Raw genomic sequence first — 72,089 nt, 5'->3', positions numbered from 1 at the left:
TTCTCATCTACCAAAAGGATACATGAAGGAGAAGATATTATATTAGAAAATATAAAGTGGAATCATAATGACGATAAATGTAGCTCAGTACTTGCCTATCAACTCCCAAGGCCCTGGGTTCAGTCCCCAGCATCAGGGGTGACAAAGTTGAGCCATACAAAATCACTGGAGTTTGACTATCTTTTATCACTGAAAATGTAATTTCATATAGCTCTACCTAATATTTCTTCAATTTTTAACAGTTCATTTAAATGACATCTCTGATGAGGAATTTGAATATTTGTTAAAATCATCCATCCAACACTTTTATTTTTAAGCCCTACTACATTTCAAGCAATGTATCTGTGTTTTTTTGTGTTAAGCAACTAGTAATGAGAATGCTTTCTTCTTAGGGGAAAACAAAAGGGGATTAGGAATAAGTTTAATATGAAGATATTAGGAGTTCTGTTGGATGACAGCTGACAGAAAATGGGCAAACAGTATCTTTGAAATTCGTTCAGTTTACAAAAAATAAAATTTGGGTGATAATAATTTTTCTACTTTTATCTTTTTGTATCTATAAAAACAATGAAGACCATTCATGTAGAAAACTGCCACAATCTGCTAAGGGCAAAATAGACCTGGGAAGAAGATATTGCATATGAGCTACATAAACCAATAATGAAAATGGCAGAGGACACAAGTTTCCAATTAATGTCCACATCACAGACCAAAGTTATCTCCACTTTCTCTCCACACTCACATGTATGAATCTCCTGAACTCTGGATGGAAACAAATGAAAGTTATAATTATCACTGGATTGTTGTACCCTGAAATGGGACTGAAAGATAATCATGCTGAAGTGTCAGATCCAAAGGATGGCAGCTTTTTAAAAGCCCATTAAACAATATTATTCAATTTAAATGGCAGCATTATCAGAAGGTCTTTGATAATGTAGCTGCTAATTGTGCTCTCTTGATTTCTAACTTTCTTTGAGGGCTTGGGGAACATGAGATGTTTAAAGCACCTTTTAAGAAAGCTCCTAATATCTTTCTGACTTTGAATATTCCCCTTTTCACTATAAAGCTGAATAAAACCTGTAACACTGATTAGAATGAAGTCAGGTTGTACAGAAACACTGTCCTACAGGTATTGAGATGGAAACTCAGACACCAGTAACCAACAGAGACCTCACAACCACAAAAGAGAAGTCATAATCATTTTGACAGAAGTAGCTATTTTAACAAACTCTGTGTGTGTGTGTGTGTGTGTGTGTCCACCTTATGAATGTTGCCCAAGATGTATGATGGCACTTCACTGATGACAGCAGGTTTCTTTTTAATTAAGTTTGTTATCTAGAGTATGATGAAACAACCCAAAATCCAGTAAGAATGCTTGTCTTGTTTTTCTTTGTTTTGGATACTTACAACTAGGGTGACTGACTCCCGCCACTGTATCTTTTTCTTCAAATGTTCAGAGTTAGTCATTATAACACAGTCTGCTCTAAACTTTCTGTGTTGGTAGTTAAATATGTAATATGGGGGAAAATGGCAGATTGATAACTTTTGTTCATACTTTAATGCAAAAATCACAACTTTTACTTCACTAAAAATATTTACTTACACTAAAATTTTGATTTCTGTCTATACCATATGTTTCTCTGAAATTATAAATTAATTCTATCCTAACAATACCCCTAAAAGCTAATAAAAGGGGATTGTATAATGATTATTGCATATCATATCTCATATATTACATATTCTATATATATTGTAAAAATTACTGATGTGGGATCATGAGAGTGATAAAACATTATGAAGAGGAGTTATTTTAAGTCAAAAGTTTTATAATTCCATGTGAATGTCTTGAAGGGATAAATAAGGATTTTTATAAGAAATCTTTTCTGGATGTTTTTAGTGAGTGAGTTGAGAGTTGAGTTCTCCAAAATAATAACTATTCAGGAAGAAATGGATGAAATGAATTTCATTCTAAGAAGCCAACTCTCTTACGCTCAACCTCCTGCACAATCACAAGATTTGCCTAAGAGCAGTCTTGCCCACCTGTCCTATTAATGAGGAGAAGTTGCACCTGTCCCACCAGGCATCCACCCTACATTTGAGGAGGTTCAATTTGTCATAAAGTTAAATATTTCCCACAAGAGGAAACCATTCACCTTGACATTTATTCCTTGGCACCCTTGTCTGTGCCCATACTGTAAAATGGCAATAAATATTCATGGCTATCAGGGGCTGGGTTGGGGAAGAAGACTTTTTCTTAGGAAGAGAAAAGGCGTAATTCAAAGGTAAAGTCTCAGTTACCTTAACCAATTTAAGAGGCCTGAAGTTTGTGAGAAAAAGAAAGTGCTCTGGAGATTGGCAGAGGTCAGAGAAGGTTGTGATGTGGGTGAGGGGTGCAACGTCTTTAAGAGAAACTAGGGAAGAAACGTTCTAAATGGGCTTTTTTAGATTCACTTGGGTTTGCACAATATGTTTCTTGAAAGAGTTTGAAGCCCAATATATAAAAAGCTGACTATTTATATATTTGATTCCTTAAAAGCAATTAGGAATACAAAGCAGATGGTCCAGCATTGTAGATTTCCCTTTTCATATTGCTTAAACACTAGAGATCAATAAGTCTAATATAAACAGATGATTTCCATAGCAGGGTTTATAATTAGCTGGCACTGAATGTGTCCAAACTCTAAAATAATTAGCAGAAGCATGTGGCACACCATTAAAACCTTGTGGCTTGTCTGCATTTACATTTATAATTATTAAAGTTAATTATGATGCTTGTGGTGTGGTTCCAAGCTCCTTTACAACTTAGATTAAATATTTTTTTTTTAATCCCACAACTTCCTTTCTAACCTACCTTGAGCCTCTGGAAAACAGTAAAATTGGCCCAAATCAGAAATGTATAGCTGCATTTTATTTATTTGTTTATTTATTATTTGCTCCAAAGAATACAAATCTGACTTTATCCTGAAAGATAGATTCTTCTTAAAGAGCTGGCACCTTTCTCAACTGATAACGATATTTAGATCTTGAATTTTAATTTATTCATAATCATGGGGATAGCCAGGATAACAACGCTTACAAGTTTTTGGAGTGAAAGCTGTCACTTTGAGAGCTAAATGAATGGCAAGTTAGTGCCAGTGTAATCTTCTCAATCTATTAGATAGTAATAGAACATTTTAAATAACATACTTACATTTTTGATTTGAGGTCTAAAGATACTCTGTGTTATTTTAGAGTGCAGTTAATATTTCACAGGAGAGGAAGCAAGCAGTTTATCATTATTTTTGAAGTCAATATCCCAAAAAGGGTATTTAGTAAAGCTCTTGCCAGTATTAAGAGCTGTGGACACAATAAGATGTGTAACACAGACCTGCCTTCTCTCCCAAAACAATGAGCATCTTAGTCCTACCAACAGTCATGCTAACCAGGAGGCACATTTCTTTAAAATCTGCATCAAGATATGTGATGACATGTTTTTGTAGATCTTGTACACGGGTGTCATCTATTGTCATTGCAACAACTGGCCAGTGTTCTTAATATAAATCTCATTAAATCTGGAGGCTTTTCAACGTCTGGTTAAGAATATTCTATGAACGTTTGTACTCTACATCCTATCTGATATACCAGGCTAAGTTTAAAGGCATAATCCTTAACATATTTATATGTCAGTAAATCAGAAAAGGAATATTAAATACCTTATTTTCCACATCTGTTCTCAGATATTTGTTACTATATTTAAACTATCTATACCCAATTAATGTAACAAATGTGTTTTTTTTTTAATTTAAAAAAATGCTTTGACTTACCATAGTTTAAAGTGATTTCATAATCTTTCATTTTCTGGTGCTTTTCATTTACTAGAATTTTATGTAAATTCCATACACAGTATCTTGCAAATCAAAAGAACTGTTTTCAGTTATTTTGCTTTTTAGTTAATTTCTATCATATTTTACATGAATTTAAATATACAATCTCATCTATCTAAAAATTGCAAAATACATTTCTATGAAATATCTAAATTCCAGGCTCATTTTTCCTGATAATAAAAATAAACTTTTATGAAGAGAAATAATGTTTTTCATCATGAAGAAAAATCTTTTCTTTGATCATTTTTCCTGAAACATCATTTAGAGGTTTAAAAAAATATTAAAATATGCTTAATTCAAACTATTGATATTAGAAGAAAAGAAATTCATGCTAATATTATTGCTAATGAAACATATAGAGACATACAGATACTGTTATGTTAATATGCCAGATTTAAAGGAAATGATGTAGGATCAGCAGTGATTTTTAAAATCATTTTTATTTAAAAAAAATATTAAACGATCATGTCCAATGAAACTTAATGGTCATCACTGGCCAGGAGAGGAACAGAGAAAATAAAGAGCAGGAGATGGGATGAGATAGACCAAGGTAAGAAAAGCTTCAATATCAGGAAGGAAAAAGAAAACAGAGAGAGGAGTAAATACAAGGGGTCAAGCAGAAGCATAAGACTATGGAACCTACATTTAAAAATATCTACTGCTGGAAAAGTTCAGGAATGTTCATCTTGCCCAAGGTCATACCTGCACAGTCCTCCAAGAGTCAGTGAAGTCATTTCCTCAGAGCAAGTTTTAGCATCCAATGCCCCTAATATCACAACAGTTCATGTAATGGATTTAAGCACTTCTCTTCTTATTACATGCTAGACTACGGATATGTTATACGTATAACTGTTTGCATGACAGATCTACATACTCTCTGCTTCTTTTCAAAATTTTACTTGAGAGTACTTTCATCAACTGTTATTCATCTATTATTTTTCCAAAAAAAAAAAAAAACCCACAACTACTCAGTTCACATATCATTATTCACTGAGGCAACTCAGAGAGACAGAAAAAAATTTTTTTTAAAGTTCTTATCAAGATAAGGTGATCTATTTATAAGAAATCAAGTGATATTAATACTTTGCATTCCCTACAATCATGCATGACATTGTTCACACAATTTAATTTTAGAAACATGAATTATGTCATTCTTCATCAGTATTACCCATAACTTGCACTTTCCAGGTGTCTTTTGTGTTTAAGACAGCTTATTAGGTGCCAAAGTCACTAAGATTAACCTGGAGTGACTCAGAGCCTGATTGGGGAGATGAAAAATGTCAGGAGTGATAATAGAAAACCCGGTTTGCTCTGTGAGAAATGCATAGTACAAACCATACGTGTTGGACATTCAGCCAACAGCCACCCAGAAACCCCTCACTCAAATACTGAAACCTATAAAAAAACTTTTTATAGGAGGATTGGATGTCCCAAATTTCATAGTGTGGGACGTGGGGACAAAAATTTCCAGGCCCAGAACAAAGGTACAAGGAAACACAAAATACATTCAGAGAAGAAGAAAAAAATAGCCAATTTGAAGGAATAGGTAGATGTCACCTTGAATGAGGTTTCTAAGAAGTTTTTGCTTTAATTATCAGGCAATAATAGATTTTTTAAAACAAAAACCCTTTCATACAGGGCCTGTTTGGGTTCCTTTTTTCTCACAATGTATACTATCTCCACATCCCTGCCCCCAAATCAGCACATCTTTAAACCTCATTTTGCCCATGTCAATATATCCTTGGCCTATGGAAAATAAAACTGAGGTCACATCCTCCCTGTAGCCCAAATGTTTTCATTTCTTAAATCTCTAGTAATAAAAAAAAAAAAGTCCCTATTCCTCTTTTAGAAGCCCCATGTTCTTCTCCCAGACTATTTAAGTCTACTCCATGTCCATCACACAATCTCTGGACCACACTTCAGTTTCCTGGCTCAGGCCAGACCAGGAGATGTCTGGAATGTGACAAGGTAGTATAAGCCTGCCAACTCTGTTCTGTTAGCAAATTTATTTTCTTCTCTTAGACGGATGATAAAAATGTCACGGTGTGATGCTTTCGCAGGCCTAGGAGCTCCCACCTACAGCTGTGGGGCTTGTGTGGGACCCGCAGCCAAGAATGCCATAAGGAGCACAGACAGCAACTCTACCGTCACTGCTTCTCCTGCATTGCTCATTCTCCTGCTAAATGATGCAATGGGACCCCCTCAGGGATTCTGAGTCTGATCATGTTTTTCTTGCTATTTTTTTACTTCCATCTTCCCTTCACTAAAGCAGCCCAAACTGCTGAATTTTTCATGAAACAGATAATATCATTGTACACAAGATAATGGCATTCAAATACATCCATCTGGTTGTTAGCTCTGACTACATTGATTGCAATTCTACTGAAAGAATATTTACCAAAAATGATTTTTTTTCTCTGCTTTTGTAGTATTAAAAAATGCACATTTTCATAAAGAAACTATAGAGGGACCCATATACATACATAAGCCAAGAGGGAAAAATGAACTGAGAAATTAAGCAGCAGTCCCTGGGGCTCATCCAAGAACAACAGTTTACTTTTTCTCAAAGATGGATTTGAAATCCAGATGAGTTTTATGACTCAATGATTTTGTACTTCCATCAACCGAAGAACGGATGGTGGAAAACTGAGTTTCACTGGTGTGATAGACAAGGGCCCAGGCAGTTTCCCCTAAAGCTTGGAAGATGAACAGAGTCATGTCATTCACCATATCTAGAAAGGCAGTTGACTATGGAACAGGATGAGTGAAACAGACTCCCTCTTCCAGGCATTTCTCTGTCTCCCTGAGTCTTGCCAGTGATAGGAAAGATAAAGAGAAAAATCAGAGTCGAAATGAGAAAAGGAGAACACTAAGAAAGTATGTCCTTTTGATTTGGCCTTTCTTGGCCTAGAATTTGGCCTATGAGTTGAGAATGAATCATCACCCGTGTGACTCAAACAAGGAGAGTTCACCATTTTTTTTTTTCACATCTCATCTAAAAAGTAGAGTTTTTGTCTCTGTCATGAAAGGTTACTCAAGAGTTCCTGAACACTAACTACCTCAATCTGTTTATTCATAAATGATGCATTTATTTATTTACTTTGCTATTCTAATTGCCATTCTTACATTCAGAAGTCAAATGGAAAATTAATTCAGCATGTTGGTATATGTGTAACCATTATGTCATAAGATGTTGTTTTCCTGGTACTTTTTCTTTGTCCTGTTCAACTACAGTCATGTCATATTAACTGGTTTGGACTCTTATTTGAATAATTGCTAAGACATTTTCTAACTGGCATGAGATTTTTAATTGAATGTTCAATTAATTCAATTACCCCTAGCTTCCCTAAATTCTAGACAATTACCCCTAGCATCCTTAAGTTCTAGACAAATATTTTTATCCAATATATAAGTGAAACAACAAGTTTATTTCACTCCATAGTATCTTTGATTTTCTAAACCAAAAGAAATTATGCATAGCCCTTAACCTTAATATTTTCTGACCAAGAACTCTATCATTCTTTTATACTTACAAGACATGCAGATAGAAAATTACTTTGGACATTCAGGAAATGTTTTAAAGACAGTCAGAAATTATCCCATTATGAAGAGGTGACTTTAGTGTTCAAAAAGTATTGCTAAAATAAACACACATCCCCACACATAGAGACACAGAGATCTCTTGAACAAAATTCAAATTGGGTGAGAGTAGGTATGGTGGTAGGTCTGGTGCGTGCATTTTATGCAGTGTTATTTTCATGGATTAAGAGATAAATCCAGATTCAGGGAACCAGCGGTAATTTCCTCTAGGTGCTCTGGACCATACCTAGAACTTCTTGTGAATCCAACAAAAGAACTAATGAATGTGCAGTCGGCAGGTAATTCAAGTCATTGTTCAATCAGGAAAGACAATTCTGCTGGGGCGATGAATTCCTTGTTCTCTGAAATCATGTTATCATTTGTGAAACAGAGAGGTACACAAATTGCTGCCAATGTTTCATGTCCCTGAAATCAGTAAAAGGTTTTATGTAGTCTCCTATATTTTCAAAATAAGTTGAGGATTCCATTTAGAACTTACTCATTGGCCTGAAGTGCCCCCCACACACACAGACACACACACTTTTTTAACCAACTGTAATAGAAAACATATGGCACATGGATACACAGCTCTCTGAATGGAATGTGTAATACTGGGTTTCTGTTATACTAGTGCAAGCCCTGCAAACCAACCAAAAAGAGGGAAGTCTGTATCCAAACCATCTTATTAAATAAGCCTACCTCTTGACGTTGGATCTTATTCAAATAACTACCATTTTTGTCAGCCAATGCTTTAGCCAGTCCTTTGCTTAGCAAGGTAAACTTTTTTCTAACAGCCATATAAACTGTCAAAAATCTCTAAATCAGAGAACAAAAGCACTGCTGTAGCAATAAAATGATCTTCCTTATTTTGAATATCAAAGAGAAATTGTCAATAGCAGTAATTGTGTGGAGACCCCTTATTCAAATACCCTTCCAATGGTTATATTATTGAAAACTAAATAACCATGGAGGAAAGTAGAAGGGATAACTGGGTATGTTGACTTTATCCAGTGGGATGAAAGAAAGGGCCGTGGTCTGTGTTTTTCTAATAAACTCTAAAGTACATTGTAGGGAACTGACAAATATTAACAGCAGCAAATAGGCCCCTTATAAATCAGTAGGCTTCCTTTTACATTATAGCATATAAAGCACTATTAAGTAGTTTTTACTTTCTTCCATTTAATAAATACACTTTTTTTTGGATGAGAAATATAAATGTTAGATTTCCAATACAGATCTATTATCTTCTACCACTGTTTCTGCACTTCCTCCCCACTCAAGCAGGAAAACCAATTCACTACACTCTCTAATTCCCTGCCTTAGGACTAAAGTTTAGGTCAGTCTACTTCCTACCTCTGTGCATGTAAACCTGTCTCAACTCCAGTGACTTTTCTTAATAACGCACAGCTCTTTTCACATTTTAAAAAACATAGATAACATCAGTCCACATCGTTTTAGGACAATGTGGACAGATTGTTTATAAATCCTGCAAGTTCTACCATAACAAAAATAATTTTTAAAATGTAGTTGCTTAGTATCTACTTTAAAAATAATCATGTTAGGATATGGAAAAGAAAAATACATAGTTCCTATGCTTTATTTTTTTAACAATAAACAAGAAAAAATAACAATGTAGCACAAATACCGTAAGCACCATATATATGATTACATTCCAATTTTATGGGGTTCAGAGGAATGAGAGGGTACCTGGGGCAGGAATGGTTACAGAAAGCTGTATTCAGGGAGTATAACAAGGAATAATAGAGGAAGTTGCCTTAGAAATCATACAAACCAACCTTCTCCTACTACAGATGAGAACATCAAGAGCCAGGACAAGGAAGTGACTCTCAGAGAGGTGACAGAAATGCAGAGCATTTAAGTTTCAAATATCAAGGTATTATTTTCTCTCTATCAGGTAAGATCACATTTTCTCGGATTTTCCAAAATCTATCTCATTCAAGAAAAGCAGACATGAGATCATAAGATCAATAAAATCCAGTTGTTGTTAGGGGTTGGCAAACTATTTGTTAAGGGCCAAATCCTTTGGGTTTTACAGACCATGTGGTCTCTCACAGTTACTCAGTGCTCTATCTATAATATGTGCACAAATAAATTCCAATAAAATTAGAATTTTATTGGTAAAAATGAACTGGATTTGATCCAGGCCATACTCAGCCAGCTCCTATTCTATGAGTATATAACAAATATAAGACCTATGTACGAGGTTAAATCCAATCTTATGATACTGTTAGAAAATGTTGCCTTTGAACCAAGTTCTGTAATTGTGATTGCCACCATTCTTCCTTCTCTTAGAAACTAAGGCAGTATCTTACCTGATCTCTTAAGATGTTCCTGCTCAATATAGCTTTAGGAATTAAAGTCAGTAAACAATGGTTGCACTAGTATACAGTCATTTTTAAAATTTTTTTTTCTCACAGCCCAGATTACTCAGGAGGCATTACCTGGGTAAGCATTCAACTGGTACTATAGGAATTAAGCTAATAAAATCAAAGTTTGCAGAAAAGTTAAACTCTGAACCTAATTTGAATGTTTCACTGTACTACCTGTACAATTTGTTTGTCTTCCATGACCTTCAGTGGAGATTGCTCTTACCCATTATTTTGACCCTGCATTCTCTGGAAACTTGCAATACACATTTCTACAGAAGCCAGAAACCCACTCAGAGATGCTTTCTTTTCCTTAAGGGAATATACTGCTCTGCCTTCAACTGTCATGAAGGTTGCTAAAAGCATCATATCTTAGTGACACTTTGCTGAATTTCAGAAATAGATTTATATTACATAAAACCTAGAGTGTCACAATCGGAAAAGAACAGGAATACAATATCCACAAGCAGATTTTTTAACTCTGAACTTCTACCTCCCAACCTCAGGGTAAATCAAGAATTTTCTCCACTTGGGTATCCCCAGTCCCAGAAAGAGGTGCTATGGAGTCCAACCAACTCAAGCATTTCTGCTACATTGTTTGGAGTTCTTTGAAATTTAAAGCAAAAAAGACTATTTGAAACCAATTTAACAAGGGATATCTGTGACCAAAGTTGCTAAATGATTAAAGCTTTAAAATTAATCACATAAACAACTTGATCACAAAAATACCAATATGCATTACAATATCACCTTTGCTTCTGAATGATTTATAAATTTCTCGATAGACTCAGAGAGCCCAGATGTATGGAAATGTATCCATTATGCATAGTTGGTAGTGACCCATCACATTTTCTTTAGCACCTCATTTTCCTTCCTAATCCTAAAGGTTGAGCTGGTTGGAATATGTAAATAGGGGTTTAGCAAGACTATAGTCCAAATGGCCAGGGGTACAGCATCCCAAAGCCAAAACATGGATGAGTAGAGTACATGTAACCAAAAAGTCACTTTTTCTTCAAATGTTTAGATAGCCCTGAGAAACAAAGCCAAAGAAACTGAGGAAACTGGAAGACTCAGACGTGGGAGAAGAAATACCTGAGAGGGAAGGAAAGAAAGACATTCTCCTAAATGCTTTTCAGTGACAGCAAGGGTGGCAGGACACCCTGATTTCCAGAACACACAAAACATGTTCTACACGCTGCCAAGAAAGTCTCTTTCTTTCTTCTTCAAAAGAAATTAAATAACTTTCTAAGACCCTCAGCAATTCATGTCTTGGAAAAATTAAATAGGGATACATGTTTTTCTCCCTCAGGCACTTTTCCAGATTGGATGCAACCAAGCTGCAAAAATCTCACTAAACTCAACAATATTTTTTTTAATTCAAATCAGAAGTAAAATATTTGTTGGTAGATAAATCTAAAATGTTCTGCAAATTACAAATCAGGATATAGAAATGATTATATGTATTGGAATGATATAAATCATAATATATTATAAATCCAATATGTGAATCCAGTGTGTGACTTTTTTTTCCCCCTCCTTATTTTTTCCTGTCCACACTGTCAGTGTCCTGCACTATAGTTTGGGGTGGGGGGCAGGGGCAGGGTGTTCGTATTTCTCAATAGGATACTGAAACAGGGTATGCACCTATCTGGAAAATCCTCAGGCCTAGCTAAAGGAGTCCCTACTGTTATTCACGCCCTTATGATAACCTAATCTAGGCAGATATTTTTTCTTAATGAATGAAAATGGTTTTAAATAACTATAAACCTATGTTAAATTAGTATCCTGTTAGCTTAATACAAATAACATCTTAAGCCAACTGAAGTTATATAATCCTTAAGAAAGATTATTTTGAGACTTACCAGTCTTTATCTACTTAGAAAGAATTTTTATTTCAAGTGATACAGAAATATTCTTATCTGATGCAAATTTCAAGCACTCAGACCTATCTAAAACACTATGTCAAATACAGAAATCAGATTTTTTTTCCCTATCCATAAAAGGCAAACTGCCATTAAAAAAAAAAAATACCGATAGAGAAAAAACTCAAGAAGCACCCCATATGTGTGGGGACAAAATAAAAGCCAGACAGTACAATCTTAGGAGAGTAGCACTTGCTACTAGTAGGAAAAGACAGAAAACCATGAAAAGCAGACAAAACTATGAAAGCTAAGGACTTTTGCCAGTGACTCAGAATGCTGAGGCAGGAAGAGGATTCCAAGTTTGAGGTCTCAGCTTAGTGAGACCTTGCCTCAAAACAAACAAACCAAAGGTAGAGTGCCCCTGTGTTAAATTCCCAGTACCATCAAAAAAAAAAAAAAGATAAGTACTTCAAAATTACGTGTATAAATAAGTGGTTCTTTAAATTTAAATTTAAATTTAAATAAAATAAAATAAAAATAAAAATATCTATAAAATTTTAAGTGCTAGCATAAGATGATGTATTTTAGGAAAACAGTCAAGTTAGTGGTTCTCCATTGAAGCATCAGGATCACCAACAGGGCTGTTGACACAGCCAGCTGGGCCCTCCCAGGATTCTGATTCAGAAGTTCAGGGGTGAGGTCTAAGAATTGGCATGTATAGCAGGTTCTCATATGATGCTGATGCTGTTTTTCCAGGAGCCGCTCTTTGAGAACTACTGATTTGGATATAAAATATTTTCTTTAATAAAGAATCTGAAAATCTGAGAGGTAAACAGAGGGCCACAAAATGAGACAACCTGAGCCAATTCTGGTTCCATAAATGGATCTATTGACTTAAGGGCTAATCTTAAAGTGCCAAGCAGGGAATTTTCTGTTATTTCAACCTGATTTTTTTACATATGTAATTAAATTCCCTTGGAATCTGTTTTTCTAAGTATGTGGAGTCTTCCTAAAATCAGAACTTAATTTGGGGTTTTAGAAAGGATAAGTTTTATTACCTACCTCAATCTGCATTGTGGAAGCAAATACAAGCAGTACTTGGCTCGATAATCTAGTTGATAAGGCATGATTTCCTTAGAAATAATTTATAAGTCAGCTTTTTTGTTTTGGTTTTAGAATTCTTTTATCTATGGTTTAGGTTAGTACATTGAAGCACATTTAAAATATACAAAGGGACTTCTATTTAAAGACATCTTACAGAAAATCCTTTTCTCCGTGAATGACTATTACACAGAAATATATCTCTTGGTTAAGCTGAATTTTCATGCACCAGTTTTGGTTGAAAAGCAAACTTGTCAACACATTCCTCTAAAGATTTCGGATTTGGAAAATTGCTTTCACCTTTTTACTTCTCTCTTGAGGTAATTCTCCTACATTAAGTTAGCTTCATGAGTAAAATTTTCACATGTGTTACTTTTAATTTCTTTTCATCCTTGAGAAAATGAAAGTATCAAGAGATTCTTGCCTTAGAGTGAAGGGCTTGTTTGAAACTCCAATGCTCCAATCAATGCCCTAAGTAGGTCAAATTTTCAAGCGGTAATTTCAGCAGACAAATCTGCCTGATTCCCCAAGACAATAAGAAGAGGATACTTAATGCAAAAGTTTCAACTGCCCAATCTTGACCTTTAGGTCTTTAAGACCCAGCCCAACCTATTCCAACACCCCATGACAAATTAGCTTGAACAGGGTGGCTCATTTCAAAATTGCAAACCATACATATATTGTCAATTATAACTGTCTCTATTTGTATCCTAACTATCTTCAAGTTCATCTCTACAACATCTTCCCCAAACACTTCACCTTTGAATACTCACCACTTTCTACATTTACCTCTTATGTGTCTCATATGGCTCAAGATGAACTATTTCATATGTCTACTTTATCCTTAGCAGTAGAAAACTTTTTTTTAGATATTAAATATAGTATTTTATCAGCATAGGTTTCAAAAGTCGTTACCCAATACGTATTTTCTTGAATATTATATGAACAAGTATTTATTTAGTGCCTGTTCTATGTTGAGACACATATTCATATTATAGTCTAATTGAACCCAAATGAGCTCCCTAGTTGGTTCACCTCTGAAATTTCTACTTTCTTGAAATTGATTCACACAACAAGAAATCTATGGGCCATTTTTTTTCTTTCTTTCTTTTTTTTTTTTTTTACACAATATCTTTATTTTTTTTATTTTTATGTGGTGCTGACGATCGAACTCAAGGCCTCTGCCACTGAGCCACAACCCCAACCCTATGGGCCATTTCTTTGCCTCAGCAGTGAACAGAGTACCAACACATGTTCATTCTGTCTTATGATTGCCTGGCCTTTTCTGAGAGCAATTTCATCCACGTTCTCACAGAAAATATTTTGTGTTCCAAATAACTTAAAGTTGTCTGTGTCACCAGAAATGGGTAAAAAAAAATGTCATAAAGTAGACATTGTATCATCATATCTCTTCACACATGGACCAGTGTTATGTGGATATTTCTTTGACAAAATACCTGAACAGAGTGAGAAATAATTTCCAACTCAGCACTACCAAGAATGATGGTTAAGATTTTGGGCTTTGCATTAGAGACCTGGATTTGAAGATCTGGATTTTACTACTGGTATGACTTAGACATATAATCCATCCTTGGGTGCCAACTGTGAAAGTGGGATCAGAATGACTACTACACAGGCTCTTTTAAAGAACTAATTTAGAGAATGCCTGCGAAGTTCTTAACAATATCTGCTATTATTAAATAAGGTTATAATTGTTATTAATAAAATTATAACCAAATACCTCACAAGTAAGCACTGTAGAGTCACAAAGAAAGTGTATTTTTAAGGTAGCTAAATCCAAAGAGTGACCAGACATATTTGGCTGTTAATCCTAAATCACTAAGTTGCCCAGTCTTAAGAGCAACCAAAAATCCTTTTGTTGGTTTTTGAAACACCAAAGAGCCTATGAGAAAGATGAAAAGGGTGTATTCTCCTGCACAGTAGGCTGAGTAAATATGGCATCCACAAATGGTTTCAAGTGTATCTCCCACAGGACTCATAGCAACGGCTTTCATTTTCTTCTATTTTTCCTTTTAATTCTTTTCCTCGCCTGATTTGCTCTTTCCCCCTCTATCACTAGCCCTAATCAATGCAGCAGGTCAGGTTGAAAGAATGGACAGCCTCAGAGCCACATGCATTTAAACCACTTTAATGCAAATATTGATCGTAGGAGCATAGACACAGGCTGGGCTGAATTTTTTTTTTTTTTAATGGACATGCTTTCCCCCCCCCCCCCGGGGCCGTGTTACCCATGATAAAATAGATCATCATAGAAGAGCATTCCACCATCTTTCCATACCCCAAAATGTATAAGCAAATCCAAAATGTGGACAAGATTCAATGCCAACCTTGTGAGTCTCTGAAGTGGGTACTGCAGTAGTCTACTGAACCACATTTTCCTAACCACATACAACACACTCCTCATCCTTCCTAACTGAGCTGTTTTGGTCCACACAGAGATAGGTACCATACCCCCTCTGGATGATCTATGTCACAAGAATGGTTGTGCAACTACAATGTCCACAACCGTATGACACTTAATTCCTATGTACCCAAGATTATCAAAGTATTGTATCAGAAAGCCACTGTCCGAGACAGATTTAGCAAAAGAGTCCAGAAGCCTGAGCTGAAACCCAAAAGGAGAGATCAAGGGCAGGAAGAAATTCTAAGGGCCACTTTGAAATCTGATACTAAAAAGATCTGATATTCTATCTGTAGGCATTTTCAGGCTGGACTGGAGGGGGGGGGGAAAGGAAAGAAAGAAAGAAAAGAAAAGAAAACCTGTTTGTGCAAAGAAGGTTTGCTTGGCCTATTGCCAAGAAAGGACTTGTCACAAACTGGGAGGAGTGTGACAGCAACACAAACCAACCTAAGCCAAAGAATGGAGTGGGGGAGACAACTCATCTTAAAAGCCCCAGACCAACACCAGTTGCTTCAAAGCAATGCTCATTGCTTTCAGATGTTTTATCCTTCTGTTTTTTTTCCTCCCATGGATCTGCGATTGGTGTTGTTGTTGCCTATTATAAGTCTCTAGCACAGTAAAAAAAAAAAAAAAAAATGCTGCAACACTGCACCACACTGACAGAGATGGCTGAGGAGATGGAAATAAGGCCATCACAGTCTCACATCTTCACAGGAAGAAGACGTTCTTTAGCTTCTTTCCGGTGCTACCTCAGCCACCGCATCTTTATGCAAAGGGGCTAATGTCATCATAAAGAGGGACAAATAAGATGTGTACACCAGGTGGACAGAATGTTCACCGTGGGCTTATCAGCCTAAAAGCTGAAGATAACCGGAGGTGAAGGGGAAACTGAGTGGTATGCAAAGTGGGAGGGCAGCTAGGCGGAATGAAGCCTTTGACCTTGGAAGAGCTGAGTACTGCGGGGGAGGAGGACAAGGGGGGAATGGAATGAGGAACTCCTAGCTGTAATATATTCGGGTAAAAATGGGGCTGTCATCTTGAGCTACAAGTTAGAAAGTTATTACTTTTAATATGCCACTACCTTAGGCCTATACTGTTATGTAAAAGAAAAATAACCTTGTGTGACAGTTTAACATTGATCGATGTGCCTGCCAAATGCAAAGAGATAAATAAGCAGGTGATGAATAAACAGCACTTCAAGTAAAGACATTACGCTGCATGCATAAAACGGCGCCAGGCACCTAGGAGCTGTGGGTGGCCGAAGGTTGGCCATTTCATGCCCACTCAGTAAAGCAGACTTAATCGCTTCCAATATTTTCTGTTAAAAAGCACGCTTAATGAGCCAATTTCACAAGCCCAGAGAAACTGATTATTATCTCTGAGTTCCAACAGAGTTGGTTGTTTTCCAAGAGCCAGTTTTTTTTTTTTTTTTTCCCTTGACGGGATAAAAAAAAAAAAAGACCCTTTTTAAAAAAAGAAAGCAAGAGAGAGAGAGGAGAGGCATAGAAGAGAAAGCAAGGAAGCGAAAGAGAGAGGAAAAGAGGGAGTCGTCCAGCCAGCCGGAGGGCACGGAATGCCGGCTCACGGGGAGAGGCGGCCGCTAGATGGCAGTGTTACCCTGCAGTCAGCGCCCGGACTAGGCTCCTAACTGGACTGGAGATAGGGCCGAAAGATGGGATGGTAAATAAAGCTGAGAGCAGCTGCCTGAAGAGTTCATACCCTACCCTCCGCCCTCCTCAGGCCCTTTGTCCACACTTTTTCCATCCTTCAGCCCGTACAAGGCAAGGAGACAAAAGGGACTGTCCCCAAATGGCCTCCCTCCCTCCAACTGCCCATGGCTCGGGGTTATTCTAAGCAGCCTTGATGCACAAAGTACAGAGTCCCTTATCCCGGTTAGACAGACTTCTTCCTAGTATTTTTTTTTTCCCCTTTTACCCTCAGGGTTTGGCAATCTCTGTGTCCCTCACAGGGCTAAGGATAGGGCTGCTCAAGGAACTGAAAAATCCCAAGAGACTGTAATAACCTAGTTTTTTAGCATTTACTTTGGGGCAGAGTCCTTTCTTCTTGCCTCTTCTCATACGAACTCTTCTTGCACTTTCAGTAAAAGGTGTGGAAGAAAGGCATTTATCCCCCAAAGAAAAGATTGAGAGTACAGTAAGGGGAGTAAGTACCCCTTAGGAAGCTGCTATCCTTCAAAGAGAGATTCTGTGTCTTCCTCCAGCTACACAGCAATGTGGTGAAAGGCACACAAAACACAGGGTTATCATCATCAACTGCATTTACTCAGTCACCAGTAGGAGAAAAGACCCAGCAGCCAGACCTCAGCATATAATTAACACAGAATTAAAAAAAAAAAATTTTTTTTAAATGAACTGTTATGTTCTAAATGGAGATCTAAGTTAATGATTTATGAATATTCATAGAAAACTTGAACAATTTCCAAACTTGGCCTGTAATTTCTCATCCAGTTAACCAAATAGTTGATGCACATTCTTTTTGTAAGATAAATTTTTCTAGATGTGCAATGGAACTATTAAATTCAGGATTTTTAAGATTAATTTTTTTTTCCTTCTGATGAATCAAAAGGGAATAGACTTGGTAATAGAGCAAAAATAATTTTCATCTCTTATCTTTTACTTTGAGTTACCTATAAGAGAAGAATGAAATGACACTCAGCAAAGATTGGTCAATTATGGGAAAGAAAATTGGGATATTCGAGGAACATTCAGAAGAAGCAGATAAAATTTAACTTTCTGTCTGCAGATAGAGGGTAAAAAAGGGAGGGGAAGGAGAGTGCTTAGGAGCAGAAGGTAGGCTTAGAATGGAAACCACTAAGCAAAAAGGCACCCAAAACTTATTGCAGGTAATGCTGGTGACAGGGTTCAGGCCATGCTACCCCCAAATATGACCCCAGGTACCTGAGAAAACCACAGAATTGGTAAGGTCACACTTTCTTTCCCCTTGTTGTTCTCCTCTGAAGCAGATCACAAGTCTCAGAGAAGACATACTATCCCTTTCCTGGAGGAAGCGAACATTCTACTCTCTGGAGACACAGGGACATAGGGAAGAATCTAAACAACCAGACCTCCTAGGATCTTCCCAGGTTATTACTATTAAACTGTGCCTCCTTTATTCAATGGTACTTTTCCACAATGCATCCAATCCAAGCACAAAAACACATGAGTTGACCTATTTCTGCATATATTTATTTCCTTGTAAAAGCTCCAATGTCACAAAAAAAAAATAGATTAAATAACGTCTTACGTTTTTCTCTCACTAGTGGATCCTCTGTTATAGGAGCCTCACTCATGAGCATAATTGTTATAGTCTGGACCTGGAATATCCCCCTAAGTTTCAGGTGTGGAAGGCCTGGTTCCCATGAGGGGCTTTGACCTCATCAAACCTTTAATCCATTGATGGGTTCATAATTGAATGAATTGTTAGGAGGTAATGGAAACTGTAGGAGGTAGGAGTTAGTCGGAGGTAGTAGGTCACTGGGAGCGTGCCCTGGAAGCGCATCTTATCCCAGGTCTCTTCCTTGCTCTCTTCCTGACTGCTGGCCACCATGAAGTGAGCAGGTTTGCTCCTCCACGCTCTTCTGCTATGATATGCTACCTCACCACAGGCACAGAGAAAATAGAGCCAGCCACCCCCAGACTGAAAGCATGAAGCAAAACACATCTTTCCTCCTCTAATCTGATTTTCCCAAGTATTTTGTCCCAGAATGAAAAGCTAAATAATTCAATGGCCACCAATCTCATCCAATCACTTAGAACACAAAGTCCCTAAATGTCTTAAGTTCTATTCCACTATTCTTACTCCTAATGCTGCTCCATCCCCCAGAGACCCCGTCAGTCCACTCTCTACCTCTAAACTTCTTCCCTCCCACTACCACAGAGCCCCTCAGGGTATCTAAAGAAGCCAGCTCTTCCACTTGTAACATTTACCAACAACCACACTGGATTTTCAGTGGACTGGAACATTTTGCCCCTAAGGTACAATCAGCTCTTCATTCAGGCCTTTCAAAAGAAAAGTCAAAATTAGGAATGCAACTGGATACCTTGGTTAGGTCTACCATGAAAAACAAAATGTAGCAAAACGAAATACAAAGATTTAAAGGAAAGTGTGAGGACCCACATCAGAAATCTGTCATTTCAGTGATGTAATTACCCCTGCCCCTGCCCCTGCCCCCCCACAAAAATTAAAACCATCCCCTTATATGCCAGGCCCTGTTCTGGGCCCTGCAGAAAGAGAGCAACAGTTCATAGGCAGCCTTCTAGATGTTCACTGGCTAGTGGTTCCAAGACAGCAATACAACAGAGAAGCACATGGTTCTAGAAACTGCTCCTTTACCCAGACCTGGGCGGTCCTGATGGTTGTAGTGAATAAGGAAGGGTGACTTAGTTTTCTAGGACTGCCATAGACATGATCACACCACGCCCTGGCTGGCTTTAAACAACATGAATTATTTCTTACACCGTTCTGCAGGAGGTTAAAAGTTTGGTTCTTCTGTAGGCTCTGAGGAAGAATTCATTCCTTGCCTCTATCCCAGTTTCTGGTGGTTGTCAGCAATCCTTGGCATTCCTCAACCTGCAGGTACATCCCTACAATCTCTTCATCTGTCATCGTGTAGTCTTCCTCCAGTGTAGATGGGTCTCTCTGTATGTCTTTTCTTATCCTCATAAGACACCAGTCATATTGGATTTAGGGCCTACCCTAATCTAGCATGATTTCATATTAACTAATTATATATGTAAAGTGTTCATCAATGGGTAAAGAAATCGTGATATACATATCTCTTTCTCTCTCTCTCTCTCTCTCTCTCTCTCTCTCTCTCTCTCTCTCTCTCACACACACACACACACACACACACACACACACACACAAATATTATTCAGCCCTAAAAATAAGATGCTACCATTTGCAACAATCAATAATCCATATACAGAAAGACAAACACTGCATGATCTCACTTATGTGTGAAATCTGGGTGGGGGGAAATAGTGAAATACACAGGAAGACTCTAACAGCGGTTAGAGAGGTAAGGAGGAGGAGAAAATAGGAAGAAATTTTTCAAAAGGAAGTCAAAGGGTACAAAGTTGCATTATGTGGAATGAATGAGTTTGGAGATCTAATGCACAGCATGAGGGCTATAATTAAAAATATTGTACAGAATACTGAAAACTGGCTTAGAGAGTAGATTTGCTGTGCTCTTACCACCTTTGCATAAGAAAGTAACCATGTGAGGTGATGAGTATGTAAATTTACTTGACTGTAGCAATCATCTTTCTATATATGTCAAAATAGCAATGTTATATAGCTTAAATACACACTATTTTAAAAATCACTTATTTCCTAATAAGGAAATATTCTGAGGATCCTGGTGAACTTCAATTTTAAAGAGACAGTATTCAACCCAGTTCAGAGGCATTTCAGACAAGGATGCCGGAGAACATAGAGCACCCTAAGAATTTCAGGGAGCTCCCTACCCTCACAAGGTAAGCTGCAAGAGATTGTGGAGAAAGATACAGTCAGAAAGAACAGCTAAAATCCATCCAGAAGGGCCTCGTATGAGATATTCAGCACTTGTGATTATGTACTGATGAAGGGTGTTATGGTTTAGATTTGGAATATCAACCCAAAGCTCACAGGATCAAGGCGAGGGAGCATTAGAGATGGAGCCTTGAGAAACAACTGGATCGTGAGGGCGGTAACCTCATCAGTGCATGAATCCACCTGATGGCTAATAATTTAAATGGTTTAGTGGGTGGCAACTATAGGCAAGTGGGGTGTGGGTAGAGGAAGTACATCACTGGGGGTGGGGCCTTGGGGAATACATCTGTCCTGGTCCCTTCCTGTCTTTCCTCTCTGATTTCCAGATGAACTAAGGGGCTTTCCTCCTCTGTCCTACCCTTCCATCATGATGCTTTGCCTTGGAGTCTGCTGAGCATGGAATGAACCTCTGAAACCATGAGCCAAAATAAATCTTTCCTTCTCTAAGTTGTTCTGATCAGGTATTTTAGTCACAGCAAGGAAAAGCCGACTAGCACAAGGGGTGGGTGAAACAAAGAGTAGATGGGTTTAACCATGAAAATGTTAAAACAAACAACAAAAAAAACACCACCCTGACATTGGGATAGATATTTGGAAGGAGGTAACATTAGAGGCAGTGATATCAGGTGAAGTGTTACTACAATGATGCAGCCAAGGTAAGGCTCTAGAACCTGGTACAGGGGAGGAGAAAAGGGGGACATGCAGCCAAGCTTTTTAAAAACGTAATAAATTGCAATCCACAGAAAATTAAGAATGTAGAAATAATGAAATATATATTGTTGAAGAAGGAACATGGGAAAAGCTGACGAGAATCCCAGACCTGACCCAGAGGGCTGACCTGAACAAAGAGGTTGACCCTTGTGTCTCTAGGCAAGGTGGGACATAGACTTTCAAAAGGAGACTTGAATACATTGAAATTTGATTCACTTTTGTATGTGTGTATGGAGCTGGGAAAGACAGAGAGAGAGAGAGAGAGAGAGAGAGAGAGAGAGAGAGAGAGAGAGAGAGGAGGGACAGAGAGAGAGAGACACAGAGAGAGAGAGAGAGAGAGAGAGAGAGGGAGGGAGGGAGGGACAGAGAGAGACACACACACACACACACACAGAGAGAGAGAGAGAGAGAGAGAGAGAGAGAGAGAGAGAGAGAGAGAATAGGTGTTGATTTTATATATGTATAAGAGAGACCAGAACAGAAATATAGCTTTAGAAGAACTTTCAAATTAAATTGCTTTGGAGCTCTGTGAGAAAGTAACATGAAGTGCAGGAGAGAGCTGTAAGGAAGAAATGGGTCTCAGTGTCAAACACTGAAAAGAATTCACAATGGGAGTGAGGATTTGAAGGAGGAGCATATAAAAGAAGGATCTTCAGATAGCTGAGGGAGGACCCTGTCTGGACACATGGCTGTCAAGGGCAAAGGAGAAGCAGAGCAGATGTGAATGTTGGGAACATTAGGATAATAAAGAAAGACATTGCTGAAGGATGGAATGATTTTGTTTGTTGAAACAAGAGTCAGTTAAGCATATTTGCATAGATAGGAAATGGGTAAATAGAAATGATAAAAAAGGAATGATGGAGAATATAAGAGAAGGGGACTCTGAAACAATATCCGGGGCCTTCTTTATGCCTCAAAATAAGCCCACCAGTCTCACCCAGGTTACTCATCTCTCAGAGTTGTTGGGAGGATACCATGAGATAATGATGTCAAGTTACTTTGAAAATTGATTTGAAATGATGTAAATATACTGCTATGATTAAAATAATGGTGCTTTCATATGAGCCTCCTGTCTTCCAGGATCAGGCTGGGATGACCATTCTGAGGCTCAGCTGTCCAAACCCAATCACATGCAGAAAGGCTTCTTCTAAGGAAAGGAAGAGCATTTGTAGCTTTGGTGTGCTGCACTGTTCTCAATTTCCAACATGAAAATAAGAGCACAGAAAGAAAAAATTGCCTTTTCCAAATCCTATCACATATGTATATTCTCCAGATTTTTATCAGAAATACTAAGATTTTTACAAAGCCATCAAGAGGTACAGCATGCAGACATTTCCCTCTTTTTACTCTTTCTAAAAGTGAATTTCTGCTCTGTCACATCATGGAAAACATCAATACAATACTTAATTAATACCTAAGGTGAGGACCTCACCCTCTTCCAAGATCTCTAACAATGAAGATAATGCCGCAAATTGAAACTTGACCCACTAAAGAGACTATGAAGAGGGAGAGAAAGAGTAGCGTTTCCACTGTGGATAGAACACTTCATTAAAAACAATCCTCAATAAATATTGAAACAAAGGTACTTCTTTCTCATTTATCAGCAACCCACTCACCTTCTACTTGTTGGTGTGTTCAATGACCAGTGTGTTTGCAGTACTTATAACTACTCATGTTCTTCTTTAAGTGGTCAGAAAAATGATCACAGAATAAGACCTTCAATTGCAATAAATGGAACACTACACATTTCAAACATGCCAGAAAAATGAACTGTAACATCAGATCCAACAAGACCAAACTTCAATTCAGAAAAATAGTGAGGCACCAAGCTGAGCATCAGCTCTGCTTTCCCCCAGTGTATAAAACGTGTATGCTGATAATTAATGGACACACAAGAAGAGTTTGTACCAAATACCAAAGGAAGACTAATACAGTGTACATAGTTTTTATCAATGCTAAGAAACTGCTGCCAATTTCATCAAGGTTAAAAGCATTTTAAAACGTTCAAATAGGGTGGGGGATGTAGCTCAGTGGCATAGCTCTTGCCTAGCATGTGTGCTTGATCCTGGATTCAATCCCCAGTACCACAATAAATAAAATAAAACATATGCTAGTTTACATATATTCCTATTTTTGGTGCAAAATTAGGAAAAAAAGTTCTTTTTTTAGAATTAAGTTTTAAACTAAGCTATAAATAAAAATACAAAGGTAACATTATTAAAAGTTCAGATATAGTAAAATATAGTTGCATATTACCCAGCTGACTTTGATAAATAAGAATAATTAGTCATTAATCTTACATGTTCTATATATGAATATGGAAAAACTCAGTCTCTTCTGTATTGGGGAAACTATGATAATGGACATAATTAGAAAGAGAAAAAGAAAGTATCTTAAGAGTAGCCACAGAACATGTAAATGTCAGAAAAATGCAAAAACACACAATAGATTGGCCACTTGAGTTTCTCAAATGAAGACTTCTACTTGAAATTTCAAATTGAAGAAATATAAATTTCTCCATAATATTAAGAACAATTGCTCATGATTTTTTAAAACATAAAGTGAGCAGAGCATTTTTCACTACATTTTTACAGAATTATTAGATTAGAAACAAGTAAATTGATTGGTCAAGAGATTACTCTCATACTGGAATAATAAAGTATAAAGAGAAATCTATGTTAAGAGTCATGATAATCAAGACAGTATCTTGGCTAATAAATTTTGGAGATAAAAACCACAGCACTGTCAATTTCCTATTACACACTCTTACATGAATGCCCTGATTCTTTGTCTCAGAAACATATTGGTATCAAGCGCAAAACTTTTTATGTTTAATGTATCCTAAAGTAACCCATATTAAAATATATTAATATTTTATAAGATTAATATGACATATGTGTGCATGTATGTGTTGTATGTTTCCAAGAGGTTGAGGAAAAAGGCTATGCCTCACCCCACAACCACCAAATAGCTTAATTTGAACCTATATTTTCATGTCTTACTCTTTTTTTCAATTCACAGATGAATAAAGCCCCTTTAATCTTTGGACTGGCCCAATGCATCATAATTAATCTAGTCTGAATTTCACATTCTATCTATATCCATAGAAAATGTTTTAAAGTCCATCCTATTTGAAAATATTAAAAGATTTAATCTAATGCTGTTTACCAAATTGATAGCCTGGCACATACTAGGTGCTCAACAAAAGTTTATGGAACCAAGAAATGAATGTGTCAACAGAAGAATGCCATTTGCATTATTAAGATGCATATTTTGGGTTGCATTTCTCTTTTCCAGATACTTGATTTGACAACTAATTAACCCTTTTTGTTAGTGGCTTCTACTCTAGTACATGCTCCTGAAGAGGTATTCCTTGAAATAAGAAAAAAAGGAAGGAAGGAAAAAACTCACATCTAGTAAACTAGAGTGACCTTAACAGTGATCTCAAAGGATCCGTGGCATTTGGCTGGGATAGAATACAGAGCGAGGTGACCTTTTGCCACTTGGAATGCCATCTCATGTGCTCTACCTCACCCAAAGATGCACCTGCCCAGGGGACTCAAGAGGAAAGGCAGGTTTCCACATTACTAACCTGGCAACAATGCAGACTTAGATATTTCTTACCACTTCATTTTCTTCTTATAGAAGAAGTTTTAAGTTTCACACTTTAATCTCTTAGATGAGAATACTTTGGAAATTGGTAAAAAGAGTCAAAAGAATAGATTATGTGATTTTTAATTTTCATAACATTATAATACTAAAATGTGTAACAATATACTTTGACCCTGTGGACATAAACACCTATTGAAAAAGCAGATTTCTACCAGTACCAGGAGGTCTAGAGAAAGCTGGAATGCCCTGAACTTGTGTGTTAACTCTAGCAGCTATATGATGCTAAACATTAAGTCTCTGTTTCCTCACCTAGAAAAACAGATAAGTAGACCCAAAAAGGTGATACTGAGAATTGCACCCAAGAAGTATATAGCTTCATCTAGATATTCAGCAAGTGTAGACACCTTCTCTTGGACCTTCTTTCATTAAAAACAAACAAAACACGTCATGCAAATTACAAAATCAATTTTTTTTTTACTTTTTCCATCCAAGAGATAGTAATATTTTATAATATAGCCTTTGCGTGTGCTTTATTCACATTTTAAATACTTAATTCTATGGAATATGCAAAAATTTTGCTTTCATCATTTATGGCTAAAATTTCAACTACATTTGTTCTTTCCAACATTTTTAATGTTACTATAAATTTGGTAACCAAATATATGCATATTTTTGTAGGTACTTTTAAAATATACCAAATAGCACAAAAAATTAAAATCATCAATAATCCTCTAATTCAGAAGTAATTCTTACTAATTTAAGGGTCTTTATTTCCATTCTATGTATTCAAATTGGATTATTGTCTATATATCCTGTATTGAAACCTTTTCACATTTATAAATATTTTATGAACATTTTGAATGCCTGAATATTCTTAAGCATTCTACATAATATGTGATATAAAGATAATTTTCATGGCTATTTTATATTATTTTATCTCATGAATAAACCATAAATGACTTTATCACAGTCACATTGTTAAACATTTGGGATGGTGTGTTTTGTTTTGTTTTGTCTTGTTATTTTTTGGTATGAGGGATTGAACTCAGGGGCTCTTGATTACTGAGCCACATTCTCAGCCCTATTTTGTATTTTATTTAGACCCAGGGTCTCGCTGAGTTGAGTAGCACCTCGTTGTTGCTAAGGCTGGCTTTGAACTCAAGATCCTCCTGCCTCAGCCTCCTGAGCCATTGGGATTACAGGCGTCTGCTACCTGTGCCGGGCAGGGATGGTTGTTTTTAAGCAAAAATAATATAATGAAGTACCCTGCAGCTCTGACCTGCCTTGGCAGTTGTCAATCTGTGGTCAGTCAAGTTTCAGGTCTATTCCCACTTATTTTCCACACCACTCTCAGGTTATTTTGAAGCAAATCTATTTATTATTTCATCTGTATGTATTTCACTGCATATCTTTAAAAGATAAAAACTTTTTAACATAATCACCATACATTTTCACATTTTAAAATACTAACAATCATTCTTTCACAGCATCTAATATCCAAGCAGGATATTATTTAAAAACCCATCTCCTCTTCTCCTTTCCTCTCCCTTCCCCTCCTTTCCCACCTCCTTTCTCCGACTTCCTCTCCAGATTGTTAAAATCAACATCTAAATCATCCCCATACATTGTTAGTGGTTAATAGATTCCCTCTCCTTCTCCCCCCCCCCCCGCGTTTCCCTTACAGTTTATTTGTTGAAGGAAAACAACAAAAACAAATACACAAAGGTCAATGAGTTTATTTCATTTCCCATGTTCTGGATTTTGCTGATTGCGTCATCTTTCAGCATGGACCATATTTCTCTATCAACTAAATTCCTAGAAATAGGTTGATAGGACTCAAATTTAGCTCCAATTTAGGCTCCATGTTTTAGCAAGAATATTTCAGACGTAGTATCTTATAGTATGGTATAGTATGGTAATAAGGATATCCATTAATTTATCAACACTGCACAATAGTGAAGTAGTTATTTTACTAATACGACACTAGGATAGCAAAATTCTTAGAGCTAAATATGTATGCATATTTATGTGCATATGTTTATATTAAGGAAAATTTCTTAAGAATTAAATATCTGGGCTGGGGATATGGCTCAAGTGGTAAAGCTTTCACCTGGCATGCATGGAGCGCTGGGTTCGATCCTCAGCACCACATAAAATAAAGATGTGTCCACCAAAAACTGAAAAATAAATATTAAAAAAAATTATCTCTCTCTCTTAAATATCTGAATCAAAGTAAATTTACATTGACAAATTTACATTATCATATACATTACCCAACTAGGAAAGTATATATTTTCCTCTAGGAAAGATATCCTAACTTACATCCCAATGTTGGACACTATCTTTGTTTAAACATTTCTATTAATTTGCTAGCCAACAATGTGAAATATATTATTGTGGGTTTTTGATGTTTGCCCAGGTTTTCTTTAAATTAAAATTTGTGTCCTTTTGTGAACTATCAGCTTTGTTCTCTAACCATTTCTGATTGTTGTTGCTGTTTATTGTATTGTTTTGTTCTTTTTCTGGTTTCATATATATATATGCATATTTTTGTAGGTACTTTGAAAATATACCAAATAGCACAAAGACGATGAAAATCACCAATAATCCTCTAATTCAGAAGGGTCTAATTTAGGGTCTTTATCTCCATTCTATGTATTCAAATTGAATTACTATCTATACTCTGTCAAATTGAATTGCTATCTATATATCTAAACTATATGTTTAAATATGGATAGATACATAGATATAGATATATATTTAAGCATCCTCAAAACTTGATCTCAGATAGTGGACCCTACTGTATAATATATAAAGATATCACATACCTGTAACATCTAATTATTCTTCTCTACTATTATGCTACCTTTGCCCAGCCTAACATTCTATCAAAGGTTCTGATAAAAAATGGCAAAGCAGATGTCCATAAGATGTGCTGAACATGATTTCCATACCATTTCAGAAAGAGTAGTTTAATTCCTTACAATGAGGACTGAGGTAACCAGCCTGCTCTACCATTATGCTCAGCAAATGGTCATTCTAAATTTGGAAATTTTAAGATCACTAATGTTCCAATGGCATTATGCTTGAGGAACATAGAACACTCTACTAAATATAGTGGCTGTAAAACTTCTCATATCTCCATATAAAAATTATAGTTTTCTTCATCTTTTGGCTTTGCAAATATTCTTTTCCCTTACAAATAATAAAAAGTAAAAAAGTGTTTCATATTATGATGCACTTCAAAGGTAATAAGGAAAACTATCACAGTTGAATCACTATAGATAAAGAGGTTGACTACTGTCCTTGGAGAGTTGCTAAACATGCCATGGGCTTCAGAACAAGCTCTAATACTAGAATAAATACCCACAGATGTGGTTGTGCACATTCAGTACAACTTTATGAATATTTTTCTCTGAGGGGGGTTATAGGCAACTGAAAATCTGGAACTGACACATTAGACTTTATGTCATTCAAGTCCAAATATAAAATTTAAAAAAATAGTTATAATATTTAGTAGTAAACATTGAATGATAAGTCAATATAGGTGAGGAAAACAAAATATTTAGAATTAAATGAGGAAGCTAAAAATTAGAATTAGGTCTGTGCCACATCAATCAGGATCGTGTGTGCATCAGGATCATGAAAATAGAGTTAATAATGCTCAAGTCATTTACTTACATGGGAGCGTAGCTCAATGGTTTTCCAATTTCTAGCATATATAATATATAATGGAGATAAAAATACTTAAAAAGAATGGAAAGGATAGGAAAAGTGTAGAATGAAGGAAGGTAAGAATAGACACAGAGAGAGGAATTAAGGGAGAAAACTTGATAAGAAAATATTTCTCATTTCAGAGAAGCATTTTCCAGCTGTAATTCATCACAGTGCTCATTTAATTATAATCAGCCCCAAACAAGTATACATTAGAATTTTAAGATAATTTTCTTATAGCGCTTAAGACCCAAATATTTCACATTAATTTCCTTAATCATTTATAAATTCACATCATTGAACACATAAACAACAGTCTAAACTATTTCAAAAAAAAAAGCAAAAAGTTATCACTTCTGTAGAAGTGCAAAATGTCCCTCAAGGATGGTTATTTTGGCCCATACCCTATCAAACGGAGTGAGGCAGGCCTAACTGAGTCCTTATTTAAACTTGAGCATTGTCTAAACTTTCTAAACTCTGCAAGAAGGGGGATAACAACTGGGTCTACCCAATAGAGCTGCTATATATATTTTGGTAATGCTTGTTAAAACATTCATACACTAAAATGGCATGGATGTACTCAGGGAAAAATAGTTATTGCTATCATCTTGATCATCATCACCATGGTATCATCAAAAATGACTGGAAATTTGTACATCAAAGAGTTTTCCATAAAAAAGGTGTGTCCTATTAAAAAATTCTGTGCTTCTCACAAGGGTGCCATATTACATAATACATCTATTTTAAAATAAGTCTTTCAAATGGTGGCCAGTGAAATCAGGGGTTCTCAATGAGAGAAGGTGTTTGCCCTTCAGGGAACATTTGTTAATGGCTGGAAACAAGGAAGGTTTAGGGGGCTGGGGAGGTGTTGCTAACTATCATCTTGTGGGTAGAGGCCAGCGTTGCTGCTAAACATTCTAGGATGCACTGGAGAGACCCCTGCAACAAAGAACTATTGGGCCTAAAAGTTAATAGTGGTGAGGTTGAGAAACCCTGCAGGGAAGTCAATATACTGCTAGTAAATATATGCATAAAGAAATATTCAGGCCTTCACTAAAACAAATATTTTTGAAAGACTCCCATGTATTTTCCTAATTTCTATTTAACTTCAATTGGTTGACCTACAATATCACAAAGCTTAGTTTCATAATCACAGTTGTATCACTCACTGACTGCATTTGCTCAGACATCTATGAAGCTATCATTCTTTTCCCATATAATCCAGGAGCTTATTCATGCCTTTTGGGGAAATGCTTAAGAGGCACTAACAATTTCTTACATTTGATATTTTAATGTCTAGAATGTATATTTTTATCCTAACGATTGTGCTAGGAGAGAAAGTACACTTGTGAATACATGTTAGCCATATGGAAAAGACAATGAGGTTTAGTAATTAAAACTGAAAAGGTAAAGAGCTATGCAGTAATTAGAACACTGATTAATCAGCTGATAATTTTATCTTGATTAATGCTGCTAGTTTCTTTTCTTATTGACCTAGGAAAGGTAGGTTTAGACCAATTAAATATAAATTATTCTTTTTATACATTCTGGGTAGCTTCCAGTATTCTAAGTCATACTACATTTAAGAAGTACCATTAAAATGCTTTTACTAAATTCGGCGGCTCAACAAAAGAGAATTAGGTTTATGTTCCAAACATACTGATGCTTTTATCTAAGGCTAAATTACACAAAACTGGTTTGTTTCAATATTATCCAGGGAATATCGAAATTAGAGTGAGTTGCTATTTTTAAAAATCCTCTGGTAACACTCAGTTAAAATAATCTAGATACCTCATATGTTTTACTAAATCTAATATGAGAAATTAGAACAATTGAAATTGAGGAATATGACAAGTGTTATGTATAGATTTTCACTTTATAGAAATTTGTGGCTATGCCAATTAACAGCACAGATCATTTCAGTATTAAAGAGATGCAAACATTAATTCTTAGCCAATCCATTTTCTAAGAGACCCCAATAAACAAATAGAGCTACTGATGAAGATTCCTGACTTCCACAAATGAATATGTTATCAGCAAGCCTATTTTAATAAAGCCAAGCAGATCTAAAAAAAAAAGAAAGAAAGAAAGAGAAAAAGAAAAGAAAGAAAGAAAAAAATAGCCAGAAGGTACAAACTAAAAATAATGATTTAGAAAGAGTAAAATCTCTCATCTTTTTTTATTAAAAGAATTCCACTCGAATGACATGTTCTTATAAAGCCAAGCAGTTAACACATTGGTACAGTCTGTTATTTGTTGGCTCATCTTCTAATATAGGATCCAGGCACATCTTTCCAGAAGTTCCTTGATAGAGCCACTTGTGGAAAACCAACTTTCTTCTCCTTTCCTGTTTTTCTCTTGTCCCTTGGGCCTGATCTCACAGTCTCCAACCACTATGGAAGCTCTAGAGGTAATAAAGCTGTCCTGCTTTTGGTAGATGAATGTCTTCACAGGTAACTGTCTCAGAGGGAGATGTCAGAGCAAGAAGTAAATCTCAGAAAATTTCCTTTGTAGATATGTACCTTGGCATTTCCTTAAAGTGTCAGAAGGAGTATGAAGATGATTTCAATAAAAAACAAGAACAGCAAACAACCTCATCTATTAGTATGTGAGCACTTGCTACAGACCACAGACTTTGACAAAGTTGAACATTCATTGCATTGTTAATCATCAAACAATCAAATGAGTTAGGGTCTACGTTAGCCTAATTTCATAGATAAAGACTGAGACACAAAGGGGCGAAAAAGTGGAATGCAGTTTTAATCATCGGAATTGAACTGAGGGAATCTTTTTCCTCTGTCTTTGTTCTGATTTTTGTTTGCGGTCTGGATTTTAGCAACTTAAATGCAATGTGAAAAAAAAAAAAAGAGAATAACTTATCCACTTGAAAGGTAAGGGCATATTCAGTAGGTCTATCTTTCTGACTAGTAGTGATTTAAACAAGGATGACTAATGCAATTCTTGATAATGTGCATGAGTTTATTAAATGCAACCAAGTACTTTTTGAGATTTCATAGCAACTGCTAAAGGTAGAAAGGTTGATATAGAAAATGCTTGCCCAATTAAATGTTTGACTATAAGATGATATTTTAAATAAATAATGAAAAGGTCATCCACTCAATAAGTATATTCAAGCTATTTAGCCTCTTGCCAATTCCTAAACAAGTGGCTACATTGGATATCAATAGTCACTCATTTGACAATACCTCCTAGATGATGAGATGGAACAGTGAATGAAACTTTCCTCATGGAGATTACACTCTAATTACATGGAAAAACGCTAAAATTAATGAAAATTTTATATCAAAACACTAGGGACAGTTTATTGTAAGTATTTATAGAAGTCAAGGAGTTGATAAATTAATCAGAAATCTTTAAACAGAATTTCAATTTTAACATTTACTGAGAATTTGATTATCTATAATAGCTACATTTAGCATTGCACAGCACCTCGTCATTAAGTACTTATTTTGTCATTGATCCTTGTGAGTTAGGTCATACTGTTGTCCCCCCCACACACACTTTTTTATTTTTTATAAAGGAGAGACTTGTTTGAAAGAATTAAGTTATTTGCCTAAGAATATCAAATAAGTAATAAAACTAAGACTGAACACTTAAGTTATGATAGGAAAAATCAGACAAAATACTAACCAAACTATAAATACACACACATAACATTATATGGTAAAGAACATGTATACAAAGTTCATTTATTCTATAAACATTTACTTGTCTACAAGATGGGCCATGAGAAATATGTGGCCCTTTGTCTAGACTTTGATAATTGAGTAAACATTGAAATAAATACAGAAAGGGAACATATGGAGGTAAAGCAGTTACAACATTGCAAACCAAGACAAGGTGTGAAGCCATGCAAAGATCTGGTAACTTTAGGGAATTATGACTACTGAAGATAGTTAAAGCATAGGGTCCCTAAGGAAGTTAGGTTCAATGGCAGTCGGGACTGTGTGCTGAAGGATCCATGAGCACTATGCAGTGACTGGGTACTTAATTTCTTTGGCTACATAGAATTCTCAGTGGTTTTAAATGGAAGATGTGAACTTTCTATGATATGATTAAAACTGTAGGAAATTAACACTGTCAGTAGTATGAAGAAGCGATCGTCAAGGTGAAAGCTCCTGTTGCTTATCTCGCCTAAGCCTCCTGGTATGTGCAAAAAAAAACCTACCATAAGTCAATGTGGCTGGAAAGGGGAGGGCAACTGTAAGACAGGCACAGAAGGAGAGACTGGAAAGGTGGATTAGGTCAAGATTCTATAGCCTTGATGGTTAATTCTTTAATCTTTATTTTGTAGGCAACCTTTATAGTACTTATGATCAAAATTCTATTAGTTGTCCATTTGTATTTCTCTCAGTATCTAGCACTAAATCATTGAATTGCACATATGGTAGACAGCACATTTTTTAAAAAGATAATTATGTCTAGGACTAAATCTAACCAAAATCAACAGAGACACATGTATTTCTGAAAGAAAATATGCCTTTCTCCAGGGCCAGGGACGGGGGGGGGGGGGGGGGGGGGCTCATGTTTTATAGCATCAGACACTAAAAATAAAAACATATTTTGAGAGAGAAGTTTATGATTTTTAGGGAAAAAAAGATATTGGGGCACTAAAATTATAACTCATGAAAACATGTAACTAGAGTCTACAATAACAATAAAATAATTTTAATTTTAAAAATATTTGTACAAATTAAAAGCTGTTAAAGTGCCTAATAAAGAAATAGTACCGTAAATATGGGACCTCACTTTAAATATTGATAGGTAAAAATAGCTTGATGGGAGAGTTTGAGGCTGCTGACTGTGAAAAAGAACAAAAGGCATGTGGAAATATTGCTCAATTAGCTCTCCCAACATGGAGCAGAGGGCTCAGCTGGGCCAGAGAAAGAAACTGCAACCAGCAATTCATTCCCCTACATCTTGCCTGCTCTGCTCTATTGGGTTTATATTGAATCTAAACTTTGTTACTTGCTAGTATAAACTATCTGTTGCATATGAACCCATGTGATTTCCATTCTAAACAGGTATCATTCCCATATTTACAAGTTTCCTAAGAGCTAATTAATATTATAAAAGCTTATGCATGGCAGGATGTACTGTAACTGGAATTATTAAAAAAAATCTTCTAATATCAATGAAGTAGATATTTTTTTCCTTTTTTGGAATAGACATGCATTGAAGAAGATGACATGTAAATAACACATGAATGAAAAATAGCAATAAAACAAATAGCTACAAGTCACCAGCCAGCTTAAAAATAATACTATAGCTATTTTTGAAGCCACCTCCCTGTTGACATCCCCATCAGTACTGCACATTCAGAGGTAAACACCATCATGAATTTAGTTCATAGCATTCCTCTACCTCATTTATAGTTTATATTAATTTATGTGTTGTTTGATTTTGCATGTTATGTTTTGTTCTGTAAATGGAATTGCATTGGACATAATCTATACCTTGGTTTGTTTACTCAATATTATGCTTTTAAGATTTAATTTTGACGATGTATGTAGTTGAAGCCTATCCACTTGCACTTCTGTATAATATTGCATTTCATGAATATATCAAAATTCATTTTCCATTCTACTGACAATAGATATTTGAGATGTCTCTACTTTTCTTGCTATTATAAACAATATAATTATGCATATTCTTATGCATATCTCTAGGTACATGCATACAGCATTTCTCTTGAGTATATATTGCTGGATTATAGGGAATTCACATGTTTTGCTTTATTACATAATAGAGATTGATTTCTAAAGTGGTTCTATTTCCATTTTCACATACATTATATGAGGTCCAATTCCCCCACACCCCAAATCATCAACATACTGTAGACTTCTAATTTCTATTAATCTGGTAACTGTAAATGGTTTATCATTGTCTCAATTTGCATTTTCCTATTGCTAATGAAGTAAAAAGAATTTCTTTGCTTGCTAATCATGCATCTTTAATGTGAAACTCCAAGAGTCCATGTTTTCTTTGACATTATTTGTATTTTACATATAAATTTGTATTTGTCCCCTCCTTTCTTTCACATGGACCCATCCATCATTTACATGCACACTCCACCATGTAATGCCATCCTCCAGATTATGACACATCCTGAGGCCATTAATTGACATAGTCATCCAATATTGAATTGCTAGCCTTCAGAACTATAGGCCAAAATAAGCCTCTTTTCTTTATAAATTATCTAGTCTCGGGTACTGTTATAGCAACAGAAAATGGACTAAGAAAAAGTAGAGAAAAGATAGATCTTTCAATACTTCACCATTAAATATTATGATCTATTATATTTCCTTTAGAAATCCTTTATATGATTAAAAAATTTTTATATATGCCTTTTTTTAAGTTTTGTCATATTTTTATTATTCAGTTGCATTAAGTAACTTTCCTGGATCTATAGGATGATACTATCATACTCCATTGTTGTGCCACTTTACATACCTATTAGAAAACATACTTCATTTTTTTAATTTATACATTTTGTAAATTAAAATTTTATTTATAAATTGCTAAATTCTCTCTCCCCACACTTTAGGTTTTTGAATCTAAGAACATGGTGGAAAAATGAAGAGACCCAGAATAGCTAAGGTAATCCTTAGCAAGAAAAGTGAAGCAGGAGGCATCACAATACCAGAACCTAAATTATACTACAGAGCTACAGTAGTAAAAATGTCTTGGTTTTGGCACCAAAACAGACACAAAGACCAATGGTACAGAACAGAAGACACAGAGACAAACCCACATAAATACGGTTATCTCATACTAGACAAAGGCACAAAAACATACATTAGAGAAAAGATAGCCTCTTCAACAAATAATGCTGGGAAAATTGGAAATCCTTATGTAGCAAAATGAAATTAAACCCTTATCTCTCACCCTGCATGAAACTCAACTCAAAGTGGATTAAAGACCTGGGTATGAGGCCAGAGACCCAGTGCCTAATATAAGAAAAAGTAGGCCCAAATCTACATCATGTCAGCTTAGGACATGACTTCCTTAATAAGGCTCCTCAAGGACAACAAATAAAATCAAGAATCAATAAAAGGGATGGCATGAAACTAAAAAGCTTCTTCACAGCAAAGGAAACAATCAGGAATGTGAAGAAAGTACCCACAGAATGGAAGAAAGTCTTTGCTACCTGCATCTCAGATAGAGCATCAACCTCCAGGATATATAACAAACTCAAAAAACTTACCACAAAATAACAACAACAAAAATAAATAAATAAATAACCCAATCAATAAATGGGCAAAGGAACTGAACAGGCACTTCACAGAAGAAGAAATATGAGTCAACAAATGTATGAAAAAGGGTTCAACAACTCAGCATCCTTAAATCAGAGAAATTATTTGGCATTTGGTTTTTTGGGATTGGCTAATTTCTTTTTTTTTTTTCTTTTTTTTTTTTTTATTGGTTGTTCACAACATTACAAAGCTCTTGACATATCATATTTCATACATTAGATTGAAGTGGGTTATGAACTCCCAATTTTACCCCAAATGCAGATTGCAGAATCATGTCGGTTATACATCCACAATTTTACATAATGATCCATAATATTCTGTGGGAGTGGGGGGATGGGAGAATTAAATGAACTCTAGATAGGGTAAAGGGAAAAAGAGAGGAAGGGGGCATAGGGGTAGGAAAGACGGTGGAATTCGATAGTCATCATTACCCTAAGTACATGTATGAAGACACGAAGGATGTGACTCTACTTTGTGTACAACCAGAGATATGAAAAATTGTGCTATATGTGTAACATGAATTGTAATGCATCCTGTTGTCATATATAACAAATTAAATTTAAAAAAATAAAAAAATAATAATGTAAAAAAAAAGGGTTCAACAACTCTAGAGTTAGAAGAATGCAAATTAAAATTACCCTGAGATTTTAGCTCACATCAGTCAGAATGCAACAAACAAAAAATGTTGGTGAATTACATAGAAGAGGAAGTGAGGGGAAAGGGAAAAATAATACAAGGGGGAGAAATGAATTACAGTAGAGGGGGTAGAAGGAGAAGAGGGGAGGGGAGGGGAGGGGAGGGGAGGGGAGGGGAGGGGAGGGGAGGGGAGGGAGGATAGTAGAGGATAGGAAAGGCAACAGAATACAACAGACATGAGTATGGCAATATGTAAATCAATGGAAGTGTAACTGATGTGATTCTGCAATCTGTATACGGGGTAAAAATGGAAGTTCATAACCCACTTGAATCAAAGTGTGAAACATGATATATCAAGAACTATGTAATGTTTTGAACAACCAATAAAAAAAAGAAAAAAAAGTGTTGGTGAGGATGTGGGAATAAAGGTATACTCATATATAGCTGGTATAACTACTTTGGAAAGCAATATGGAGATTCCTTAGAAAACTTGGAATGGAACCACTACTTGACCCAACTATCCCCACTCCTTGGTATATACCTAAATACTTAAGATCAGCATACTATAGTGACGCAGCCACATCAATGTTTATAGCAGCACAATTCACAATAGCTAAACTATGGAACAAGCCTAAGTACCCTTCAACTGATGAATGGATAAAGAAATTGTGGTATGTTTACACAATGGAGTATTTCTTATCCATAAGAAGAAATGAAATTATGGCATTTGCTGGTAAATGAATGGAACTATACACTATCATACTAAGTGAAATAAGCCAATCCCCAAAACCAAGGTCTAAATGTTCTCTCTGGTATCAGATACTAACCTCAATATAGGGTGGAGGGTGGAGAATAGAAGTATTTTGGATTGGACAAGGGGAAATGAAGGGAAGGGAAGGTGAATGAGAATAAGAAAGATAGTAGAATGAATTGGATTTTATTTTCCTATACTCATATATGAATACACAACCAATGTTATTCCACATCATGTACAATCAAAAGAATGGTAATTTGTACTCCATGTGTGTATGTCAAAACACATTCTACTGTCATATATAACTAAAAAGAACAAATTTTTTAAAATGCAAAAAAAATGGTGAAATCATCCTATAATTGTCCTTATTTATAGTGAATGCCTCGAAAAATAAGCTGGAGTGCTGACTTCATTTTTCTCTCATCTGGAAAAATTCTGTAAGAATGGAATTTTCAGTTGCTTACTGATTTGATAAAAGATTCCAACAAAATTACATGGCTACAATGATTTTTGAAGATGAAAATATTCATTCAGATCTGTAGCAAAACAGAGCACTCATTTTTCTAGCTCCTTTTCATTCTATTTTGATAATCTTTGTTAGGAATTTACCATTTCATGTGTTCTCAGCTCTGCTGTCATGGAGGCATTAGTAATGCCCTATATTTATCTTTTTATACTCAATACTGTTGAATTTTAAAAAATTCTAATCATTCCTATTTACTTTTGTCTTCTTTCATTGTTTTTCTTGAATATTCTTACTATGTATGGGTCATTGATTTTATTGCTCTTTGAGGGGAATAGACTTTGATTGATTTTGTGAATTTTTTAAAAAATTGTTTGCTCCCATTTCTTCTTTTAGTATTTTTTAGTCCTCCTAGGTAAATTATTTCCTTTCTCCTACTATCTTTGTATTTACTCTTAGCTCTTTTTCTAATTGTTTTAAGACATTAGAACTTGATCAAATTTGATACATTTTCTATGTATCTTCTAATTACTGGGGTTGGTATACTTTGTGTATCTCTTCCAGAATACTTGTTCTCATTGTGTCTTTCAATTGAATTCTACCTGTTGCATGAATTTGTACAGAGATTTTGTTGTTGCTTTTGATCAGTTCTGACTTTATATATTTTAAAACTTTAAAGCTTTGACTTTAGCTCTTGATTAATTGAAACATTCATAAATATGTTTTGGCCCACTATATAACAAATTTTATTTTCTGCTTCAGATTTACCTTCCTATATTAATGCACCTATTTCAGATTTCTTTCATTAATGGTTTCCTGCTATATGTTTTTTTTCCTTCTCATGACTTAATTTATTATGTGTTCATTTATTTTAATCTAAAATTTTGAAGGGCAGCAGAATACAACAGACACTAGTATGGTAGTATGTAAAAAAGTGGATGTGGAACCGATGTGAATCTGCAATATGTATACGGGGTAAAAAATGGGAGTTCATAATCTGCTTGAATCAAATATATGAAATATAATATGTCAAGAGCTTTGTAATGTTTTGAACAACTAATAATTAAAAAAAGAACTTAGCAAGAAAAAAATTTATTCTGTCTTCTAAACAGAGACTTTAACACATATTTTATTTTCACTAAAAAGATGAGTCCCTCTTATTAAGTACAATTGTATATTCCCTCCTTAGTTGGTACTTTCTATTCACCTCATTTTTTCCATTCTGATATAATTTACTTGGTTGACTTTTACATGGATTTTTTGGTATTGATTGTATTCCCTTCATTATAATCTTCCACCTTATAATCTGAGAGCTATATATACCTTTAATACTTTAGTGGTTGCTTTTGAAATTTTAATGAACATAAACTTAAAACTTGAAGGTAACCAACCTTTACAAATTGCTCCAAAACTTCCCAAGAAACTTGGAATGCTTTGACTCCAGTCACCTCCTCCGAACATAATATTTGGGTCAGTATTTTGGTTTTAATTATTCCCTCAAATTGAACTTGTATATATAGTTAAATATTTGTTTAGATTATTTTTCCATAGACAAGACTTTCCAAATGTGATTGCTCTCATTTCTGAAAAACCCATTTTAGTATTCCCTTTGGTAAGAGATTGGTGGTAGTAAACTCTCTCAGCTGTAATTTGTCATAGATTTTCTTCATATTGCTTCACTTCTGGGGGGGGGGAGTTTTCTGTATGTATAATTCTAATTTCATGTGTTCTCAGCTCTGCTGTATCTCTATGCAGATAAAATTCCAAACTTTCCCCTACCTCCCATGATTGTTATTGCAATGTAAGCTCATCTTCCCCTATGCACACCCAGTACTAAAAAGAACTGGGGTGTTTACCACACCACTGAGCCATATTCCCTACACCTTTAATTTTTTATTTTGAGACAGGATCTTGCTAAATTCCCCAGGCTGGCTTCAAACTTGAAATCCTTCTGTCTCAGTATCCTGAGTCAATGGAATAACAGGCATGTGCCAGTACACTTGATTGATTGCTATTTCATTGTATGTTATTGGTGTTTTTTATTCACTGGGTGAACTTTTGGGTCTTTTTAATGGTCTGGTGTTCTGCAGATTCACTATGAGGTTTTTAGATTTGTATATTTTTTATTCTTTCTATATCTGAAAGTTGTGTTTTCTATATATTCTGGAAATTCATTGCTATAAGTTATGTTAGGTGTCCCCCAGAAGCTCATGTGTGTGAGAATGCAAGAAGGTTTAAGGGAGAAATGATTGGGTTATGAAAGTCTTAACCCTAGAAGTGGATTATCCCCTGATAGGATTAATTTACTTGAGCTCTTGATTAATTGAAACTTTCATCTATACAAATAGAACATAAGACTACTCAAGTTTCTTGGGAAGTTTTGGAACAATTTGTAAAGGTTGGTTACCTTTAAGTTTTAAGTTTATGCTCATTAAAATTTCAAAAGCAGCCACTAAAGAATTAAAGATATATATAGCTCTCAAATTATTGGGTAGAAGATTATAATGAAGGGAATACAATCAATACCAAAAAAATCCATGTAAAAGTTAATCAAGTGGTACTGAAGGTGCACAGGGTGTGGCTGGAGTAGGTAGGTCTCTGGAGGCTTACCTTTGGGTATATAATATTTGTATCTGGTGAGTGGAGTCTCACTCTCCTCTCTCTTATCATGTGAGCTTCTTGCCTTCATTATACTCTTCTGCCATGATGTTCTGCCTCACCTCCAGCCCCAAGGAATGAAGCCTGGTGTTTATGAAGTGAGACCTCTGAAACCATGAGCCCTCAAATGAACTTTTCCTCCTCTAAAATTGTTCTGGTCATGTCTTTTAGTCACAGCAGTGAAAAAGCTGACTTAAACATTGCTGTTATTTCTTTGAATACTGCCTCTTCTATATTCTGTTTTTCTTTTTTGGTGAATCTCACTTGAAATATGTGAGACCTTTTTTTTCATTATTACATTTTTCTGAATCTGTCTTCTTCCATAGTTTGCATCCTACTGTCATTCTGTCATATATTTTGAATTATTCCCTAAATAGTCTAGTTCCCTAATATTCTCATGGCCTCTGTATTCTGTGCTATTTTACTCATCCTTTAAATTTTTTAACATTGTGATCATATGGTTAATTCATATTTTTCAAAATTTTTGGTCATTTTATATCTCTTATTCATATTTCCTATCTTTTATTATTAAACATATTGAGTAGTCTTATATTCTATTTGTATAAGTTCATATTGTGAATCTTTATGGGTCTGATATTATTATCTATTTTTTCTGCTGTTTCTCTTTCAGTGATTCATTTCCTTGTTTGCATGTTTGAGTTTGAGTTTCTGATTATGCACTTACTCCCATCATAATTTTTGCTTTGATAATTATTTGAGGCCTGAATAAAAAGCAACTCCTTTTTTTTTATTGATTGTTCAAAACATTACAAAGCTCTTGACATATCATATTTCATACATTAGATTCAAGTGGGTTATGAACTCCCATTTTTACCCCAAATACAGTTTGCAGAATCACATCGGTTACACATCAAAGTGAACTCCTGTTTGCCTCCAGATCATTACTAATAAAGTCCCTTTTAAAAATAAATTTTTGGCATGATTTTTTGTTGTTATTGTTTTTGGTTTTTTTGGTACCTGGGATTGAATTCAGGGACACTCAACCACTGAGCCACATTACCAGCCCTATTTTGTATTTTATTTAGAGACAAGGTCTCACTGAGTTGCTTAGTGTCTCGCTTTTGTTGAAGCTAACTTTGTTTTTTTTTTTTTAAATATTTTGAGAGAGAGAGAGAGAGAATTTTTGATATTTATTTTTTAGTTTTTGGCGGACACAACATCTTTGTTTATATGTGGTGCTGAGAATTGAACCCGGGCCGCACACATGCCAGGTGAGCGCTCTACCACTTGAGCCACATCCCCAGCCTCATTGAGGCTAACTTTGAATTTCCTATCCTCCCTTCTCAGCCTCCAGAGCTGTTGGGATTACTGGCATGCACCACAGGTGCCTGGCTCAGCATGAGGTCTTTCTGTTTGTTTGGTCTTATTTTGGGTTTTCCACAGAAATATATTAATTCAGGTACAAAGAAAGTCAGCTTATATTGTGAATTCTAAGCAGATGTTCACCACCCTTGTCTCCCTACCACCAAAATTTTGCGTAGAAAATTTCTCCTGTTTGTGAAAATTTATCATTAGTTCCCTCTTAAATTGAAAGTATAACTGTTTGGGGTAGCAGAGTCACTCGACTGTCTCCCAAAAGAGTCACACTTCATGAGGTAGTAGATTGGCTTCAAGCTCTGTGAACCTTGCCTAGACATTGAAAGCAAAGATCAGTATCCATGTATTTATGTAAAGTTCCCTTAGACAGAAACTACCTATTTGGTATTCAATTATTTTTACTTATTCCTACCTTCATTTCATTTCTGGAATCTGAGAAAATTAAAATTTCTTGATAGTTTTACAATGTCTAATTTTTATTTTATCTTTTTAAACAGTTTTATAAGAAGTGTGGTTCATAATATCTATTCTGTGTATCAACAGAAGAAAAATCAAGATGTTCTTCTTCTTCTGCTGTTTTCTCTGATATTGCTGGATGGATATTGGCTGAATGTATGGAGTAGATAGCTCAATAACCATCTCGTCTCTACCATCCCTCTATGCCAGGGGTTGCAAACTTGTTCTGTAAAGAGCCAGACAGTAAATATCCTAGGCCTTGCAATTCATATCATCTCTATCCCAACTACTCAACTTTGGCTTTTGATACTACACTTGATCTTAGCCAAAAGGCCGAGAAGCAATCAACTTTGGCTTTTGAAATCAAAAGCAGCCTAGATAGCACCTAAGTAAATGAGTATGGCTATATTCAAATAAAATAATAAATAAAAAAATTTTATTTATAAAATCAGGAGTGAGCTAGATTTGGCCTGAGAACTGTAATATGTCAACTCACGCTCTCTACCTACACAATCTTTCTAGAGGATCGTGTTAAAATAATTAATAGCATCTCAATAAAGAAAACATTTTATGAGTACACACAAGTTGAAGTACCTGTGAAATGTTTCAAGCAAAAGAAAAGAAATAATCAGGGCACATTTTTCTAAATAAGTAGTGGTGAACTCTCTTTAGCACAGGAAAAACTCTGGGAATCACAATAATGTCTTGGGAAATGCAAGCATTACCAGTCTGTCTGAAGTAAAGCCATGGTGTTCGCACACTGTACTCCAACTTCCTAGGAATCAAGAGGAACTGAGAGGACATGTCCGTCTTCCACAGCTGCCCGCCCCCCCAGACTCACAACTCAAGAAATTAACATGCCATTTCTTAACAGTGAAAGTTTGTACTGTGATGTATATGGCATCAGACATTGAAAACTTTTCAAAGAAAGAATATTTAGTGTGGATATTGGAAAAACAATGTGACTTATTTTACTTGGGATTGACTATAATATATTCCCTTGAAGTGGGCAATACTAAAGTGCTTGGATGGTAAAATTGAGCTGAAAGAGGGTACTTACTTATGAATGACCCTTTCTGATGCTCCACAAAATAGAACCTTATACATTTAGCTCTAAATATATCTTTGTAAGAGGTAAGGCATCCCATTGAATCAGACTGTAATAGTTTGATCATTAATTTAGCTTGAGCCTTTCAAAAAGTTCAGTTAGAAATTATAAAACATGAAGAAAGACTCAAAGTTTATCAAGCAGTGTTTTACTTTCATATCAAGAATCGCAAATAATAGCAACAATTTATTTTCATAGATGGCAAAAAAAAAACAAACATGACAAAAATACAAGGGATTATGCTATCTCTGCAGCTAATATTCTAGGAGACTAAATGCTTAAAATATTGGCTTTGGGGCTGGGATTGTGGCTCAGCGGTAGAGCACTCGCCAGGTTCGATCCTCAGCACCACATAAAAATAAAGGCATTGTGTTGTGTCCATCTACACCTAAACAATAAATGTTAAAAAATAAAATATTGGCTTTTGACATATGTTCTTTCCGGACATGTTGGTTGACTTTTGTTTGGACATCATATGATATTTACTAGTTTGAGGAAGGATAAATAAGAACCACTGTTCTAAAGCAATAGTGCTCATCAAATGCCTTTCATGATAGTTTACCATTTCATATCAAATATGTATTTCTTTGTCAGAGCCCCCAAACTTGGCAGAAATGGGGTCAAGCTTTTTGGTGAAGTCTGTGCTGTCAGCTAAATACCACTCCAAATAATGTTTCCCTTCTTCTCTCCAAATGGCATACCTGGCAAAGTCTATGGCAGAAGGTAAAACAGGAAGACAAAAATACATGTTCCGTGTGACATAAGAATCTTTGTAAAGAAATGAAGACCCAAAGCAAAGTTTAAACCTGAGTGTTTACATTAGGCTTCTCTTGGCATCCCTCCATCTTTGGAAGTAAGGATGGTCCTTTCCTTCTAGCACAGAGAAGGCATCTTTCACATGAGAGGTTTGTGATCTGAATCTGGGGACAGACCTGTCATTTCTCCAGTTCCTTCAGCTGAAAATATTCAATATTCTAAGTTGCCATATCTTAGACTTGTATGTCCTAAACCCAATCTGCCACATTTAAGACCTTATTACTCAAGGTGTGGGCTGAGGACCAGTAGCATTCTTATTGTCCCACCTGTTTCTCCAAAAACCAGTTCCTATGACCTAATGTATATCTGTTGGTTATCACGATCTTTTAAAACCCAGATTAGACCTCACTTGATATTGAGAAAATATTTGGCTTTTCTACAATGTTGTGATATTACTACCTCATGTGTTTTACTATATTAGTTTATTTACAGAAAACTAGAAGAATCAATACAAGATTTCTCCACCTGTGCTACTCCAAGAGGAGACTGAGCCAGTACAGTAGTTTCCCATGAAACCTTAATAGAAGTGAAGAAACTTCTGTGCCAGTCAAAACCTACTGATTAAAAACGCTGCATTTTTTAAAAGGTATCCAGGTGATTAAAACACTGCTCTTTGTGTTGGAACACAGAAACTCATGCTTGCTTTAACACAAACAGGTACAGAACTAATAGTGCCCTCATATTAGTAGAATGGGGTCAAAACAGCTGCATGGTTTAGAAGAAGCCAATCCAATACCCCTGATTCACCTCCTCACCAGCCTTCTGATGAAAAGTTCCCAAAAATCAGAGATCACCTTTCAATCCATAGCTGTTATCATACATCTTAAATTTACTTAGTGAATGATAATGACAGACAGTTGCCCTTCTTTCATTAGTTCCTAAGAGATTTTCTCATCATATCAATAGAAATCTGCTCTCTTTAAAATCAGTGTCTTCTAGAATCATTTAACCTTCTTAGGATTTAATGGTTAGGAAGAAAATTTCCTCCCCAAACAAGAACTCAGGTGAGTGACTAAAATAGTATATTGTGCTCAAACCATGAATTTTGTATTTCTGTATACGAACATGCTTAAATTAACATGAAAGTTAATTATTTCTAACTTTCATAGGCTCTTAATACAATCTTTCCAAGAAGCTCAATTAAAGTACCAAGAAGGAAGTCACTAGAAAGCCATATTCACAGTACCTTTCCACAGAATTCATTTTAATTAAAAACCAGGTGGTCCTGAGATTTCCTCTAAGTCTCTGTGATAAAAAATCCCATTGATCATGCTTTATATAATGAAAAATTCAACTATAAATCTGGAGGAAAATGGAATAGATGAATTAAAACATTCTCTCATTCTACTTAATACCATATTGGTATATAGTAGGGGTTTATAATAATGACACTAAAAGTAGAAACAATAAAGGGGAAAAATCAATGGATTCACTAATTTAAAAAAATTTAAACTTCTATATATAAAAATTCTACATAATTTAGTTGAGCTGGGTAAGTAGGTTGGTGTGCCTTGAATGTTAAATCCCTACAACTGCAGGAAAAACAAACAAATAAATAAATAATAATTCAAAGGCATATTTACTCTGAATATATAGTTTTTATGAGTAATGAAAAGTTTAATGTATAAAAAGAAAAGTGAAATGAAATATGATTAAGAAATTCAAAAAAGAAAAAAATGGAAAACAGAAAAAAAATTAATCACTTAAGTAAACATAAAATACCAAAGCAAAAGAATAAAACACTGCCAATCATTTTGACTGACATAAAATTTTAACTGTGTTATCCAGAGATTGCAAGAATTTGAAAAATGATTGCTATTTTGCCTTACACGGAGAAAGGTGAAGAATTTGGTAACACTCAACAAAAAGCCAGAAACATTTGCCTAGCTTTTGAAACTGCAACTCCAACCCTTCTGAATTTACCTTTAGAAAATAATCTGATCTGTATAATAATGTTCAATGTGTCACTATTGAGAAACTGAAAATAATCTAAATGAACAATAGGACAGCTTGTCAAATAATCCATTATACAACTATCCACTATAATACAATACAGAGATCAAACATATTGTTGAAGAATATATAATAACACGAGAAGAAATTCAAAATATATTCCATAGAAAAAAAACAGTAAAATAAATATGTATGACTTCTAAAACTTCTATATAAATGGATGGATGGCTAAAAGAAGGGACAGTAACCCAGAAAGTTTAATGAAAGGTAGCAGATAGACAAGAGCAGTAGGAATCCGAAGTTAAGGGATAATTCTATTGACCTGGACTAATACCGGTCCTCTACATTCTTTTATTTAACTTACCTAAAGCCAGTCTTACCTTGCTCTGGCTTAAGTCAATAGGATGTTTCAATCCTTGACAAATAATCTGTTATGCTTTACACTACTCTCTCAGGTCTGAGGGATGCATGTCGAATGGCTCCTCCCGGCTGATAAAGAACACAAAACTACCCTGAAAAGGGACTTTTGTGATTTTTTTTTTACAAACCAAAGAGTCCAAGACCCAAGCAGACAGAATAATAAAAGCAAAGCCCTCTAACAATTAAAACTGGTCAGTATAAACCAAGATGACCAAGAGTTGCCTTTAGATCATTAGCATATTATTTTCATCTCATCATAATAGTAAAATTTGCCCCTCTCCCCTGTGGGTTTCACTAGGGTACCTGTGGGTAAAACCACATGCAGTAGGGACTTAAAAATCTGATATGACCCTATTGTCAGTCAAAAGTTAAGAGATAGTATCTGGACAGGACTCTCTAGAGACTTCCCTAAGAGTCTGAATAAACAAAAGGACAAAGCAGGAAATTCATTTCTCTCTCTTCATGACCCACTCTCTCCCTTCCTCTTGAGAATAATTTATTTCCATATAAACTTTGGTATACTTTTGCTAGGTTTTGTGTCTGTAAGAACACAGGAATGAAGAATCACAATGCAATCCCTGGATTCCTGAGATCACCCCCTAGTAACAGTTGGTACAGATAGAGAGGTCAATAGATAAATCCATAACTAGAGATAGAATAGATCACAAAGACTGGAAGTGTAAGGGGACTTAGAGGCTACTTTTGATAAAAACCTCTGACTCTTCACTTGGGCCTGCAGATATCCATTAGGCAACTAGAGCAGGATAAAAGCTTGATATCTCTGCCTTCATTTTTTATCTTTCTTTCTAGATTTGGGGTTAGATTCCTGCTTAAGTCTGCACTCAGACATGTTCATCACTTAATGAGAATTCCCCTAAAGTCAGTAATCCTCCCCATTCAAGTCTTCAGGCACCAGGATAAGTTACTAAGATATTTTTGAGATTTGCAGGACTGTCAGAATCAACAGATTATTAACTGCCAAATTTTATAATGTCCTGTTCAAACAAAATTCTAGAGCAGCACCTAGAAGTCTATAGTCATTGCCCTGAACCATTGCCTTTCTGACTTGACTTTTTCTTTGAGTCATTCTCTCTTGCAATCATCTTGAATTCCAGGAAACATGGGTCTAAAGGATAACCATTCTGTAACAAGAGTTGTAACTACCCCCAGGCAACAGCAGCTTTCTTACTGGTGATAAGGCTTTGCATAGCCATCCTAAAATAATGATTAACCAGACCACAGCTTGACCAAGACTGCTTAACCATACATGGGTCTTGTCCCCTGCATCTGTTCCTTCCCTATTTAAACCTGAAGATCTTGTTGGTACTTCCAAAGGCAGGACACTTGGTTCCCCCATGTCCTTCCATTAAGGCCATCCTGAATAAATTTTTTTTCCTGCTTTTCACTTTGACCTTTTGCATCTGATTTTGGGGTGAGTGGTTGGACTCCACTGTTGGGACTATCTGAAGCCAGACCCCTCCTCTGTCCTAGGACTTTGGTAACAGAAAAATAGCTGACAAAATATCAACAACTTTGGTTACATTTCATTGTTATGTTATGGGTGCTTATATGTGATTCCCAGTTAAATTGAACTTTAATAAGTTAAAATTTTCTGAGACTCATGTAAAATCTGTACTTGGTCCAGTTTCTCCTAGGATTTTGCATTTTATGTATCAATTTGTATGGATTCTTTGACTATAAAGATATAAAGCCTATAAAATAACTGCTTCTAATAGAGTTTCCTGGGTGTTTTCAACAGGTTGTTTGTTTTTTTGTCATTTGTATTTTGTTTTAATCTAGCTAAACCTATGGACTTTTCTCTGTATTTTTAATTTTACACTTGAAACTATTAATTATCATTAAATCAAAGATAGCCTACTTTCTACATATACTGTTCAAAGTTCTAACATTATAATTTTATATTTACCTCTTTAGTTATCTATAATCTCATTGGTATATAAGGTGAAATTTGAATCTAATTTCATTGTTTTCCACACTTGAAATCAATTGTTTCTGGGTCACTTCTTAAATAGTCGATCATTCTCCCATCAATTTATGATTCCAACTTGATAAAGTTTTTCTTTTTCTTGTTTTTTTTTTTCTTTTTTTTTTTTTTTTGTAGGAGTGCTTAATCACTGAGCCACATCCCATTCCTTTGTATTTTCTATTTTTAAGGCAGGGTCTTCCTAAGTTGCTGGGGCATTGCTAATTTCCTGAGTATGGTCTCAAATTGATATTCCTCCTGTCTCAGCCTCCTGAGCCACAGGCATTACAGGAAGGCACCACTGTGCCAAGTAAGTTTTCATTTTGTAATCTGCCTTGATTTTCCTTCTTTTCCATTGCTCTTTTTCAAAGTGATGCTTTTAATTATTGCAGTATAGGGGAAATAAAATATCTTCCATTTCCATCACTAAGATCATGGCTAAAGCCTCTATAACAAAAGACAGATTAAAAAGAGAAAATTACATAAATTTATTTAAGTTTCGTGATATGGGAGCCATCAGAAATTAAGACCCAAAGGAACAGATAATCTTGTGTATGTTCATGCTTAAGTTTGATGAAGAGTGAACAGTCAGGAAAAGTATGATTGGACAAAGGGGATATAAGATTTAATGGTAATAAAGAGGGAGGAACTTAGCTAGGCCAGATTCTTCACATTCTTCTTTGGGTCCTATGTCTTCAGAGAAAAAAAAAAAAACACAAAACATTGCTTTTCACCCAGTACAGGCGTAACAGTGCTCCACTCTATTCTTTGAATATAACCCTTGCTGCTCTGCCACTGTGATTTTTTTTTTTAAATGAACATGTTCTCTTTTGCTTCCTCTCTCCCTTCTCCTCCCGAATTTTTCCCCCTCCCTAATCTCAGGGAAACAGGATTACCTTTCTTTTCTTCCTAGGCAGTGATCTGTCCTTGAGTACACACTCACCACAGGAATAAAGTAATGTTCAGACCTGGGGATGGCACCCAAAGATCTCAGAAATGACTATCTTCCAAATTAATAATTGAATTACAACTCTGACAGAGAACACATGAAATGTAGTCTTTAACTATATTTTAAAAGCTCCCTGTCCTTGTGATGGACAGAATCACAGCCTCTGTGACAGGAGACTCCTGTGCATCTCCTTTGCTTGGAAAGCAATAAAACAAACTCCTTTTTTCTTTTTTTCAAAACCATATCCTTGCTATTGGATTGGCATCAGGGACAAGGACCAAGTTTTTAGTAACAAATTTGGCACCCCAGATGGGACCCAAGAGCAGCCCCTGCTCTAGCTTTTTTGAGCAGGCCTGCTTCTCCAAAGAACCCCACTTCCATGCTGAGGATTCATGGTGCTGGTGAACTTGCTGAGAGCCGACTGCAGGAGAATTAGTGAGTTTGCCTCAGGTTGGTTGAACCAAAGGAGCTGTTCCTGTGAGTAAAGGAAGGGACTGAAACACCTTCCCAGCAGCTGCCAAAGCTCCTGTTGCTTCAGGGAATTCCAACTTGATCCACTTTGAGAAAAAGAAAAGTGAACTCAGTAAAGTCAAGACACCCTTGGCTATCTAGTAAGTCTCCTGGTGTGCATCCTGAGACCCTTGATTCCACACTTTTGGTTCTCTTTATGGGAATATCTGGTTCCTCTTTGTAGGAACATCTGTGGTGCCACTCCTATAGGAGTCATGATTAAGTGGGATTCAAGACCTAGGGATATTTACTCCATTCTGGTCTGTTCTAGGTTCTCATCCATTTGTTGGCCATGGGTTTGGGATTTCCCTCTGGAAATGTTCATCTTACCAATAGTCTCTTGAGAAGTGAGATCTTAGATGAGTGGGCCATCTACAGTTATAATCCTGTCTCAAAGATGTTTTACTATAACACAATTTGGCTTCTGGATGTTTTTCTGGATTGTTATACAATCCTGCAGCTGGAGTTGGTTTGTCAGAGATAAAATTCATGGAAGAGAATGAATGTCTATATGTCCAGGCATTTATGTCGTTACATGATAAGGAGTCTGAATAGTAAGAAACTAAGGTTAAGGTGTCAGAAGGCACTGCCTTTGTGTGCAAGGGTAGCAGGACTCCAGAAGAAAGGGTTTAGAGATTTAAATCCTTTAAACACAGTCTTGGCACTCCCAGTACTTTTTCTCAGGCTAGCTCCAGGCAGCCACACATCACCTCACTGTGGGTCAAGGATACCAGCCCTAAGTTAGGAAGAAAAAAAGAAAAAGCTGCCTGTTCTGTAGAAAAATGAGCAAAGAGAACCTGGCCTCTACCCTACTTTCCAGCCCCTTTTGCCCATGGATGAGATAAAGTTTATGGAAGAGATTCTGTATGTATAGGCATTTATGCAGTTGCATGATAAGAAGTCTGAGCAGTCAGAAACTAAGTTGAAGGTGCAACAAGTTGTGAATGTCTGAGTAAGTTGCAGAAGGTCTGAAGGAGGTATGTCTCAAAAAGTTTGTGTATGTGATTAGAGTGGCTATAATTAGCACCATCAGTTAAAGTTTTTTAAATTTTAATGTACTGATATGAAACAAAGTCTGAAACATTAATTAGCTCTTATCTATCAAGATAATTTTTTTGTATGTTAGGTTTTATTACTTAGAGAAACTAAATCTTAAATGGATTAGGTTTTGTACCTGTTTTAAAGACTTCTAAATCATTACTTCATACCTAATTAAATACACAACTCTTATTTAAGGTTTCAACAATATAATTGATACCCTAAATATATGTGATTAGATAATGTGTATAGAGCTGAGAACTATATCTGTCTGAGCTTTGTTTAAGTGTTATTTAAAAGTTCATAAAATGAAAGTTTATCTACGTTTGCTGGCAAGGTACATTGCATCTGACATAGAAGACTCAAACTGTTTGCTTTACTAAGTCTATTTCTTATCTGTTTGCTTTACTAAGTCTATTTCTGGTTATAAACATTGTTTCCCAAATGTATAAGAGACTTAAGGCTATCTTTTGATTTTTGCTAGTACTGTTAACACATGCAGACCTGTGATAAGTGTTACCTTATACTATGGATTCTAAATTTTACTTTAAGTTAAAATTAGTTAAATGTAAAGCTTAGGAGATCACTTTACCATATTAGGATGACTCCAAAGTAGGCTAGAATTAAGTTTATTTAAAGTTACATTCAAAAGATAGATTGGTTTTTTGTTCACTGTGATCTCAAAGTGAACAGGGGATATAATAGAAAATTTAAGCAAAGGTTTGGGTGAATTGTAAAAAGTTTTTAGGTTTATAAAAAGAGTCTTCCAAAAGTAAAACTTGTATGTAATTAAGTTGATAAATATATGGGTCTTTGTAGAGGCATCAAAAAATGTAGACATCAAAAATACAATAGTGTTCATTTTTTGTTTTTCTTTTAAAACTTTATATCTGTTGCTTGTTCATGTTTTGCAGAAATACTATTTTTGACAGAACAACCTAAAGTAGTTTGATATAATAAGTGACTACCTATAGGACAGATAGGATAGAATGCCAACTTACAGTATCAATACTGATTCCAACTAAAAGAAAGGGATAATTGTAAAATTATAAAGTTATAATTCATTATTTCAAAACCAGTGGAACTGGCCTGATGGATATGTAAAAACAAAAACTTGGAGATCAAAGTCAAGGCAATAAAAGAGCCAAGGAAAAAGCAGCCAAAATTTTGACCCTTGCCCTCTATGTTCAGCCCGGACCCAGAGAATGATATGATACCTCTCTGAGCCCTACAACTCTGGTGAGTTACCTGATTTGCCAATCAGGGAGATTGAGAGGACCCTAGAGAACAGGAATCCAACCAGTGCCCATTCTGCAAAGAGGCAGTTCCTTGGAAAGGGAAATGTCCCTGATGCTTCCAAGAGAAGCCATGTATGGTCATCAAGATGGTGATCATCCTAGCAGATGGCACCACTGGTAGAGAAAATCTATAGGAACCAAGAGGCTTCACACATATCCCCAAGAGTGATCTCTGAGGAATTTCAGCTGATTCTTAATGCTAGATACAAACAAGGTCAGTTTTGACCTACTTGGTCTTAAACACCTGACAGGATAGTTTACCCTCAGCATACTCCTACATGGACATTTAAAAAGGAAATAAAATGTTTTTGTTGTTGTTGTTTTTAAAATTATCTTCCTTTTTTAAATGTGACTTAAGTTGTACACTTTTGTCAGCTTTACCAAAAGCAAGTAAAGCTATAGGCTATAAAGGAAGAGTTCTTGTGTGGGAGTGCCTAATACTAATGAACACAAAGGATTCTAGAGTCAGAGGTTTGCCCTGAGCCAAACTGAGCCTGATCTCATAGACCTACAAATCTCTCTAACCTCCTGTAACAGTGGTCCACTATATGCTTTGACTACAGTCCTTGCTGCTTTGCCACTGCTACTTATTTTTAAAATGGATATATTTGTTATATTTGTTTTCTCTTCCTCCCCCAGCACCCCCGCCCAATCTCCGGAGAAATAGGATTACCTTTCTTCCTCATTTTAGGCAGAGTTGTCTGTCCTTGAATGCCCACCATAGGAATAAAATAATCCACACTTTGGGGATAGTGCCAGAAGATCTCAGAAATGACTATCTCCCAAATTAAAAGTGAATTACAACACTAACAGAGGACATGTGGAATGTAGCCTTTGAATCACCTCTTTAAAAGTCCCTGTTCTTACTGATGGGGAGAATCACAGCCTCTGGAACAGGAGTCCCCTGTGTTTTTCCTTTGCTAGCAAAGCAATAAACCTTATTCTTAAACCATGTCCTCATTATTGAATTGGTATTGGGGACAAGGACTAAGCTTTCAGTAACACTTCCTGCATAAACTTGATATGTTACTGGTGTGATTATAAGTTACTGTCTTCATGGTTTTCAGAGACTGGCTAAGATACTAATTGCTTCTGTAGTCATTGTTCATTAAAAAAAAAAAAAAAAAAGTAACACTTTGCTGTCTTATTTTTGTCTTAGCATGATCCCCGCCCTATGTATGCCTTGTTCAGTGATCTGCCATCTGCCACTGTGGACCTCTGGACTGTGCTGATACTGAATACCCTTAACTGTCCATGACCCAACTGATAGAGAAGAAGGACTTTGGGTCACTTTCCCCAACTTCACCTTCTTTCAGCAGGAAGCAGCTTGGAGATGTTTTCACCTATTTTTTCCATAGAAATAAAATATAGAAATCAACAGTGGGGAAATGTAACAGTGATCCACTTTATGCTTTGAATGTAGTCCTGCTGCTCTGCCACTGCAACTTATTTTTTAAATGAACATGTTTTTTTCTCTTCCTCTTTCCTTTTCCTCCCTACCCTCTTCCCCTCCCTAATCTCAGGAGAAACTGAATTATCTTTATCCCCATTTTAGGCAGAGTTATCTGTGCTTGAGTATACACCCAGCATAGGAATTAAAGAAATCCAGACCTGATTGCAGTACATTGAGCTCCATAGAGACAGCACTGGGGCAACTGAGAGCCAGACGGGCACTGGGCGACTCTGTGAGGAAAAATAACTAAACATGGGCTAAGGAGATCCTAAGAAGCCGAGAGGCAAAATGTCGTCATATGCATTCTTTGTGCAAACAAAGGAGGAGCACAAGAAGAAGCACCCAGAAGCTTCAGTCAACTTCTCAGAGTTTTCTAAGAAGTGCTCAGAGAGGTGGAAGACCATGTCTGCTAAAGAGAAAGGAAAATTTGTAGACATGGCAAAGGTGGACAAGGCCCGTAATGAAAGAGAAATGAAAACCTATACCCCTCCTAAAGGGGAAACAAAAAAGGAGTTCAAGGATCCCAGTGCATCCAAGAGGCCTCCGTCGGCCTTCTTCTTGTTCTGTTCTGAGTATCGCCCCAAAACCAAGGGAGAGCATCCTGGCCTATCCACTGGTGATGTTGCAAAGAAACAGAGATGTGGAATCACACTGCTGCGGATGACAAACAGCCTTAGGAAAAGAAAGCTGCTAGGCTGAAGGAAAAATAGGAAAAGGATATTGCTGCCTACCGAGCTAAAGGAAAACCCAATGCAGCAAACAAGGAGTTGTCAAGGCTGAAAAATGCAAGAAAAAGAAGGAAGATGAGGAAGATGAAGAGGATGAGGAGGAGGAAGATGAAGAAGATGATGATGATGAGTAAGGTGGTTCTAGCACAGTTGTTTTTTCTTGTCTATAAAGCATTTAACCCCCCTGTACACAACTCACTCCTTGTAAATTTTCTTTAAAATGTAGTCCTGATGCTCTGCCACTGCAACTTATTTTTTAAATGAACATGTTTCTTTCTCTTCCTCTTTCCTTTTCTTCCCTACCCTCTTCCCCTCCCTAATCTCAGGAGGAACTGAATTATCTTTATCCCCATTTTATTCAGTTATCTGTCCTTGAAATGTAAGGCTGTGTAAGATTTGTTTTTAAACTGTCCAGTGTCTTTTTTTTGTATAGTTAACACACTACTGAATGTGTCTTTAGACAGCCCTGTCCTAGTGATACTCTTGGTGGCCACTAACCTTGCCTGGTACAGTGTGGGGGTTGTAAATTGGCAGGGGAATTTAAAGCAGGTTCTTGTTGGTGCACAGCACAAATTAGTTATATATGGAGACGGTGTTTTTCATCTTCAGTTGTCTCTGATGCAGCTTATATGAAATAATTGTTGTTCTGTTAACTGAATATCACTCTGTAATTGCAAAAAAAAAAAAAAAAGTTGCAGCTGTTTTGACGACATTCTGAATGCTTCTAAGTAAATATATTTTTTTATTAGTAAAAAAAAAAGTAATCCAGACCTTGGGGATGGACCAGAAGATCTCAGAAATTACTATCTCCCAAATTAAGATGTGACTTATTATAACTCTGGACAGAGAACATGTGGAATGTAGTCTTTGAATCATCTCTTAAAAGCCCCCCCCCCCAACTCCCTGCACATAGGCAGAATCAAAGCCTCTGGGATAGGAGTCCCTGTGCTTCTCCTTTGCTTAGAAAGCAATAAACCTTCCTTTTCCTTTTTCTCAAAACCATGTCCTTATTATTGGACTGGCACTGGGGACAAGGACTGAGCTTTCAGTAACATGAAGAAGACCTCTTTTAATATATTTAGTATTTATTTGATAGAACAGACTCAAGTGACAGCAGACTTTTGTCATTTTCATTATACAGTTCACATATTTTTTCCTTTTAATGTTATATCAAGATATTTTACATATTCATAGTATCTTAAGTGAGACTTTTTTCATGCATTTTTCTAAAGAGTTCCCATGAAAGCAATTCACACAATGAAATGATTCAAAAAGGATATTTTAAAATCAATACTGACACCAAATTCAGAAACAATAAATAAGGTATAAACTTTTTATAAGTACAACAATTAGGTGATGGGCCAAAGAAGAAGGGAAAAAAAAAAAAAAACCAAGTAAGATGTGACAAATACCTGCATTCATTGGAAGAATGCAGTATTACAGATCTCTCATAGATTTTCCTCTCCTCAAAATGAGGTAAATGTGAAAAAGAAACTCAAAATTCATCTTATCAAAAGTCATTAGACAACACACGTTAAAATTTTTCACAGAAAGTTTTAGACTTAAAAATGGAGGCTACCATAAAGTTCTGGCTCATAAGAATGTATTTAAAAAGCAGAGTATATTAAAATAATCCATTTTCTGGATCATACACCATTAGGAATAACTCTCCAGGCAAGGGGGTGGAGAAGTGGCTAGGGGGAGGCAGCAATGCCCTCCCTCTGTGTGTATGAATGAGAGCAGTATCTCCTAAGGGGAAAGCTTAAATCCCTTGGATTCAACCCTGCAGTATAACAGATGTGGGGTTCCTGTGATGCAAATTGCCAGGCGGGATTTAGGCTGGACTAAGAACAGATCTATTATGGAAGAGTAAGATGCAAGAATTCTTTGGAAACTTGGTGGCAAACAAATACTCAGAATTACCCCATGTTTCTGGGATTCTGACATAAGCGAAATCCATAGTTCATGTTTCCTAGAAAACATAGTCTGGCTTTCTAGAAATCAAAAATGAAAACCAGTGTAAAGATGTGTACATCTGATCACTTGTTAGATATTCTTACTCATGACCTAAGAACAAGGATTTGAAAAAAATCGCAGTCACCCTGAACAAACATACACAAGGATCTGAAGGAATAAATGAGTCTCCACTTTAAAGAAGGTTTTATGTTAAAGTTTAATATTAAATGTTAAAGTTTAAATATCAAAGCCAACCAGTTCACTTAAAAAACCCAGATGTTTGTAGAATATGGAATATTATGAAAAGGATCATTGAATTTTCATGCCACATTTTTAAAAGAAAATCTTTATGGAATTAGTTTCTTTATCTTCAGTCTCAAGAACTGTAGGATACTAAGTCAATTGTATTACTATAGTAAATTTTGTAAAATTTTAATTTTGAGTTGTTTTTGATATTAGCTTCTTTTATTATCTATTTTTTCTTCCAAATATCAAAAAAGATCCTAATCTCTCAAGCTTTGACAGTATTTCTAAGGTAAATCAAAATTTAACAATCTAATAATACTAACTGAACCTAGAAGTAGAGGGGAAATGAGATTAATTTGCAAATTGTTGAAAAAAAGATGACCAAAAATATTCACAATTCTCTACCTTCATTTTTCAGTGTATTATTGAAAATTCCTCTAGTATCTTTATTTATGAATAATAATGCCAGATTTAAAATCAAAGACACAAAATTTCTTTTTTTATGAGAAAATACTGCATGTAAAAGGGTCTCCCATACAACAGGAAATCCTTTCATTAACCAAGGGTGAACTTCCCAGGAAGTCGGATTAACTCATAGTTTTAGTGGCAAGAATCCTTCACTTAGTAATATCACATGTTCACTTATAAAGTCTGACAAAACTTAGAAGTTTGTATAGAACTCTGATTTGTCCCCAAACACAGACCTACACAACATCATTCACAAAAGAATAAACATTAATCAATGTTTTAAAAGTACCTTATGAGTATATTTTGAAATACAGTTTGAATTACAATGGTTTTTTGTTTGTTTTTTTGAGGAAAGAGAACTTAATGGTTATGCCATTCATTCACATTTAGTTTGGGTTGCTGTATAAATTCTTTGATTAAAAAATCAATCAATCTATCTATTAATCTGACTTAATTAAGTATTTATTCTGAACTAGTAACTGAACCACACTGACAAAAATCAGAACCCCAGCATACACTGAAATGAAACACTCTTACACAGAATAGTGTAATAGAAATGATGATGATTCTCATTTACTTTGGATTTTAAAGAACTTTGACAAAGTGTCTATGTGTCTTTTTAACATCCAGAGAACAAAGTCAGAGATATGAGAACAGTTAGTGCTATTTAAAAGAAAAAAAAAAAAAAAGGTTAAGAATCACCAATTCTGACAAATGTAAGTAGATACTGGATTAAATAAAAGTAGTTTCTTTAATAGACAATGGTTTCTCTAAGCTGTCTAACAAGAATAAAAGCAGAGCCATTTCAGAAAATGACAGGGCTGAGTTGTATAGTGATTCTTTGGTTGTTGAATGTAGTAAAAATTTGTTGAAAAAAAAATGGTTGCTAAAATATCAAATTGCTGATTGTTTCACCATATATTAATCTTATTTGTAATTTCTAGATAGTTTATGGACTTCAATAAAACCCAGGGTCTTAAAGATAATCTTCTTTTTATTAGTTTTCAGAAAAAAATGAAGGTAAAAATCATTAGCATGCTCACTCAAGACTGTTCTACTGATTTGTTCATATTTGGATTTTGGCTACCTTAGTTTATAAATCACTAAAAGAAACTAAGAAATAATAATATTTTTAAAGCCTTCCAAAGAGTAATGTTATAAAGAACAACACATGAAAATATTAAAACATCTTGCAATGCATTAGATAGAGTAATCATAATCAGGACAGAAATGAATAGCTACCATGGAACAAAAAATGTCAAAAAAAAATATACACTAACCACTCCTGCGGCTAAAATTAAAAAGACTAACAACACCAAGTGTTGGTGAGGATGTAATAATCCCGAGACTCTCATACATTCTTGGTAGGAATGCAAACTAATACAGCAACTGTGGAAAACAGTATAATACTTTTTGTAAGACTCAAAATACATGTTCCAATAATTCCATGCCTAGAGATTTACCCAAGAAAAATTAAAACTTATGTTTACACAAAACCCCTGCATGCAAATGTTTACAGTAGCTATGTATATAATCATGAAAACTGAAAGAGCCTGTCAAATTGTATGTGGATAAACAAATTCTGAAATTTTCATGCAGTACAATACTATTCAGCAAAAACAAGAAAAAAATCTATTTCCACATGCAATGACATGAATGAAATTTTTTAAAAAATGGTAAGTGAAAGAAGATAGACACAAAAGAACACATGCTATATAATTTCACTAATTTGAAATTTTTTTAAAGGCAAAACTACAGTCAAAAAAAGATCAGTGGTTGCCAAAGGCTCAAAGTGGAGGAGAGGGTACATAAAATTGACTTTAAAGGAGCAAGAGAGACACTTCAGGGTGATGGAAATGTTTGGTGATTGGGGTGGTGGTCACAGGTCTATATTTTTCAAAACTCTTTAATATGTATTTAATATTGGTAAGTTTGTGTATACAAACAATATTCTCATAAAACTCATTTTAAAATGGAACATAAATATGGAAATTTTGTCTAGAATTTCTAATCTGTTTTTGCCTTAAAATAAAAGAATTAATTTAACAGAAAGAAATGGAAACTTGATTACTTATAAAATAGTATAAAGTAAAATCGGCAATGTGAGGTTATAACAAATCTAATAACTATTAATAAGTCAAATAATAAGGCTTTGTAATATTTTGAATGAATAAACAATAAAAACCTGGTTCTATAATGAAGATATGGTTATTAAACGTGGCAAAAAAAAATAGGATCATAATACTAGATAATGGAAAAAGCTGTTTTCAGCTTGGATCTCATTAAGCAAGTTATTCTTATTATTTCTTTACCACAATTAACAAATTATAAACTCAATCATGATAATGGCAGAGAAAGTAGATGGAGAAAGGAACACTCAGATTAAAGGAGAGCTAACAAATCAAGGAGGAGAAAAGACTACTTGGGTTAAAAGCCTGTATTTTAAGATTAATAAAAGAAGCACATATGTGTGGAAACCCATTACAAAGAGATGTTACCTGATATCAATTGCAATTGACAAGACTATGAAAAAAAATCACCATAACTATTTTAAAAATCAAAAGTAATTTCTTAGACAAACCAGGAAGGAACAAGAACCATAAGACACTGTAGCCAGACTGATAAGGCTTTCCCAAAAGTTTTGTAACTGTGTTAAGTACCAGTTTTTGACATTTACACTTTTCCCTTATTAAACTATCTATGTTTAAGCAAATATATAATAAAATGCATGCAATTCTCACTCAAGAATGTGTTCAATTATTCTCAAGCAATTTTTTTTATAATCAAATGTAGATCATAACTTCATGGAACGTATTAATGGCAAGAAGAGGAAAATTGTAAAAAAAAAAATCTGTCTAAGGTAAGTAAAGCAGTACTATAAATCCAATAAGTTTTAAATTACAGAGTCTACGCAATTAGAAAAACCTGACTTGATTAGAAAAACTTTATAATTAAAAGTAACCAAATGTACAAGCACCCTTGTATGTGTGTGTATATGTGTAAATTGTCTCTTTATTATGAAATGTTTTAAACAAAGTTTTGATAACAATATATGAGGCCATATGTGCAGTCACTAATTTTATAGACTTCCCATGTCATTTCATTTTTAATGTTTTACAATGCATGAAATGACTTATTGTACCAGATTATTAATATATTGCATTGATAGTCTGCAAGATCTTAGTTCTCAATGAATTGATGTCAATATTGCTAATATGAAGTTCCAAGTACAAATTTAGTTAAATATTTACACTGTAAAATAAATGATTAGCAAACAGAATGGAACAGACAAGTGGATTCAAAGGAATTCAATGAAAGAAGTTAATAATGACGACATGGAATTGAACATGATTTTGTACAACCATGTAAAGAAAGATAATGAATTTCTATTCCCACCAGATCAGAAAATAATGAAAGGAAAATTCTTAAAAACAATTATTTGTGAGAAAACAGGGTCCAAGACATTAGGGAATAAACAGGAAACTATAGAATAAATTAGGAAATTTATTATCGAATAGATATGAAATAAAGGTTTTCATCATTCAAACTTTTGTGAGATGCATTCTTCTGAGTTAAATAAAGCACACATTTAAGTAATTTATTAAAATAAAACCAGTTCTTTCTGTATTAAAAGGCAACATCTCAGTTTTAATAGCTTTTTCCAGAACCAAAGAAAGTGCAAATATTCACTACAACTGAATGAGACACTGAACCAAACACCTTAATCCTGGGTAGACATACAATACAAATACAGGTGATTAACAGATACAATTTTATAGAAATTTGTGCTCTGCCCAATGGAAAACTTAGGGTAATGGTAGGCATGTTTTAACCCCTGATAAACAGCTCATGTCAAGAAGTCTTTAGGCCATTTTCAAGAGAAGGATCATTAGCAAAATGGAGCACTCTACTTCCAAAGAGGAAAACAGATCACAGACCCACCAAAGAAGGCTTCTAATGCACAGCACCCCTCAGAGGAAAGCCCTAGATAGCAGGTGAAAGCACATGGCTTCAACTCCACATTCAAGTGTGTGATACTGATCCAGATGAGGAATTAGTGAAAAATTTATTTGCACCAAAAACAGTCCATTTTGGATTCGACAACTCATAGCCATTTTCCCAACTTTTATTCCACTTTTTAACCTTTACGTGCAGAGTTCCTCCAAACAAGACATTTCCAAAACCACAGTCTACGCCCTCCAAGGTAACCATTTCTTTTCTTTGCCAACATTAACAATATCACCCCCTTGTCTTCCACTTAAGAGTGCGAGCTCTTTGTATCAAATACCACTCATTTTCACAGTATTGTCCAAAGGGTTGACAGTGTTGTTCCATATTGACATCGACCTTCCTCCTGAGTTCTTAGAGCAACTGGAGGGGGGAAAAAATAATAGGAAGAAAATAGAAAATGCTTCACTCCAGGAAAATTGCAAACCTCATTTCACCGTGCACCGAATCCCCAACTTCTCCTCACACACACATTTGTTCTACCTCTACCATCATTAATCTTGCTAATGCAACAGCGGGGCATTCCTCGGGCCCTCTTCTAAAAAAGCGACCAGGAGTCTGCCCTTTTAAAAAAAAAAAAAAATTATTCTGTACTGTTCTGTGGCCACAGTAGCAATTTTTCACAGTTGGGCTTATTCTCCACATTGTTGTATCCAGTCAAAGCCACTCAAGAATTCCTATGGTCCCAGCAGCACTAAAAATACATAACAGCCTCCTTACAATAATGACTGTGAATCACAGCATTCCTCGGGCTGACATAAGTAGTTAAAATAGTTGAGAGGGAAAAAAAAAAAAAAAAGTTAAATAAAACTTTTTTAAAAAGTTCAAGTAAAAAAAAAAAAAAAATGAAAAAGGGGGTTGAAAAGGACTCCCCTACCGTCTAACAATATTAAAGTCTGTCTCAAATTTACAAACGTCCTCAGGAACATCAAATGCCGCAGCTTCAAACACACGCGCCAGCTTCAAGCCCGACAGCTTCAAATGCCGCAGCTTCAAACACGCGCGGCAGCTTCAAACGCGCCAGCTTCAAACAGCCTTGGGGCAGCCATCTTGCACAGCTCGAGTGCACAACCCCAGGCCCTGGCGCCCGCCCGCAGGCCACACAGAGGCTTTGTCAAGGGGGAGATGGGAAGAAGGGCGGAAAAGAAGAAAAAAAAAAAAAAGGAGAAGAAGAAGAAGAAGAAGAAGAAAAATATAATTTGCAGACGTTCAATTAGCCCATAGAGGGAGCTCATGGAGCCCCATAATTTTCCACAGTAATTGGAATCTCCTGTAATTTAAAATGTAGGCCCCATCATTTGTGAAGAGAGAGAGCTTCCAGGGGTCACAGGGAGCATGTCTTCCCTTCATACCGATCTCTGCATGCCTATAAAATGCAATTCCAGTTAGACCCCCTTGACCGTGTGTTTTTGTTATCGCAACAAAAAAAAAAAAAAAAAAAAAAAGATGATGATGATTCTTGGCTCCCAATGTTCTCCCAAACCAGCCCAGAAATTAAAGTGACTCGTCTATGTGTGCAGTGAGGATGAGGCCAACGGGAATAAAGACCATAATAAGAATAAAGTTCCAACAATTAGAATTGTCATGGCAATAACCTAAATGTGCTCCCCCCCAACCCCCCATTCAGGGCATTCGGTTTTTTTTTTTTTTTTTTTTTTTTTTAGAAAGACCATAAAGAAAAGCTTTCTTTCAACCTTGACTGAGATCCTCTCGTGGCTGCCCATTTCCCTCGCTGTCTAGAGTCCTTAGACCAGGAATGCTGCAATATGTGCCTTCACACAAAAGGATGAAACCGGAAAACGAAATGATATAATGGCAAAGAGCCTTTTCAATAAAACATGAGAGGAAACGAAATTCCAAATTGTGGGGAAAGCGAGATGGAGGAGAAAGCAAGCTCAGAAATAAAGGAGACATCTAAATGTGCAGTGGGGAACTATTATCTGCTCTTGTCGAACAAAGTCTGAAAGGAAACAATATAGTTTACATTTATGTGATTCTTACGTATTTAGAACCTTCCAAATTTAGGTTAAAAAGTGAAATGGCTTCTAAACAGGTTTAACCTTTAGAATAATGTTATTTCTGTCTTAAACACAAACCACGAATGGGAAGAAAGCTCTTTCTAGAGGGCTTAATCTATAATTGAACATACGTGGATTTTTTTTCCCCTCTATTTATTCTTACCGAGGTGCTAAGAAAAACATGTCTATTCAAAAACGTGACTATTTCATTTAAATTATTAAGTCAACTTGTATGCTACTACTGTTTCTTTGTAGTATACCTGCTTGATTTTTTTTTGTTGTTGTTGTTGTTTTTTTGAGTTGATTATCTTTCCTGCTGTCTGTAGTTTAAATCAATATAAAAATTTTTTTTTTAGTATTTAAATTTTTTTTTAATACTTAAAGATACTATGTCAACAAGGCAAACTATACACACATTCACACTCACTTTTGTGGGGAATCATTTGCTCACAAAAATACAAGGCAGAATTCAATTTCAAACCCCTATTCATCATAGCTAGGCAAAAGTCCATGTTGGGAATAAAATATATCTGAATTTTATCTGTATTTGCCTCTCTTCAACAATGTTTTTGCTGCCTTATATATTTCCTGTTTTAGAAAGAAAGCCTCATATTTCACATGTATTTGACAGGTCCCTGGTTTCTGTTTCTCATTTTAAGCTCAACCAGGGAAGAAAAAGACAAAAAAAAAAGTCAAAAACCTTATAGATATGATTTATCCATAGTAACACCACATATGCTCAGATTTTCCTAGGCATTTAAAGCAAGAGATAACCTTGGTTTGGCAAGCACACGGGCCACCAGGAAAGTCGTGTTGAACTCTTGGGTAAGGGGAGACTCAAGGGAAGATGCTTACATTTTGATGTCTGAACACCACGTGGGCTGGTACAACCTTGAAATCTCTCTCCTGCCATAGGTCTACAGGGACTTGCCATCTTGTGCATTTGTTGAGTCCAGGAAGGGTGGCAGATAACTTTATTAAGTTCAAGTATTTAAGTCTATGAGATGAACTACCTCAAGGTTACCAGTGATCATGGGAAGGAACGGAAGAAAGTAATGCTTATTGGTTATTTCAAACAATGCAAGCATAGTTTCTATTACCTAGCAATATGAAAGTTAGGAATCAAGGGTGTTCCCCAGGGTGGGGAAAAATAGAGGAAAAAGTATGGCCTCTTTATTTCTAACTTCTTATGTAAGAAGAAATTTCAAAAAATTCTATCTTACTCCATTATAAGACTCATTATCATGAATACATATTCTAACACTAAACACAATAGCATATGAAACAGGGTGGATAAAAAACATAGTAAAAGACTGCAGTCCTAAAATTGATAAAGGGATATAATCAAATTGCAGAAATGAGAAAAGATAAAACTTATTTTTCACATTGAGCTCTGACTGACGTTCATATCTGAGGGTAGAAAGTGACGTTCTATGGATGGCTTTTGACTTTTCATTTCAACAGAATAAATAAGACATACTAATTCTGATATGCTTACTCACAAGAATAGAAAATCAAGTAAAAGTACAATGCTATGGAGTACATTCAGACCTTGTTGATTTGTTCACTTTTTTTTAATTAACTGAAGATAACTTCTAATTGCTTATTTAAACTCTTTCAAGAATATAACTATCCCTATTACCTACAGTGTTTCTAAACATAAGTTAATTGAGGCCCCTGTAGCCACCCAAGATGATCAAGATGTTGGGATTATACAAAAGTACTCTGAATTAAAGGCTGACATGGTTCTATAAAAGATGTTTTCATGAATCTATCTGGTTCTATAAAAGATGTTTTCATGAATCTTTATGTCTTGTTATTTGTTTTTCCTTAAGTTCAAAAGTATTCATGTTATTTATAAAAACATGTTCTGAAAAAGATTAGAAAGAATTACTACAGGACTCTTATAAGAACTATGTGATACAGGTTCTTCTATGCCATCTAGTCAGCTGTATAATCAGTTTTGTGGTCATTCAGTTTATAAAATAGAGAATGTCAAGGTCGAAGTTTTTAAAATGAGACAAATAATCAATCTAAAAATAGCCTTAGTTACCTGTAATTCTGACCTAAGAAGAGCATGTCTTTCTCTAAAGCCAGAATTCAATGACAGAAGACATATGGAAATGAATACAAAGACACTGGTTAGTTCCTGCAAACTTTTCACAGTAAATATTCCACAAGAATCACTTGTTCTCACTTAAATCCACTTAGTTGGCATATTAAAACAATTATTTTATATAAATTTCTTATGAGAAAGGAATTGTTTATAGGCAAACAATGGCAGAACAGCAAACCACTAAAATGAAGAGATATAGAGAGATTTCCTTACTCTATAGTAGAAAATCCTGAAAGAAGTCTGTAGAATTCATTAATTATTGAAGACAGTAATATTTTCTATAATTGTTCGACTAAAGAACCATGAGCACACTTCTAACCAAAATAAAGAGAAATTATACTTCAAAGAGTAGAAGAAAGCGTGTTGAAAACACATTGGTTTAACTAGGGGAGGGGTACAGCATAGATATATTAGATTTTTTTTCCCCCTTCAGGGTGATACTGAGTCTTAAGCCTTTTTCAATCCAGTATGGCTATATAATTTACCATTAAGAAGGATACCTTTTGAGACTATAAGAAGACATTAGTTGTAATGGCTCTCTGGAAACAGAAATGACCTGGGCAAACTAGTCTGTATGGTTGCCCTTGTTAGATCAGGCTGGTTGGAAATGGCTACTTTACAGGAGGAGGTATGATTAATTTTTATAAAATTAATTACTTCTAAGCTACTCTCTGGAAAATTTGATCTGGAGACAATTTTAATAAGCATAAGTTAGAAGAAATTCTGAGAATAACAGTTTGAAGACTGGAGCTTCTTAGATGTATGGAAGCTGCTAGGGTGCATTTATAAGCAAACATTTCTACATCTTTCAGCTCCAGGGAAAATAAATTACAAAGAATATATGAAAAGTCAAATATTTGGGCATAGTATGTGACTTTATAACTTCTTGCCCATAAAGCAAGAAAGGATTTTACTGGCCCCTAAAGAGGCTTCTTTTTGTGTACGTCAAATAAACAAACATCCAACTGATTGAAATGTACTTTGTTATAAGTTACTGATGAGTTGAAACATGAGTTGAAACTTGCTTTTTTTGACTTAACCATTTCTGAACATCTGTGAGATCCAATGACAAAATGGAAATTGCTTAACAAACTATGCATTAAGAGAGCTACAATTTTGTTTCCCTTTGTTGAAGGAAAATAAAATAAATTTTCCACCCGTCAGGATGAGAGCTGGAGGGACTGATTACTCAAAATACAGTAGCACCTACATTTCTCCAAATATTCCCCAAGACGTGGCATTTGTGCTGAGTATTCAATAATTTCCTCAAGCTGTATACCTGAAAAATATATGTCTCAAGTCTGGTGTTCATAATCTGGTAGACAAGCACATGTGTTTACAGCCCATATCTTTGAAACAATTATTCTCTTGAGTATGCAAATATAAGGGGCTTGCAACATGTGTATTCAAAAGAATGTTTCTTATGTGAGCATCTGCAGGTTTTCCACTGGAAATCTGCATAGAACAATACATTTCCCCATGAATTAGTTTTCTAAAAAAATGTCTGTTATATACATTTTAATACTTTAACAAGAATTAAAGAAAGTCAATTTGGTAATAATTTTTCACCAAGAAAAGCATATGAAAGAAACCTGACAATATATGTTAGGATCTGTTATCTGATTTGTACAATCTAAGATACAGAAATCCTAATTTCTAGGTGCTCCTAGACTCACTGGCCCTTTCACCTTAGACTCGTCACATGCTATCCCACTATTAATTCTAGACTCGCAAGAGTTAGCTGTTTTCTCTTTTCATTATCAACCTGCTTGCCTGTGCTTCAGCATAAATAAATTTAAAATTGCTTCAATTTTATTTTTTAAAAATTAAAATATGCAATATCATAGTCAAATATATTAATGTACATAACGTAGAAATTGATACAGAGAAGTAAATATATGTAGTGTTAGACAAAGATAATATTAAATGATATTTATGCATGTGCACAAATAAAGCATATTGATTTGTTATAATAGATCCATATATAAACTAAAATGGCATACATAATTAACACCATACCCAACTAAGAATTAAACAACCATTTGTTTCAACTACCAAGGAAATATTTTTCATCATGTATTAGTACCAAAAAAAATGCCAATAAATTCCCCAAAGCACATTACATAAAATCACATTTTATTTTTCCCAATATATTAAACACAAAAAGTGAACTTCTATTTGCAATAATTATGAGTTATTTTATTTATAGTAAATCTACTAAGGATAAAAATTTAAATTCTGGATAAAATATTTTAAAATCATTTAAAAGTTAATAAATGGTAAAAAAAATAAATAAATGAAAAAAAAGAAAAACAGGCATAGAAAGGGTAAGAAGGAACAAAACAACAGAGATATAAATTGTCCACATGAGCACTGTTCTAGTTTGAATGTGTCCCCTCCAAAATTCATGTTGCCATTTAATCCCCATTGTGCCGGTATTAAGAAATGAGGCCTTTGGGGAAGTGATTAAGTCACGGGGGCAGAGCATGGATGAGGCTCTTACAAAAGGACAGGAGGTAGCTCCTTTAGGCCCTTTTTGTCCTTCCAAAGACACAACATTCTTCAGAGCATGCAGCCTAGAAGTGCCCTCTTGGAGACAGAGCAACCTTTATCAGACACCAGACCTGCCAGCACCTGATCTTAGAATTCTCAGGCTCCAGAATTTCAAGACAACGAATTTCCATGCTTTCTAAATTACTTAGTCTAGTGTCTTGTTATCGGTACAAACGGACTAAAACAAACATCAAGATGCTTTTAACTTTGAAAGTGTATGCTGAGTTTTCCAAAACATGATGAGGACAGAGGAGGAAGTCCAAACTTAGAACCTACCCTTTGCAAGGAATCTGAGAGGAGACTACTCACACTTAATTTAGGACACAAAGGGGTGTAAACTTAATCCACAGATAATGCTTTCTAGCTACTGGAAAAGAGATTAAGAGGAAAGAAAGTTGAAAAATGACCTTTGAATAGATTTTGTCTCTGGCTAGCCTTGCAGTAGAATTGCTTTCTAAAGGTTTTTATGAGAATTTCAAGTTTTATGCTGGATTAAGAGTATCTCCCATTGGTTACTATCTCGTGAACAGCTCAAAGCAAATGCAAATCATATCTAATAGAATACACCTTCTTTCTGAGCCTCAAAAAATAATACTTTTTGTTTTAAAGGACAATTGATGTACACAGGCAATGTAACAAAAGACAAAAAGAAATAGGATACTGTGAGCCAGAAGCAATAGAAAAGACAGGAGACAGATGTGCATTGGATATTGAAATTACCAGATAGAGTTTATGAAGCAACAATGCTTATCATGTCTAGATGCGTAAAAGACACAATTGAAAATACTGGTAACGAATAGATAACTATGCAAAATTATGCAAATTAAAAATACAAATAAGTAGGAACTACCACCAATAGTGTTATTATTTTAGACCAATTCTCCCACTGATAACAATTATAAAACTGGATAAAGATTAAGAAAAAGTATTTGAAGATATTAGAAAGATTTGAAAAATACTAAAAAGAAAAAGAAAACCCAGTAAGCCCTACATTAGGGACTGCTTTTTACCTAGTCTAAATTACCTAGTGTAGTGTCTTGCTATTGGTACAAATGGACTAAAACAAACATCAAGTAGGGAAGTGATTAAGTCATGGGGGCAGAGCATGGATTAGTCTCTTACTAAAAGACAGGAGGTAGCTCCTTTAGGCCTTTTTTTCAATAAAGGTGAAGGCAAATTCTAAGCAGGGATTTTTAGGGACTGAGAAACTGAGCAGATATTTTAACAAATGTACAAAGCTGAAATAACAAAAACTAGAGTTCAGGAGGCGAAACCCTAATATACATCCAAGACTTTCACTTTGGATTTCAAAAGGTTATGTTCTAATAGTAAATAAAAACTGGAAAACAAAAAGCATCCCTCTTAAGTACTAAAGCCTGGCTTCCAATCATACTTAAACTTTTGTGGTTGAGATGGTTCTATATTGTTAATATATATCGTTAATTACATTAATTATATATTGTTAATATATATTGTTAATATCTCCCCCCCCCCCAATTGCCTGAAGATGAGAAGTTCACCCATAGATGCTGGGAATGTTTAGAGTCATATAAAATGTTCAGTGTAGGCTGGATAAAATGGTGCAGGCCTGTAGTTCCAGATACTAGGGAGGCTGAGGTGGAAGGATCACCTGAGTCCAGGAGTTTAACACCAAGACCATGTAGGCAACGCAGTGAGACCCTATCCCAAAAAACAAAACAAATAAACAAAAGTTAATTTAGAGAAAAAATAGATTAAATACTCAATAAATAGATATAACAACAGTTTAGATAAAGCTGAAGGAGAGAATTATAAACTGGAAGATACATTAGCAGAAAACATTTAGATTAAATCATCAAGTACAAAATTATAGAAATTACTAAAAAAAAAAAAAATCACAAGAGATAATTAGACATGGTGACAATGTCTGAGTTCCAGAAACAGAGAAGAATATGCCAGAAGAAATATTTCAAAGGATAATAGCAGGATGTTTTCAAAAATTGATATAATATTACAAGGAACAGACACAAGCACAATTATAAATTACAATTAGGAGAAACATGTATAAAAACCCTTGGAAAACTGTTTTAGAATTTTTTGGGGGTGGGAAATGAGTAAATGTAAAAGCAGCTAAGGGAAAATGGAATATTTTGTTCAAGGAATTAACAATAACACTGTAGCTATTCAACAGAAATTATGAGAGCAGAAAAAAATATTAGAATTGTATATTGTGAATGCAGAAAGAAAAGAACCTTCCCACCTAGAATCACATACCCAATTAAAATATAAGCAAACTGAAGTTATTTTCAAAAAGCAAATTAAAACTAAGTGAATCTATTAACAGTAAACATATTTAAGAAAAGTTTCACAGGGGGGCATTTCTATAAGTCAGAAAGATATAAGATGAAATTCAGAGAAGAAAGACTGCTTCAAGCAACTGAAAGGGCAAATATGTAAATAAATCTGAGTATTGTCTGAATGAAGCAACAATAGTAATATATTGTGGCATTAAAACTATATGTGCAACTAAATATATTACAGTTAGAGTTATCAGAAAAAAATTGTGACTTTATGGTCAATATTTGTAATATCAATTATATTGAAAGGATAAAGGAATTGAAATTGAAATATAAAGGACCAGGTTTTGTAAAGTTTCTAAGCTGCACTCAGAACCTGAAATTCCTGTGGCAGTTAAGACAATTCCCGGAACTGCCCATTATATGTGTGTCGAAATCTCCCCTGACCACCTAGTTGCTTAACAACCCATACACCTCAGGGCTTAAACCAATCAGTTTGAATGTATACCCCTTTTTAGTACTGACCAATCACCCTCACCCAACCTGTTCCCACCAGTGAATGTGCTAATCATGTTTTAGAGTTTTTATTTGATTTTCCCGCGGTATGTGATGATTTGCTAAGGGATGCTATGATGTATGTAAAGTCCCTGCCCTCTCCAAAGAATGTATATAAACTCTGCTTAAGTTGTTCTTGGGGCTCTTTGTTCTCTGCTCTTCTGAAGTGAGCTCTGAGCCCCAGCATGCTGGACCCCCAATAAACCCTTTGCTGTTGCATGGGACGGTCTCTTAGTGGTCTTTTCCTCCGACGTTCGCCCGACCTTTTCAATATTTCTATATAAAAGCAACAAAAATGAGAAAAGTAAGCTTTAAAATAATCTCTTCACAAAAAGCTTTGTAAGCACTTTATATAGAAAAATAATAAATGATATTGAGAGCAGTTGAAGTATTTAAATATATGGAGAAATGTAATATGCTCATGTATTGAGTTCAATATTTTTAAAACATCAATTCTCTAATATATAGATTCAAAGTATCTCAAACTGTTACTGCTGTTGGCCAGTGACAAATCCTTGCTTCCCCAATGTTGAAGAATAATACCAGAGAAGCACACCAAGGCAAGGGCAGAGTAGAAATTAGAAGTTTATTAAAGGACAGCAGAAAAGACTTCTCCTGGAAGAAGAAGGGGACCCAAGAGGTGGAATCCGTGGAAGTGTAGTTGTTTCCCCTTTTTATAGTTCTTTCAGTGATGGAATATAGGTTGGAAGGCAGGTGGGACACAGGTGGGCCAAAGAAGTAATCTGGGCAGGAAAGACTTCAAAATAACATTTCTTTGAGATAGGCTATCTTTAAATCTGCTGGGGCTGTTCATTAACATTTCTTTGGGATGGACTTTGGGCCTAGGGCTTTTCTTGGGACTTCATTAACATTCCATGAGTTGTCCTGCATTTCTGGAATTCATTCTCAACATGGCCTTCATTTTAGATCTTACTCAATATTAGACCCCATGTACCTAACTACACTGACTACTTAATTTTAAATCTGGCTTCAAAATAATTACTCAGCAAGTTTTTGTGAAAATTGATTAGAAAACCCCAAAAGGTAAATTGTAAAATGAAGAGAACTTACTCTGCTAAACTTTATTATTGTAAGTAGTGATTAAAATGGTAGAACTGATGTAAGAAATAATGAATAAACCAATGAAATGGATTGGAGTTGAGAAGCACACTCAATATGTGTATGCTTGACCCATGAGAAGGATAGTACTACAGAGACTGGTCCTTTCAGTAAATCATATGGGGTCACAC

General features: G+C 35.3%; 2 pseudogenes; one reads left to right on the top strand and one right to left on the bottom strand.

Moving 5' to 3' along the window:
* Positions 1-42,624: 42,624 nt before the first annotated feature.
* Positions 42,625-42,731, bottom strand: LOC120885118 (U2 spliceosomal RNA; annotated as a pseudogene).
* An 11,436-nt stretch (positions 42,732-54,167) lies between these two features.
* Positions 54,168-54,777, top strand: LOC101967453 (high mobility group protein B1 pseudogene; annotated as a pseudogene).
* Positions 54,778-72,089: the final 17,312 nt, after the last annotated feature.

The sequence above is a fragment of the Ictidomys tridecemlineatus genome, chromosome 12 (assembly GCF_052094955.1).
Source record: "Ictidomys tridecemlineatus isolate mIctTri1 chromosome 12, mIctTri1.hap1, whole genome shotgun sequence".
Taxonomy (NCBI): domain Eukaryota; kingdom Metazoa; phylum Chordata; class Mammalia; order Rodentia; family Sciuridae; genus Ictidomys; species Ictidomys tridecemlineatus.
Note: the sequence above shows the minus strand (reverse complement) of the source record. Positions and strands in the feature narration are given on the sequence as shown.